Source organism: Microtus pennsylvanicus, chromosome 1, assembly GCF_037038515.1.
Source record: "Microtus pennsylvanicus isolate mMicPen1 chromosome 1, mMicPen1.hap1, whole genome shotgun sequence".
NCBI classification, from domain to species: Eukaryota; Metazoa; Chordata; class Mammalia; order Rodentia; family Cricetidae; genus Microtus; species Microtus pennsylvanicus.
In genome coordinates this window covers 121,468,754-121,540,842 of record NC_134579.1, presented here as the reverse complement: position 1 = coordinate 121,540,842, position 72,089 = coordinate 121,468,754, and the positions used below count along the sequence as shown (strand labels likewise).

The following is a 72,089-nucleotide window of genomic DNA, read 5'->3' as shown; positions in this document are numbered from 1 at the left end:
ATCTATCTCTATCTAATTACCTATCTTATTTATATCATCTACTATTTATCCATCCATCTATATCATCTGTCTATATTATCTATCATCTATCAATCATTGGCCTATCTCCTATTTATTTATCTATCAATGACCTATTTATCATTCATCTATCAATCAATCATCTATTACCTATCTGTCCCTATGTGCATCTATCTGTGTAACTATCTTTTGTCTATCTATCATCTATCTGTCTGCCTCTCATCTGTCTGTCTATCTATCTATCTATCTATCTATCTATCTATCTATCTATCTATCTATCATGTATCTATCTATCTATCTATCTATCTATCTATCTATCTATCATCTATCTACTATCCATCTACCTCTTCACCTATGTGCAAATACTCGGCAGGACCTTCTCCTTGTGCACACTGAGGACATACTACACAGTAGAGTTTGCAGAACTGGATTTTAGTTACGCCATCTTGTTCTACACTGAAAAGTCAACTAGAGAAGTGTGGAGGGTGCAGTGGGCAAGAATGAACAAAAGCACAGAGCCCAGCAGGATTCCATCAGCCTGAGTTTGCAAGTCAGTCCAACCTCCAGCCCACACAATTGAGCCTCAGATCTGCAACACCTGCTCATTGCTCCCACCGGAACAGATGGAGCTGGCTGGAAATTTCCAGGCAAAGTCTGGTGTTTCTAACCTGAGTTCTAGTTTAAGACCACAAACTCTAGAAACTTCCAGGAACAGAACTCAGGTTAGAGCCTGGAAATTTCCAAGCGTCATCTCCATAACTCAAAATAATTTTTTGGATGACGTATTTCTTGTCTCCCTAATTCCAATGCATCATGCTGCTCAGAACTGGGAAACCCGCTCATAGGGCCCTCAGCTGTGAGTGTGGCTAGCCCCATTTCTGCTTAGGGAAGGAAAAGAAAATCAGAACCACAAAGTTAGTCCTTCCTGTTTGAGCTCTGCAGATAGAAGAGGGTGACCCAACTTCTGTATCCAGCATCCAAGACGCCAGGTTAATGAATGGTAACAACTTAGAGTGCAGGCATAACCCATGGGATGTTTGCAACAGATTGATGTGCCCTGTCCTCTCTTGTCATTTATCTGAAAAGAGAAACTGAACTGGGGGCTCCACCTGTCTCTGGAAATACTCGAATTTGGTTGATGAGGGTTTACGGATAAGCCACAGACAATGCTAATTGTAGGAACCGAACAGATGTAACAATTCTATGCTGGGTCTCATCGCCTCTATAGCCACGAAAACAGCCGACGGGGATGAATAATCGCAGGGACAAAGTTCTGTGGTCCACACATTAAACGCAAATGCTCCATGGACACCATGAGATGGTCTCCATGGATAGCACAGCTTTTTCAGGAAGGGAAACTGGGGTCTGTTGTCTTTGTCATTCATAGATAGGTTATGAGAAGGAACCAATGGAGCCAGACTTCTCAATATTTCTTGCAAAGGCACAAGTTAGGAAGTGTCTTGTCTGAAGTATCACACTCCTCTACCCCCGGAACCAAAGTTCTGCCCCCTCCCCAAGCCTCTGTGATTCCTCCGAAGCTTCACCAGGGTCTCGAGGCCACCTTGAGTTGTACGGAACTGGCTTTCCAGAAACTGCATTCCTTATTCAGTTTCCCTATGTACATTGCTTGAAAGCCAGGAAAACTCCCAGAGAATTAGGCGGCCTCCAGGATCCCTCCTTGCTGCTACTCTTGGCTTTTTTTTTTCCTTGAATGGGCTATGCAAACTCTGCAAATTGCGACTCTCCAGATCTCAGTGTGAGGTCCGGGTAACAATGGAGACTATATTTAACACCCCTTCCCCGAGTCCCTTTCGGTGACCTTCGGCTAAGACGCCCAGTCTCTGGCCAGCTCCTCTTGGAGCCTTGCCCTCCACACCCGCAGCAGCATCTTAGGCCGACACAATAGTCAGCAGACGAATCCCATTACGGGCCACTCTCTACTTCGCCACTGCCGGCTATGTGACCTTAAATAGGCGTCTCAGCTAATCTCTCCCGGCCTGACCTCTCTTACTCTCAGCAGGAGACAAGAATATTTACCTGTAACAAAGCCCTCTGAGCCCTGAGATAAAAAGCTTTGTGTTAGCAAAGCTGAGAGCGGATTTTTTGAAATGGACCACCACAACAGCGTGAGGTCTCCTGTTCTACTGTGTCTCCTCCTCCCTCCCCCTCCTCTCCAGACACTCTGGAAGGTGTCAGCTCTGCCCTCCCAGCTCTCTCTGCATTAATTCACAGCTTTTGGGTTTACCTATGTCCACCTTTCACACTTGAGGACCTCACTTTCAAACTTCACAGTGACTTCAGTGTCTCGGTAATTGTTTCCAGGAAACGGCTAATAATTCCATTCACTAGGCTGTTAACACCAGAAAGGTACTTCAGTATTTATGATCTACCAAGTCAGCATCGTTTGGGGAAAAAAATAAATGCACATAGGTGGAGAGAGAAGAAATGCCTACGTTGTTATCCTCAAGTGGAACCCACGCCGGACAGGTAGATGGAACCGGGGCACCGCACAGCCCCTCACACTTAGACTCAGATCTGTCGCCGTCATGCTGAGAATTTTCTTGAGACATTGTTTTTAAATATTGGTATCTCCAGTGTGGGGTTATCTCAGTGAATGGAGTGGGGCGAGACCGTTTGCTTCACCGCACACTGGTACTCCTGCTAAACACAGGTAACCCCACCCTACGCTGACCGCACATCTGAAACCACACCTGCGACTCTGGGTGCTAGGCGTGTAGGGTGCCAGGAGAAGCCTCGGCCTCCTATAGATACTAATTTAGGCACTAGAATAGCAACTCAGAAACACCAAGGGATGTTGATCAGCAGACAGACTCCAAGGAAAAAAAGGAAATGGAAGGGAGGAGAATGGGAGACAAATTCTCCAGCTAAAGGCCAGGAGAGGTCAGATGTCAGTGGTTTCTATTATATTGCTTAAGTCTACGAGAACGCTGAGACTGCATCCCTTCCCTCGTGAACAGAGAAGGCTGATAAGGAGAGGGTGGGGCTACACTCATCAACAAATATGGAGGAATTCCTTCCTAGCCCTGGGGTGGACGTCTGGTGGTCTTCTCTACCCTAGGCTGCTGCTGGCAGACAATAATGACCCTTCCTACCCTCACCATGTCAACAGAGACCCTCTTAACTGTCCCTAAGTGATAACAAACATGGGGTGCATCCTCCACACCCCAACAGCAGATAAAGAGGGGCAAGGGATATAGAAGGAAGGAAACATCCACAGGGCTTCTTCAACCTCTGCCTGAAGTATGCAAAGAACTAAGCAATGTTGTATGAAGTCCTTGGCATGTCCTCAAACAGACCACGAACGAAAGTAAGCAGGGTCACAGAGGGGAATATATCTTTGAGAATTCAGCTATAGAAGAAAACACCACCCAGGCTTCCTACTGGCCTCAGGTAGCACACAGGCTACCAGGATAGTGTTGCAAAGGATTTGAGAATTCAATCGCTATTCAAACCAGAGCCCACAGAAGTTAGCCAGAACCTCAGGAGTTTGGCTACTTGCAAAAATAAAGGATTGAAATAAGAACCAGAGCTGTACAATCTCATGCTAAAAAACGTCTAGCATATAGCCCAGAATTGCTCACCATACCCAAAGCAGGGAAATCTCAAATCGAATAGGAAATGACAATCAGCAGATGGCAAGGCCGAGACGACAGGAACATTGGGTCAGCCTGTTACTCAAAGTGAAGGAAGAAGAGGAAGCTTCCGGAAGGAAGGAGAAGACACAAAAAATGATCCAGATGGGAATTGTGGTAGTGGAGAAAATCCACCAATGTGGGGAAAGCCCAGGGGATGGGCCTGTCAGAACAAAGAAGCAGGAGACTTGAAGGCAAGTCCATGGAAATGAAGTAATCTAAACAACAGAGAGAAAAACAGAATTTTCAGAAAGGAGCAGAGTGTCGAGAACCTTCTAGATAAGAACAAAAAGCTATCTAATGTCAGTTTCATCGAAGTTCCAGAGGAGACCATGGAATTAAAAATATGTTTTTTGAAGAAATTAACAGAAGAAAATGCTATCAGTTTGGAAAAAAGACACACATTTATGTTCTTTGAGTGTTGTAAACCCCGTCCCGGGAAAATAGTAGCTGACATTCTGTCAGCACAAATGCATCCCTTGTAAGCACGGAGAAGGTCACTGGATGCTCACCTAAGGTTCTAGCTGTCCCCTCGGCCAGTTGTATTGCAGTTCTGTCCTAACTGCCCATGGTCTCATGATCCCAAGAGGTGCTGCAGCATATAGACTTGGAGGGTTAACCCAAGGGGGCACGCCACGTACGCAGCTAGGGGAAGGCACCATCCGTGCTGGGCTGAAGCTTTCTGAGTGTGGGTGCCTTGAGGGCATCTACATTTCTGTAAGTAACCCCTCATCCATGCTCTGTAAGGAAACCCATGGACTCATTGGTTCCCCAAGTTGGACTATCGCAGAATGATATTTTGGTTTGTTTGGGGGCCTTATAAGAGTTAGGCATTTGTTTATATCACCCCAGGGAAAGAAGCTCACAACGTGGGAAAAAAGAGTGAACCTCAAACAGGAATAATATAAAAACGTGCATCCAGACACATCACTGTTAACCTTATAAAACTTAAATACACATACAAGCAAAGAGCTAAAGCAGTCAGATAGAAGCCACACCCCATGTACAGGGGAAGTAACCAACTGATACATATTTTTAAAAATCAAAGTTTGTGCAAGGCACAAAGAACTGTCGTATTTGTAAAGAAAAGACATATCAACTCTAACTCCCATATACAAAAAAATAATACATATTCATGACTGGAGGAAACAAAATATAAACAAAGATATCCTCAATAGCATAGATACATGAAGATAGGAAATTAAAAAGTGTTAAGTAGCCTACAAGAAAACAGGAAAGGAAAATGAGAAGTAAAAAATAGAGGGAATAGGAAGAACACAAGAAATAAAATGTCAGACTTAAATTTCACCGTATGAAAATTGCACTAAATATAAACAGCCTAAACGGCAGAGACTTTGACCATCACAAGGGAGGATAAAGATGAAGTGAGTTACACGACTTACCAAGAGAAAGTGGAAGTGAAGTGACTATGTACATACGAAAGAAAGTGAATCCAGGGCGAAATGAATGTGACCAATGCGACCTAACTCACTCTTGAAATAGGCACTTTGACAGATGTGCTCTGCATGGTGTCCCACAAAACTGAAGTATCTCCTGTGCTTCTTCACAAAATCTAAAGTGTCTGTTATGAATTCTGTTCATCCTGGAAGAGACCTTGACACAATTTTGGTACTGATATCTAGAGCCAAATAAACTTCATGGCTTGTTTGGTGAGCAGACTCAGTTGTCTTTTATTCCTTGAAGGAGCATGAAGAAGCTTTGAGATGAGGTTGTCACAGTCGGTGGGCAACTGAGGCTCGCTGAAGAACATGGCTGGTAGGCATTTCAACAGCTTTTCGCTACCCCATGTCCTTTTCTTCTCGGTCATGTGCTCACTGTTTTCAAATGCACCCGCCTTACCCATTCCAGAGGTTTTGTGATATAAGGAATTGAACCCAGGGTCTTGTGCATGGGAGACCATCTCTCTACATAGAGCTGCATCCCCAGCCTTCTTGATGTTTTGAGGTACGTGCCATTGCCTGGGTAGGCCTTGCTCTTGCAATCTACTGCTTTAACCTCATGAGTAGCAGAGATTATAGACCCACACCACTAGGCCTGGCATCAGGGGTCTTTGAATGTGCCGTTTCAGCTATCTAGATTGCTCCTCTTCCAAACATCTTCCTATCTATTTCTTTATCTTCCTTAGTATGTTGACCTAAAAGCACCAGTTAATTGATTGTTTGGCTCAATCAATTCATTTAAAATTGCCTGCCATAATTCACCCAACTTCATAATTTATATTTTTCCACAGCTCTTACCACTATGTGACAGTATATTTGGTTGTTCATATGATGTCTACACTAATGTAAGACTCACAAATGTGGGGGGGGGCTATAAAATGAACCCTGTTTAATATTGTTACCCTATACTATACTGTTAGCATAGCATTGACTGCATAATATGGGTTCAGGAAACAGAGAATGAATGTGGGAAGTGGGAAATGAGATTCCAAAGAAAGGTAATTGGTTATGTGATTCTATGGATGGGCTGAAGAGTATGACGCAATAGGAAGTGCTGAGATCCATGGGTGAAGGACCAGGAAATGAAACTGTCTCTGTCTGCTCCTGATCATGATGAAGAGCAATAACAAACTGTCACTACCTGTGACCACCTCCCTTGTTGCTTTTTTACTTATTACTCTGGTTTGGTATGTTAACTATAAAAACCTGGTTTCTCTGCAACATTTTCCTTCTTTTATGGTGATGTTTGTACACATGCATATATTGTATTCTGGCCATAACTGTCATCTTCCCCATTCCCCCATCACTTTTCTGTGGCACATCATTTGCCTCCAGGAATGCCCAGCATACCACCAGCACGCTCTACAAGTACGAACCGAATCAGTGAAACATTGAACAGCCACAGACTGAGGGCAATCAAGAAATTGTTGGCTTTTGAATGGAAGAAAAAAGGAAAGAGGAAGGAAATAGAAAGAGTGAAGGAAGGAGAGAGGAAGAAGCAGGCACTTTTCTGTCCTGTAACAGTCCCCCAGCTCCTGCATTTTCTTCACTCTCAAAGCGTTTCCCCAAATTGCCATCCACATGTGCACACCCTTTCAACAGCCGCATGCGCACACCACTCCAACAGCCGCATGCGCACACCACTCCAACAGGCGCATGCGCACACCACTCCAACAGGCTCATGCAGACACCACCTCAGCTTGGGTGTTTTTTGCTTTTCTTTTCTGCTGCTGTGGAAAACACCACATCTAAAAGACGCTTGTGGAAGAAAGGGTTTATTTCATCTTACAGTTCCAGAGGGAGCGCCCATCATGGTAGAGGAACCATGACAGTAGACAGCTGGGGCAGAGTGCTGAGGATCACATCTCAACCATGAACGGGGAGCAGAAAAGACTGAACTAAGCATGGTGTGAACTGTTAAAGCCCACCCCAAGTGATCTGCTTCTGCCAGCACGGCTCTGCCTCATAAGGGTTCCATAAAAGCAGCCAGCCACTGACTCTTAACCTCTACCTCAGTCCGAAAATGGCAATCATGCCTCCAGGAAACCTCAGAATAAGACTATGTCTGAGAGCTGTCTCCTCCTGTTTTATAATCCTCTCTAGGGCTGGTTTTAAAGGCGTGCACCACTTGGATTAAAGGCATGCATTGCCTGGTTTCTATGGCAACTAGTGTGGCTACTGGGATTAAAGGTGTGTTACCACTACTTGGCTGACCAGTGCGGCTGTTTTACTCTCTGATCTTCAGGCAATCTTTGTTTATTAAAATACAAATGAATGATTGCACTAATCACTATTGGCATAATCTATGGCTTAAAACAAAAATAATAGAGACTAAAGAGAAGGCGTGACTATGGAATCTTACCCAGATCCCAGATGGGAAGCGGCAGAATTTAAAACGTGTGTGTGTGTGTGTGTGTGTGTGTGTGTGTGTGTGTGTGTGTGTACATGCACATGTGCATTCTAGGAACCTTGACTAATACATTAGTTATGCAGTAATAAGCAATTGGTCTAAGACTATATTGCCAGTTCTGTAAGTCTTTTGAGTTCTCTGACCTGTGACCTCACCCCCTCCTCTGTCAAATGAAGAATAACCTCCATTGTGTAAAGATAAAACTGCAGCTCAGGAAGGTTAGGAACTTGCTCAAGACCACATGGCTAGTCAGCAGCACCTTCAGGGAAGCCCTCTTCTAGCCGACTCCACAAGGCCAGCATCCCTCCACCTATTCTCCACTCCTCCATTCCTGCTACCTTTGAGACTGAAGCTTTGGTTTCCACCTGAGAGGGCAAGTACCAGAATCTGGAATCCCTGGCTTCGTGCTTACATTAACTAATTAACTAATTTTGTGGGCATGCCCATGAGTGTTCATGCGGAGGTCAGAGAACAACTTGTGGGAGTCAGCTCTCTCTTTCTGTCACGCGGGTCCTGAGGGATTGAACTCGGGTCATCCTTCCTGGCTGCCTTTCCCTGCTGAGCCATCTCTCAAGCCCCTTTATTTTTAACTCACAGGCACAAAGCGCTGAGCAGGGCGCTCAGCTCACAGTAAGCACTCAGTCAACGTTCTTGATTGGCCAGGCTGACAGCGAGCATCCATCCGGTACTGGCCTCCTCTCATCTGGTCTCTAACTTGCGGGAAACCTCATCAGAGGGGGCATCTTTAACTGAAGAACTCTGAGCAGTACTTTTAAATATTTAATGAATTCCCGAGGCTCTTGAAAAGTGGAGTGAGAAATGTCCTGTAAAAATCTATTAGTCCTAATAAAATACCAGCCAACAGGCTGCCCATTACCAGCAATTAGGGTTTCTAAGAGGGTCAAATAACCCTTTACAATGATTTGTGCGCATCCCTTTCTTCGTTTTATATAAGCAGGTATTATTTTTCTGTTTAAGGTCCTGGCCCCTTGGTCTGTACTCTTACCCAATTCTGAGTGATGTTTTCAGATGCTGGGGGGATGTTTGTGGTCCCCACTCACGCCTCATGGTCCCATCAAGAACCCAGCATAGGCATGTGGATGTCAAGCTCTAAGCCATAGCTCAGACAGTAACCGATGCACTGCAGACAGCCAACATGTGGCGAGAGTCACATGTAAGCCTTCTGACATCAGACATGAAGCTACGGGATTCAGAGTTTGCCCTGCCGGGGGTCAGCCTTGCTTTGATCCAGCCTTTCCTCACTATATCTCCATCTCTCCATTTTTGAAATAGTAATGTATATTCTCTGCCATTGTGTGTTGAAAGTATGTAATTTGTTTTGTTTTTGTTTTGATTTTACAAGGAGTTACAATTAAGAGACTGCCTTGTGTCTCAGGAGACACTTCGGACCTTTAAACTGTGCAGAGACTGTGAAGGACTGTGGGGACTTTTGAAGTTGGAATAAGTGCATTTTGCATTATGATATGCCCATAATCTTGTGAGGGCCAGGACGTGGAATGTGGAATGAATGGGAATGGCCCTCATAGGCTCATCTATCTGAGTGCTTGGTCCCAAGTTGTTTGGAAAGGATTAGAAGGTGTGGCCTTGACAGAGGAGGTATGTCATTGGGGGTGGGGTCTGAGGTTTCAAAACCTCGCACCATTCTCAGTTAGCTCCCATTGCTTTGTGACTGTGTCTCAAGCTGCAAGCTCATAGCTAGAACTCAAGAGCCACGCCACCTGCTTGCTGCCAGCCCTGCAATTGTAAGCAGTCCATAATCTTTCTCCCCTTGGACACAGTGTCTTCCCACAGCCATAAAAAAGTAAGACACTCACAAAAAGACTATAGCAGCCAGTGGTATTAGAGGGCTGAAGAGAACTGGATTTCCTTTGTCCATGTGACTCACAGACAGCATCCACAAACTCTGCCCACGATCAAGGCCGCCCAAATCCCAGCAGGGCTGAGGGAAGCGAGCCAGAAAATCCCACCACAAGTTTGATGAACTGTTGGCAACTGGAAGGTACGAGGGGAGAGAGAGTGCCAGTTTCCTTCAGGGATAAGGACCCTATCTATAGGTTGCCCATGCACATCCAGGTCACACTATGAGGATTGGTGGGCTTAAAATAAAAGCACATGAAGATGGGAGGGAAAAGTGGAGGGGGAAATTGGGGGATTTGAGAGGAGAGGGTGTGGGTGGATCTGATCAAAGCAACATATGCAAGCATGAAATTTGCAAACCAAATTTTTGGAAAGTTTCTCAGGAAAAACGAAAAGACAGTCCCAAATGAGTGCTTTAGATTGGGGAATCTTTTGCCTTTCCTGGCTTCTTGTACTTGAAGAAAAGAATCTCCCTTCTCTTTGTTTATGGATGAATGCTGAGAAGAGAATCCACATTGGTCATTGCGACAGCAATCTTGGTTGTCAACTTGACCCATCTGGAAAAGGGGAACTCAGATGCGGAGCTGCATCCTTTGGATTGACATGCTAGAAGACAGTGGTTTGTGCAGCTGTTATGTAACACACTTTTCCTGGGGAGAACACACACACACACACACACACACACACACACACACACACACACACTGACCCTAGAAAAGGAGCCCACAGCCGACCAAAACTGTGATTGACACAATGTCCAACTTGATGAACCAATGAGTTTTATTGGGGTTACTTACAGGAATATGGGTAAAAGGTTATTTGCAGGAGCAGAAAAATTTGAAGGCAGGTGCCTCACCAAAGCCCACCCCAGCAAAATGACAGCTCACAGAAGCCAGCAACCTGGAACACCCTTCACTGCCCTCGGGTAGATCAACAGAGCATCTCGCCCAGGTGCTTCAGTGGCCTTAAGCCTCTTCCAGGCAGAACTGTTGGTCTCTGCTTCTTCTGGGCACTGAGGCTTTTCCGAGCAGCCTCTCTGCTATTTGGCTTGTCCAAGAGTGACTCTCACAAGTTTTACTGCTTACATACTCTTGGGAATGGAGGAGTCTAGTGAATCTGGTCAGTTTCAGGGACTTCCTGGAGCTATTTCGAGCTTCCTTTCTGTATTCAGGAACATTCCTGAAGGATGGGGTGTTTCACCTTCCCTAAAAGAACATCCTGTTGTTTCAACCTCCTTGTAAACATCCCATCCTAAGGCATCCTGTTGCTTCCCTTACTCTTTACAGCTTAGGTCTTATGAAGTTTCCCTCCAGAATGGGAGATTTTAACCTTGGAGGAAACCGCTAACACAGCAACAGCAAAGGAGACAGCAGAGTGTGTGGAAGAGGAAGTCACTACTGTTGGCTGGTAGTGACACACATTTTTATCAGTACTACGTTGGTCACAGCCTACTTTTCTCCTTTGCTTAAATGCAAAGAGTTGGGAAGTGTCTCTTAGCAAAGGCAAGAGAGCCAGACACTGGCGATAACAATGGTGTCTTTCAGCCGGGTGGTGGTAGTGCAGGCCTTTAATCCCAGCCCTCAGGAGGCAGAGGCAGGCAGATCTCTGTGAGTTTGAGACCAGCCTGTTCTACACAGTGAGTTCCAGGACAGCTGGGACAGTTATACAGAGAAACCCTGTCTTGAAAAACCATAACCAACAAACCAAACAAACAAAAAGCAATGGCGTCTGTTACCCTGCTCAGTCGATATTCTAATGAGAGTTTAGAGAGACTACTCAATGGTTAGGAGTGAATACTGCGCTTGCAGAGGACCTGAGTTCAATGCCCAGCACACCTTCTCAAGTGTCACTCCAGCTGAGGGAGACTCTCACAGCATCTCAGAACGTTCACAGGCAGCTGTCCTCACATGCGCATACCATACAGTGGCGCACAACAATCTTAATCAAGGAATAAAAAGCTTTCTTAAAAACGTGCTCAATAAAGCACGAGTAGAGATTGAAGTATCTGAATCCTTGCTGTGTGCTAGCTAGTGATTTAAAAAGCTGACTCACCAGCTTTCCCTTTTAGGGTTCAAAAAGAGCCTGTGCAGTGCACATAATTATGGGTCCCACTGTGCAGAACAGCAGCAAGAATGTCACGTGCACAAGAGACACTAGGGAAGGTTAAGCAGAATGCTAAAGGTTTCTCCAAGGGGGTATGACAAAATGACTTTGGGTGAACAGAGATAGTTGATACAGAGTTGAACTCCGGAGCAGAAAGAGCTTCTTAAACAGTCAAATGAGAAGAGAAGACAAAGCCCGAGACGATTTGCTCCATGAGGCAGGGGCATTGCCTTGTTCATTGCCATGTCCCCAGTGCTGGCACAGGGCAGCAACTCACTAAATTTGAACAAATGAGGAAATGAACCCTGTGGTACAGTAATGACCTCTCTCGTCTCTGGGACAAAGGTCTCATCAGAAGCAAGCTAAAGGAAAAGGGATTGGGCCTGGCCACAGTTTCAGGGTTCGGCATGTGGTTGTTCGGTTCCTTGGACGTGGGAAGGATGCCATGGTGACAGGAGTATGTAGCAGTGGAAGGAAACTGAGAGTGAGATGCAAGAAGTAGAGAGAGTGGAGATACCCTACGGACCTATCTTCAGGAACCTACTTTCTCCAGGTAGCTCCAACCTCCTAAATAAAGTTCCCCAAACCTCCCTCCAATGCTCCCCACCCCAGCAGGGGAGGGAGGATTTCACACAGAAGTCTGTGGGAAACACTTTGGAGTCAGACCATTGCACTATGATACTGGATTCAGCCTAAGTGACTCCAGCTGTCACGATCAACCATATCTGAGAATGTGGGAGGGAGCCATCTTGGATAAGCAATTTGTAGGAATGCCCATCTCAGGTTTAGTTGGCACACAGAGGAAGCTCAGTTCCTGAGCGGGCATCTTCCTGGGAACCTGTTAAGCTGGAAGAAGGCCAAGCCAACAGGCTCCCTCGTGCCTTCCTCCTCTTTAGGTGTAGGGTCTGAGAAGCACCCAGCTGTTTCTGATCACAAGTCTGCGTCAGCCCCATCCGCATCCTTCTGTTTGGGCGATGGCAACAGATGAATGGAATGTGGAGGACGGCCATGAGAAGATGTCCCACTTGCAGAGCAATTGCTGGAGGTCACTGAGACAGGAGAGTGGAATTTTATCTCTGTTAAATCCCCCAAGCTTAGAGAGAAGACTTCATTCTCTTTGCAGAATTTATTTTGCTAATCCTGCCTTCTCCAACCACACAATTCTATGACAATAGTAATAAAAATCAGATGGTGGGGGGTGACAACCTCCTCTCTTTATTTTAATAGGGGGATTTTACAATGTCCTTTTAAAATATAATCTACTTATTGGGTCACTGGTCTTTAAGAGTCCTTCTTAGGGAAGGAAGCTGTTTTCGTGTTGGCGTCTTGATGCACAGGCTTCTCTTGGCAGATCTTTTGTGGATGATGTAAAAGCCAAGAAATGTATTTAAAGCCCCCACACACCACCCTTCAACTTCAGTTTTCATGCGCACAAACCCTTCACACCTACAACCTCTGAGGATCTGGACTCAACTGGATCATGCCCAACAGCCCAACAACCAAACACTGTATTTTTGTTTGAGTTCTATCTTTGCCCCAAAGTCCACACATTCTGTCTGGTGAGGTCATTGCTGACCTACAAGGTGACACTGGAATAGCACAGGGCAGAGCTTGGCTATGTGTTTAGCTGGATGTGGAGAACTGAATCATGAATTTGAAGCCCTGCATAAAATCTGCCAGTCCAAATGACCAGTGCAAATAGCAAGCGGGGTGAAAGCGAAGTCTGGTGCTGGACATAGGTCATGATGTCAGGTAACATGCAGGTGAATCTACCATGTCAGCTAATATGTGGGATGCCATAAGTCTACCGTGTCAAGATAACATGTCATGATGTCATGAATCCAGCATGGCAAAAATAACACGTCATGATGTCACAGTTCCACCCTGTCAGCTAACATTCATGATGTTATGAATCCACTTTGTTGGCCCACATGTCATGAAGTCATGATTCCACTTGTCAGCTAACATGTAATGATGTCATGATTTTGCTATGTCAGCTAACATATCATGATGTCATTTCCAAATGCTAAAAACACAAGAGGCTACGCCCAGAGCAGACAGACTAATCGATCAGGAAGACATTACTAGCCACTCATGATCAGCAGAAGGTAGCTTCAGTAGAGTTCCTACATAGCTGCAGATTGGCCCATACAATAAACCCATTCTGTTTTCTAAGTTTTCATGTATTTAGATGCTTTATTTTTGAACACTAAGTCAGACCAGTTCTGAGACTTTCCAAATATAGTGGGGTTTGAGCTCCTCGGGGCAGGTGGGACCTGAGTCCAGATGTCTGCCTACTGGGTCTACTGTGCCTATGAAAACTGGCCGCATCTTCTGAAAGAAGGAAAACAAAGCTCCAGGAAATGACACTTTATCTCCCCCATTCCTTCTTCTTACAAAAAGAACAAAAAGGAACAACAACCCATGCCAGCCAAGAGCTCATTAATGCACTTGACCTTCAGAGAAAAATTAATTCCAACTTCACACCTACCAGCTGTGTTGCTCAGCTCTGTCAAAACATTGGCATCACTAGAGATGAGGATGATGTGGCTCGAGGGGACAAGAAGTCTGCCACCTCTCTGTGCTGGGCTGAGTTAGTAGGAGCTGGCAGGAGACACAGAGCTGCCTGCCCTGTCAGCTTTCGACATGGGTCAGGCTTCCCTCCGCTCCCTCTGGATATTGCTATCACTGTCATGACCCACATGTCTCGCCAGGCTCACAGTGTGGGGACAGCCTTCCAAGACCTGATGCTGGAGATCTGACAAGCTGTGTGTGTGTGTGTGTGTGTGTGTGTGTGTGTGTGCGCACTCGCGCATATGTGGAGGGTGGGGATGTATGTATGTGTGTCCATGCACGCATGTACATGTTTCTCCATTCTCATGAATATTAACCATTTATACATAGGAACAAATCCAGGTAGGCAAATATATCTTTTGAAAATATTTCTACTAGCATACAGTAAGTATACATTGTTTTCATGGGCATGCGATATATTTTGATCATGTTCATAATCCCTGCCACCCCCTCTTGTCCCTCTCCTGCCATTCATTTCTTCTTCCCAAGTAATCTTCCTTCTGCTTTTACATTTTTCCTGACCCACATGAGCTTCATTGGGGTTGCTTACAAGAACATGGCTAAGGGGTTATTTACAGATTCATGGGCACCTTGCTGGTGTCTATGGCTCTCCTGCCCTTAGCAATCCTTAGCTGCCTACAGATCCTTGGAGAAGGGGCAGGCTGTCATCCCCTTTCCCCTCCATGGTAGAAGGTTTATGAGCCCAATCATATACAGGTCTTCTGCAGAGGGTCACTGCTGCTAGGGTCAAAGTGTGTCCTGCAAAGTCGTGCCCCAAAGACAATGATCCACAACACCGCACCCCATCTTCCACTTCCTGCCGTCTTTCCACCCTCTCTTCCATGACGTCCCTAAGCTTTGGAGCCATTGACACACATGTAGCATACATGGCTGAGCATCCAACAGTCACTTGTTCTCGTCACTTGAGTCACACACATTTAAACAATGTAGGGAGAGCTTAATTGTCACCAGGTTACATTGTGTGCACTAGAGCGGGAGAGTATGGAGGAAGGAGAAAATTTATTTCACTTGCCAACTCTAAATATCTGCTATAAGGCACAGCAGACAGAATCTGAGACATGTTCAGGCTCAGCGAGAAGAGGTAGTTGATTAGTGATGTCTGTCACAGCACAGCATGTAGGGGTTTTGCCACTGGGGTCATTTTTTTTTGCCAGAGTCATCTTACCACACCCCAAATAACCCAGGGTTCAATGGACTCATTCTGTAGCTGGGAAAGGAAGTGGAAGAAAGAAGTGGAGGTAAGACCCAGATGAGGGAAGCGAATTTGCTAGAGTGAGAAGGACAAGACGGCTTTTGATCTCTGGTCTGTGGGACTGTCACAGCCCTGGAGCTGTGTGCTCAGGTGTCTCCTTAGTCTGGCTCGGGTTCAAAACTCACCCCTGAAGACCAGCTTCTGTATTAGGAAGAACCACCAGGACACCTAGGAAGTTCAGGGATTATCAGCTAAGACTCAGGGTTAAAGTCACAGGAAGCAATGGAAGCATAGGGGACACAGGAGGAAGGTGTCTTAGGTTTAAGGGCAGGGATGGAAGTGGATGAGGAGAGGTGTGGATTGGGCCCCCACAGGGAATTTCCTTTCTGCTTCTCACACTTGTAAAGATGGCCCAGTGGGTGAAGTGTAGCTATGCAAGTGTGGGGAGCTGAGTTTAGCTCCCCAGAACCTGTGTGAAAAGCCAGGTGTGACAGCTGCGTCTGTAATGCCAGTGCTAGGGAGGCAGAGGTGGATAGATGTCTAAAGCTTGCCATTCATCCAGCCAGAATCGATTCGGTGAGAGACCCTGTCTCAAAAATACAGTGCAGAGTGACTGAGGAAGACACCAGACACTCACTTCTGGCCTCCATGGGCACATGCACGCACACACACACAATGATGACAGAGGAGAAGAAAAAGAAAAAGGAGGAGGAGGAGGAGGAGAAGGAGGGGGAGGAGATAGCAATAAAGGTGGAGGTTAAGGAAGGTTACCTGGCGTTCAGGGGCTCGAAAGCATCTTTCCTTCTGTATACACTCACATACCAGTCACACCTACGCTTCACACCACTCCGCCTGACTCTTCATCATGACAAGAAGAGAAAGGTCCTTATACTCCCTAAACAAAAACTCCAGAGTTCAAGTTCCACAGAGGACGTGGACTTGGAGACTCTTTTAGCCACTGACTGTAGGGAGAAAATTGCTGACCCCCTATTACCACGCCTGGGAGGTATCATGGGCTTATCCTGGGGGCAAAGCCTAGAGATGCTCGGAGCACGTTTGTCAGATGGAACACATCTGAGCACTGAAGTTCAGCTCAGCCTCGCTCGTTTCCAGTTCTGACTGGCGCTTGGGGGAGGAGAGGAAGTCCTATTTTTATTTGCCGTGGTTTTAGTTTGATTTTCACTGTATAGCTTTCTGTGAATGGGAAAGGGGGCCCCTCAGGTGAGTGACGAGGAACCCCAGATCAGGCCTGGTTTATATTCGCAGAAGTTTCTCATGTTTCCAGCTTTGGTTCCCATACACAAGCTGTCTTATTGTATAAAAAGTCCCCCCAGAATTCTGGTGGACCCTCCAACCATCCTGCTTCCCCCTCCTGGTGTGAGCCCCACAACCATAACAGCTAAGAATTCCCTGAAGAAAGCGACCCCGGCACACAGAGACAGACAATAATAGCGCTCCTTCATTTCGCCCAGAGCCCACCGCCCCCTGATGCAGTGCCATAAACCATTTGATTTAGGATATTCGATGCCGCCGGTGAGGAGAGCGTCATGTAAGATTTGCTTTGCGACTTCATTCTTCTCACACTGTCATTAAAAATGATTTATAGTTGAGCCCAAGTCTCAGCAACGCTGTAGCTGGGATGGAGGGATTGGGAAGGAGCTTGGGGGCGCACGGGGCGGGAGGGGCGGTGGATCGGATTTCCAGGCAGCCTTCTGGGCTACCCAGAGTCTCAAAGATGGAGGGTGGGACCCCCCAGCACAGTGTTCGGAGGTGAGGAACACGTGTTCCTGGCTGAGGTGGAAACAATGGGGCTTTGTCGGGCATAGCAACTGCTGGCTTCAGGACGTGCCTTCTGGGATACTCGTAGGATGTCAGCTGACCCATTTCAAACTCGATTTGCAATGGGGTGCTGTCAGGTGTTTAATGACATCGAGGCCTGATCCATGTTTTACATTTTTTACGGGTCTGGGACACAAGAAAGCGATCGAGGGAGTCCAGCCTGTGGCTGATTCCCATCCTCTCTCTCTCTCTCTCTCTCTCTCTCTCTCTCTCTCTCTCTCTCTCTCTCTCTCTTTGTTTTTTGTTTTTCTTGAGACAGGATTTCTCTGTAGCTTTGGAGCCTGTCCTGAGCAGCTCTTGTAGACTAAGCTGGCCTTGAACTCACAGAGACCCTCCTGCCTCCGCCTCCGAGTGCTGGGATTAAAGGCGTGCACCACCACCCAGGCTGTCTGATTCCTATTCTGTGGAAGATGAAACTGAAGCTCAGAGGAGGTTGGCATCTTGCTCGTCATCACACAGCCCGGATCCAGGGTTATTTATTTGACTTTAAAGATAGTTTGTATTATATTTACCTATTTGTGTATGTATGTGGGTGCAGCATTTGTCGGGAGGCTGATGACAACTTGGGAGTCCTCTTCTCCCATTCTCTGTATTCTAGGCATTGAACTCAGGTCACCAGGCTTGGCAACAGTGCATATCAGGGCCTGAGCCTTCCTGCTGGCCAGGATTCTTTACATTTTGGTTTTCTGAGACAGTTTCTCTGTATAGCCTTGTCTGTCCTGTGTAGAGCAGGCTGGCCTCCAACTCAGAGAGTCCCCCTGCCTCTGCCTCTCAAGTGATGGGATTAAACAGGCACAAGGCACCTGCTCAGTTCTTTCTAGGATTAATGTTTATATTTAAATACTGCCCCCTCCTCTTTCTGGGAAGCAAGCCCAGCACTGTACATGTCCTAGGTAGGTTTTCTACCATGGATCTACATCTTGAGCTCCTTGGAGACAGGATCTGAGGTCAGACAACTGGGCTACAGAACTCATGTGTTTCATGGTTTGCCACACTGAGCCACAACCTGATTTAACTAGGGCTGAAGAGATGGGTTGGGGTAAAGTGTTTCCCAGTCAAGTTTGAGGCCCGAAGTTTGAGCCCCAGAACTCTTGTGGGAAAAACAAAGATGGGTGTGGCGTTGCGTGGAATCCCAGTGTTTAAGAGCTGAAGATGGATGAATGGATCTCTGGCCAGCTAGCTAAGCCTGCAGCGAGCTCCGGGCCGATGAGAAATCACAGCTCAAAAGCAAGATAGATGGTACCCAAGGAACAACACCTGAGGTGCTCTGGCTTCCATGTGCACACACATACACGGTATACCCCCCCCACACACATACGAGTGACTCTAGACATAACGGCACAACACCTATGATCCCAGCTGATGGGGAGCTTGAGCAGCAGGACACTGAGACTTGCAGGCTATAGAGAACTCAAGGCTAACCTGGAATCTGTGGTGAAGTCTTATCTCTAAAAAGGAAAATAATAAATGAACAGCAAAGAGATTCTGCTAGCTCTCTTGTCTCTAGTCCCCCTCTCCCATTTCACCCCTCCCATTTGCTTGATGAAGTGGCCACTGTGGGTCACCTACCATCCAGGAGGCTTAGTCTCTCACCTGACCCTCTTCCATGGGCTTTCACGGTTGGAGGTCTGCTTTATGTGATTTTTCGGAACTGTGATGCTCAGGGTCCCCTAAGTGGCAAATAGCCATGCAGAGAAGAGAACTGAGCTGGACCAATCCCCAAACCCACCAGCCTTCAATGCAAAATGATAGCGAAGGTGTTTTGTGTCTGAGGATGGAGATACGCCACTGGCTCAGGGCCTTCTAGACATATGAAGGGGCGTAGGTGTTACAGTGCGTGGCAGGGACATGAGGTATAAAAACCACAGAATGTGGATCTAGGACTACTTCTTCTACTGCAGTTGTTGCTATGGGATTGTTGCTATGGGATTGTTGCTATGAAGGGGTTAATGAAGCATTGCTTGGATGCGGCAGCAATTTTCCTTGATAGAATTCTCCTTGTGCCTAATCCATCCATTTCTGCTTTCAAACATCTCCTCTGTGTGTGTTACCATTTTTCAGGCGCTAAAACTGAGACCCACACTGAACCCCAGTGATAATGGCTCAGAAGTGTCTGTTCCCATAGTAGGGCGTGAGTCAGGGCAGACCACCCCATCCTGCCATTTGGGAAAGAATGTTCCCCTCCTCATCAAGGAGACGACATTCCCCGGGCTAGAGAGGCAGCTGGCTGAATGTCTGGCTGTGATTCATTTGAATTGGGGGGCCGCAAACAACCCAGAGAGGAGATGGAAGGCAGGGTGACCTTCATTTCCAGAGCAGGCTTAAGATCAAGCTCACAAGACTGCCTTAGCTGGGTTGGGAACCCGTCAGTATTGAATGCTGAATCTATAGTTGGCTTCAAAGCACTCACCCTGCTTCTCACAAGCTGGGCGATATGTGATTAGGGACATAGACAGCCTAAGTCTCAGTTTCCTCATCTGTCAAAGACACACACATGAGAGGGGGGTATGTATGTATGACGTCTGTAAGTATTTCCTTTGATGGGGATTCCATGCAGTCATGTCCTCTGGAACACAGACAAGATCCCCCTGGAAAGCTGATGGTGGTTGCTCCTAATTGCCACCATGCCCCCACCATTTTCCACAATTAAAATCCATGACTACATGTCTGTCATTCACCAAACACAACCTGGTATTGTGGATCGCTACTGGACACCAGTCTCCAAGATGGCCTTAGACGGCAGCACTTCCCTTGTGCCTAGATCTCATCCACGCAGGAGAAGCAGCTAAGTGGGCGAGAGTGAGTCAGCCCAAATTCATTTAAGGAAAGTTGGAGAAATGGGAAGAGGGAGAGGGAAGGGGGGAGAAGATGAGACAGGTAGAGAAGAAAGGATAGAGGGAAGAAGGAAGGAGATGGAAGGGAGGGGAAGAAGGCAGGCTTGGTGACTTCTCACAGGTTATGGCATCCTTGGTGACCTTCGCCAGCCATTGGCCCCTCTTAGGTTCGGGACATCTGGCAGGACTTGGCCACATTTGCTATGAATGAACTTTAGCAATGGAGTCTTAAAGGATTAGTCGTCACTGGGCACGGCAGTTAACCCACGCATCCTTGTTGGGCTGCGGTCACAGCTGTCATTCCCGAGATCATATCATAGGGCAGGGCCGGGCCTACCTTGCCCTGTGCTGTGTGTGTCTCCAGTCTGCCACACACAGAGGCTTGAGAATGTTTGCCCAATGAGGCAAGTCTCAGGGGAGACAACAGAAACTATGTTGCAAAAAAATGGAAAGAGAAACAGAGAAAGCGATTTGTGATTAGAAGCTGGAGACTCTGGTCATGGGCTTCTATGTTACAGTACTCAGTGTTTGTACCAGTCACAAATTGACTGGGCCGCAGTAACAAGCAGCCCCTGCATTTTTGGAATTGTACACAGTGAACTGTTTGGTGTTGTGTTTCATGCTCCATGTTTACTGTGGCTGACAGCTTTGTGAATTTATTCTTTTAACAGCACAAGGATCTCCCTGGAGGCCTGATCTCTGTCTAGGACTCCGTTGTGAAAGAGGCAGAGAGACTGGGGTAGGTGGCACAGGTTCCCCAGTTTCCCCGGAAACCAACGTCTGTTACATCTGATGACATTTGACAGGCTAAGGGCGACTAGTCACCTGCTGTCCTGGTCGTCCTTAACTGTCAACTGGACACAGCCTAGAGTCATTGGAGAAAGCTCAGCAGAAAAGTTACCTCCATCAAGTCTCCGTTGGACACATCTGTGAAGGCATCCTCTTAATTGTTACTTGACGGAGGAGGACCTAGCCCTCTGTGAGTGGCACCATCCCTAGGCAGCTGGTTCTGGCCTATAGAAGACACCTAGCTATGCGTGAGCCAGCAATCAGCATTTCAGCTTTAGCTCTTGCCTTAAGTCCTGCAGACTATATATAACCTGGACGCGTGAGCCAAATAAACCGTTTCCTCCTCAGGTTGCTCTGGGTCAGGCTGTGTCAACACAGCAGCAGAAGGCAGACTAGAACATGGTGCTAGTCCCAGTAAGAAGGGACTCAGAGCGGTGCAGTTCTACCTAGCTTCCTGGTAGGGAACAATTCTAGAAACACCTACCAAACAGTGCCAATGAAAACCACAGTTCTTAAATGTTCTTTTAATTAGTTGTGCATGCTTCATAATCAAATATTTTATGTAACTATAGGTATATGGATTCTCTGCACAGAACCAGGTGATATCACATCAGGGACCTCTTGGCACCAAGCTTAGGCTGCTCTTAGAAGGGACAGGATACCCTTTCATAAGTCTGCCGGCGGTTCTGCGTGGCCTGCTTCATTCATTCTGGTTTGGTGTCTGGATGCTGAGATCCCATAAAGGGCATAGGTCCCACACTCAGTTTAAAGACTTTATCGTTTTTCTTGTTGTTTTAAATAATAAGTAAGATGTGTTTGTGTGTGTGTATATGTGTTTGCAGTGCCCAAGGAAGCCAGAAGGGGGCATCAGATCCCGTGGAGCTGGAGTCACATGTTTGTGAACTGAGAGGGTGCTAGGAACAGAACTTCGTTCCTTTGCAAGAGCAGCAAGTACTCACCACCACTCAAGCATACCTCCCACTCCAAACATCCTGTTGCAGGATGATTGACACTCTGTGCTTACATGGGTTTGGCTGGTACTGCTCTCATAAGAACCTTTCAGAAAACCCTCTAACAGCCTGCTTTCCTGGACGTAAAAAGGGAGAACCTGGGTCAGTGTCCAGTTAGTTCAGTAAGAAGAGAGGGGACCACATCCGAGCCAGAGCCCGTGGAACGGCATGGAGACTCAAAACTGCCTGCACATTTTGGTTCAACAAACCAGATGGCAAGCATGTAAACTCCAACCTATTACCGAGAAGACAGAGGAAACCCATTTAAACAGCTGTTTTCATGTCCAGCCAGCGCAACACTGATGAAAATAAGAATTAGAGTCACTTAAAGGAGGATTCTTTCAGCAAGAGATGTCTTTGGTTACACGGCTCAGCATCTCAGTTCTGTCCAGCCGTGGAAGAAAAGTAAGAGTCCCCCAGCAGCCTTTGAAAAAAAAAATGCATGTCTGAAAGCGAGGCTGTGAAATGGCCTCCGTCTCCTCCCGGGCCTTTGAAAGCCTTGCATTAATTCCTATGTCACGTCATTTCTCTGCATTCCAACTGCCATGTGCCATTTGCCCTTGGAAGGAAAAAGAGAAGAATTCTCCAGAATGTCTGCTTGTGTGAGTGTTGCTGTCATTTACAGCTATGCTTTGTTTTGTGGGTGATCGGGTGTCTTCTCTCTCTCTCTCTCTCTCTCTCTCTCTCTCTCTCTCTCTCTCTCTCTCTCTGTGTGTGTGTGTGTGTGTGTGTGTGTGTGTCTGTGTGTGGCATGGATGTAGTGTTTTCTCATTTGTTCAAGCCCCCCAACATGAGCTGAGTTCAAATCACTCCGACATGCTTTCCATGTAAGGGACCCCCCTACACACACACACGCACACACACACACACACAAAAATTAATGTGATGGCGTTCCTCAGTTTCCCCAGGACGAAAACACCAGGCCATCCTTCATCTTCTCTCTCCTCTTCCAGTCCACAGTCTGGGACAAACTCTGCCAAAAAGTCTCCTTCTCCTCCAGATCTTTCAGTCATCAGTGGCAGCTGGACGTGAGTCTGAGGCGTGTGTTTTCCATTTGAGAGCTATCCGCATCTGGGACTCAGTTAAGTTGATTGGGAAGTCCTGTGTTTCCGATCCAAAAACACAAAACAAAAAATTGGGAAAAGAAACGGATTTTTTGGCCTCCTTCTTTCAGTGTGGACTCTTAAAAAAAAATCTGTTGAATTTAGCTCATGAGAAAGAGAAAAGAGTCGGGAATGAGACCAGTGAATGTGGCGTTGACTTGGCTAGGCGCTCGCTCAGTCCACCGCCGCAGTCTCGGTGGGTGCGGGCCTCCCAGCTGGGCCATGATTGGATTATTGCATGAAGAGGCCGAGGCTGGACTCTTCCTCTGGGTCTCTGTTACTCTGGGCCGCCTGCCCAGGAAAAGTCGGAGTCGGATGAATGAAGAGACTGCTGAAACCACACGGAAATTAAACCAGCGCAGAGCGCCGGCCGGAGACGAGTTTGGCCGGCTTAGGTTTTCAGGCTACAAAGCTGGAACTTTATCTTCTGCTGAAGAGGCTTTGAAGATATTTGGGCTAAGAAAGTGTGTGGTGAGGACCGTGGATGTGGTTTGGTTGGTCGAGAGATTGCCTGGCAGAAGTGCGGCTCTGGATACCGTCCCTGGGATGGCTTAAACCAGGGCAAGTGGCACAGCCCGAAGTCCCAGCACTTAGGAGGTAGAGACAGAAAGATCGGAAGTTCGTGGCCATCCTCAGCTACTTAATGATGTTAGGGACAGCCTGGGCTACATGAGGGGGAAAAAAGAGGGCAGTGAATCTTTCTTTACTTTCAAAAAGCACTGGAGACTGGTATCTTGTTAACATACTACAACATAGAAATGTCAGTTTAAAAAAAAATAAAACACCCTACACTTGTGATGGTTGGCATTATTTACAATTCACATTTCTATGCGGAGTTAAAATATTTTTTAAATTTAAAAATAATTGAGCTCACTTCTTAAACTCTTATCCCATTTATAATACATGAGCAGTTTCATTCTTTTGCTGGTTTTAATAGCCAATACCCACACTTAAAATGATATCTCATTTTGCTCAGGCCAGGCATTGTAGCGCCCACTTTTAATCTCAGTACTTAGGAGGCAGAGGCAGGTGTATCTCTGTGAGTTCCAGGCCAGCCGGGGCTACATAGTGAGACCTTCTTTCACATATATTTTTAAAAATGAAAAATAGACATTTTAATTGGATTTTGTAAGTAATAAGCACTCAAAAGTTTTGTTATTTTAAAAAAACCATCATGTATTTAAAATAGGTCTTTGGGGGACCATTTTTATTTGACTTTGTTTTTGAGATGGGGTCTAAGTATCTTAGGTTGGCTTTGACCTCTTGCTTTGTAGCCCAGCCTGGTTTTGAACTTGTGGGCTCGGCTCCCTTCCTCAGTCCCCTTTGTGCTGGATTGAGCAGGCATTGCTGCCATCCCAGTGATGCAGAATCATTTGTTGTTGTTGTTTCCAGAAAGATTGACCCCTAGAGTCGTGGTGCTATTTAAAATCCAACAGTTGAGGCGACCATTTAATTTCTGAGGCAAAACAAGCCATGTGTGAGAACATAGACACGTTTTACTATAAATCACGCAAGCTGTGTATGTTAAACACTCCTGTTCTCAAAATTATCACTCCACATTTTAGAGATGGTGTACCTGTACTGCTTTGAACACAATAGTTTTTCCTTAAAATCCAGGTTGCTAACCAGGGCAACACCACCAGCGAGATCTGAGTTCAAGACACACCACCTCCATCAGGCCTGCGCGACATCACCTAGCATTCCTGTATATATCTAACGGCAGCTTGTACTTGGCAGAGATCCCTCAAGGGTTAGAAAAGGTTATACAATATGTGGTGTTTGCTGCACTTTTACAAATTATTTTGGAACCCAGGTTAGGAAAAGGAAGAATGACATCAGAACGCTGAGGACCATGGAATTTCTGGAACTCAATACAATACCCAGTGGCTTTTTATTCAATGGCGAAAAAAAAAAAAATAACCCGCCTGGGTATTCTTGAGTCTGCTTCATGGCAAATGAGGTTTGATCCACCAAAGCAAGTCAGCTATTGGAAAGTTAATCCCAGCATTTGAAGCCCTTCCCCAGGAAAATGGAATTTGATTGTGGCAAAAATCAAAATTTCCAATTGAGCTTATCTCAGCTTTGGGGACACAATCAGCCATGCACTGTCCCATGACAGTCCCTTGGAGGCTTGGAACACTTTTTAGGCAGCACCTATCAAGGGTCTCATGTGTGTCCGGCTCAGTGTCAAGAGAGCATGGGCAGAGTCACTTGTTCTGGCGATGCATATGAGAACCTGGGACCCGGCAAACCCATACACTGTCTGGTTAGCAGTAGGCTGGAGGTTGGAGCCACCTGGGTATCCACCCACCCACAGCCTATCTCACTTGAACCCAGAGCTCGGCTGTTCGGTTAGCCTAGCCAGAAAGCTTGCTTGGAGTATCCCCTAGAATGACTAGGTTCCAGGTCGGTCACCACACCTACTTGACATTCGCGATGACACTGGGATCTAAACTCCAGTCCTCACATGTGCGTGGTAGAGGTGATGCCCCACGGAGCCATCCCCACAGTCCTCAAGGCATTAAAACTTTTGAATTACATGTTTTTACTTATACATTGTGAGTGTGTATGTGGGTACTTATGCATGCCACAACACGTATGTAGAGGTCGGAGAACAGCTTGTAGGAGTCAGCTCACTTCCTCTCAGGTGGGTCAAAGGGATCAAACACAGATCGTCAGGTTGGCAGCAAGCCTCTTTGCCCACTGAACTTTCTTGCCAGCCCTGGATACACTTTTGACTCAGGGTAGTTTTGGTTTATGGTGGCGCCAGCAGGCTGCAGCCTTACCAGGAGAGAAGCATCTGGTCACCTAGCAGCTAGGGCAGCCTACCAACCATTCCAACCTATTTGCTGCTGCATTCTGCCAGCTGGGATCCTTCTGATTTAGTCAACCCTTCGAGATAACACTAGAGTCACCTACGGTAGTGACACAGAGTCCTTCACACAGGCTCCCACCAATTCTCCAGTTAGCACTGCACACTGAGGACCTGTGTTTAGAACACAACTTTGGGGGCAGGAGAGATGGTGGTTCAGCAGGTACGTGTGCTTGCTGAGCGAGCATGAGGACCCAAGTTCGAGTTCCAGGCACTCAAGGTTAAAAAAAAAAGCCAGTCAAGGTCACATGTGCCTGCAACCCTGGGACTGGGAGGTTGCAGGGTGGAAGCGAAGGATCGCAGGGGCTTGTAGGGTGCAGTATGGCTTCAGGTTCAGTGAGAGACCCTGTCACATAGGAATAAGGTAGGGTGTGATAGAAGACGTACACACATACACACACACATACACAAATACAAATGAGTTTCGAATGACTTATGTATGCACAGGAATACAAGCTAAAATTTGCTGAAGGAAGACAGGGACTAATTGTGTCCCTTTCTGGCACCTCGTTGTCCTCCCCAGAGCTGATGCAACAGCTCTCCTGCCAGCATTTATCAGACATGTTATAGACTTTTTGAGTCTAACCCTCTATCTGTGTCCTTTCCCTACAGGCCCAACTGTGATGCTGTGACATCTTTGTTTTGCTTACTGTCCTCAAAGGGAGGTTTCTCTTAGAAGGCATTTCCATCTCGGTTTGAGTCCACAAAATAAACAGGGTGGTGGTAGAAGAACGTTTTCAGCCAGAGAAACAGAGTGGCTGTGAGCCTAGAAACAAGGACACAAATCCTTCCAGAAAGGGAAAGGACCCAACAGAGGTCCAGAGGAGGATGGCCAGGTGGAGCTCTGAGTCCAAAGCCATTCTCTAAAGAACCTTGATCCTGCTCAAATGCTCCCCGTGGCGCGTCTTGGATGCCCGGAGTCACCCTGTAGCCTGACAAGACCTCCTTCCGCCACGGTCTGTCTCTCAGGCCACAGACCTTCCTGGCTTGTGGCTTCCCTAGACTAGGGACACTGCTGGGCTTGATGTAGACACAGAGGAACCAGAGGAACCTTGGCGGGGAGCAGCCATTCTCAACCTCCCCCCAGTTTACAAGAGACAAAGACGGAAAGTGAGTCTCGCGTTTTGCCCCTCCCTGCTTCCTAAAGTTTCTCTGAACCTGCGGTGCTGCTCGTATTTCAAGCTCTCTCTTCTGTTCTTTTTTCCTCTACTTAAACCAATCTTCGAGAGCTGTAAACGGCCTCTGATGCTATAAACTGCCCTGTAAACCCTGGTTTTATAGGTTTAATTGCCCCTCTTTACAGCACTGTGTGCTTGAGTCCCCAAATGCTTCACTCTCGAAGGACAAGTTCACATTCACAAGGGTCTGGGCCAACCCACGGTGGGGGTTTTGAACTCCAGGAGCCCACGAGTCACCTGGCCCAAGCAACTTCTTTCTTCTCAGGAAATTCCAACTTGTACAGGCCCCAAAAGGTGGTTTGTTCCTCAAAGACAAAGGAACCACTTTGACCAATGACCTACAACCTCCAAGGAACCGGTCAGTTCTTATTTAAAAGAACTTTGACAAAACAGGCCACAACAAACAAACAAACAAAAACAAAACCCCCCACAGGATTTAAAGTGTTTATTTATGTATGTATTCTGTAAAAGAAACTTTTCACATTTATTGATGTGTGTGTATGCACGCATGCACATGCATGCAAGCATGCCTCAATATTCATATTGAGGTCAGAGGTCAACTTGCAACAGTGGTTCTCTCCTCACACTGTGTCGGTCCTGGGGATCACACTTGGGTCTTCAGGCTTGGTGACAGCTCCCATTGAGTCACCCCATCAGTCATTATTTATTTATTCATTATTTTAAGGACAAAATCTCATTCTACAGTCCAGGCTTGCTTGAGGCACACTGTGTAACCCAGACTGGTTGCAAATTAACAGCAGTCCTGTTACCCCGGCCCCTCGAGTCCTGAAATGATAGTCCTATACTATTATACTGTATTTCTACTTGATTTTACAAATAAAGTTTTATTGGGACCAGGGCCGTGATGAGTGGTATGACACGAGGCTGAGATCCACAAGGGCAAGCTCAATTTTGTCTTTATTGTGACTGCTGAGATTTTCCTTACCAGGGGTTCTGTGCATTTTTGCAATTTTAAAGACACTGCAATAAGATATCATTTATGTTGTTCATGGTAGGTTCTACACCAGCATAAATTTGAAGCTAGGGAACTGCATCTCCTGCCTCACCCTGACCCCATCACAACGCAAGGCTCTCTACAGCAATCCATCCATCCCAGCCGAGTTCTGAGATGTTTAGGAATCATGCCCAAGAGGCCATGGTTCCTTCCAGCTGTACTCATGACCACTTCGTGTGGTAGTAAGTTGGCGCAAGCATTTCTGAGATGCCTCAGCGGCTCAGGAGAGAGAGTGTACAGTTTCCCTGTGCTAAAAGCCTTAGAGATCCTCTGTGGGCCCCAACGTCATCAACCTACACTCCTCTACTCCACTGCTTCCTTATATCGTCATAGTTCCCAACCCTGCAAGGGCTCCTTCTCAGACATCCAACACCTATGCCTCCATTTACTCCCCTCCCATCCATCCATCCATCCATCCATCCATCCATCCATCCACCCACCCACCCACCCATTAATCCATTTATCCATCCATCCATCCTCCCATCCTCCCATCCATCCATCCATCCATCCATCCTCCCACCTATCCATCCATCCATCCATCCTTCCATCCATCCATCCATCCATTCATCCACCCACCCACCCATCCATCCATCCATCCATCCACCCACCCATCCACCCATTAATCCATTTATCCATCCATCCATCCATCCATCCATCCATCCATCCATCCATCCATGCACCCATGCACCCACCCACCCATGCATCCATCCATCCATCCATTCATCCATCCACCCACCCACCCATCAACCCATTTATCCACCCACCCATCAATCCATGTATGCATCCATCCATCCATCCATCCATCCATCCATCCATACATATATACAACAAGATTTATGGAGCTCCTACTATTTGTTAAGTGCTTCTCTCAATATCAAATATAACAACAAGGAAAACAGTGATGACAATTGCTGTCCTTGCAGGATGTGATGGTATACACCGTTAGTCCCAACACCTAGGAAGCCAAGATAGGTGAATCTCTGTGGGGTTTAGGCCAGTCTTAGCTACATCATGAATTCTAGTCCAGCAAGCACTGCATCTCAAAAGAAGGGGTGAGGGGATGTCCTTGGGGTTGGGCAGATGGTCCAGTGGACTCGCTGCATGAGGACTGGAGGTCTGATTCCTAGAATTTTCTCATGCTCCCGTGAGACATCTGGGTGAGTGTCACCACCCACCTGTGATTGCGGCACTCGGGGGCAGAGATGGAATTCTGGAGCAAATGGTCCAGTTAGACTAGAGGAATCAATGAATTCCGGTCTCAGCAAGACACCTCACCTCACTCAATAAAATTCAGGGTGATTGAGGAAGGCATAGTCTTTCCTGAGAAGGTCACCACTGACTCAAAGATCCTTCTTGAGGTAGGGAGAGCTCTCTGGCTGATCTCAAGCGCATTCTAGTGAGAAGATGCAGCTGATGCAAAGGTCCCGGGGCTTGATCATGCTGGACACATTCCTGACATCAGCGATGTGGAATCCAGGGAGTGAGAGAATAAGACCTTGTGTGAGGATTGGGACACTGACCAAATGGAGGAGGTGACAGACAGGAGGGATCTTGCCTTTGAGGAACTCCCCTTGGGTACTACATAGAGATCAGACTCCAGGAACTGAAAGTGGGAGAAGGCCATGGCGGAGGTGTCACCATCTTCCACTGAAACAAGATGGCCCAACCAGAACTGAAGGCAGGCTCTGACCTTTCTATACGAGTATGGATATATTAGTAGTCTGTGTGCACAGGAAATGGATACTAGGTCCCCCGGGAAGCCAGCTGCCTTGAGGCTCCAGCATCCCCACATTGAACTCTTGCTGAGTGACAATGTCTCCTGAGAAGAGACACCTCAGAAGTTAACTCTCGGTTCACTCTTCTGGGAATGAATGGCAATGATGCTCCTATAAGCAGCAGGGCATATCTCCTTTTAAAGTCTGCCTGTTCTGACCATGTCTGTGTACGTAGGTTCTCAGAGGGAATGGAGAAGCCAAAATGGGAAACTCTTGAAGGAAATTCCTCAGCACATACAATGATAGGGCTGTTCTTGTTCTACCTCCTGGTAGGGGCCAGAAGCTCTGGATCTTGGTACCCAAGTAGCTGCTGCTTTGTTCTCTGTCCCGATTGACACTCTCTCATTCGGTGGTTCAGTCTTGCAGGGCAGTCTAGGGTGGGCTGCCCCTGCACTCCTCACCCCTGTCCTTTACAGGCCTGGAGCCCCATGGGAGCTGATTGATATTTGCCAAGTGAGAAAGTAACTTCCAACGGTTCCTCTCCTCTCCTGCCTGAGCTGAGCTGCACAGCTTCCAAATGCGGAAGGGAAACCACGCAATTTCAAACGGCCTCTGGCATTCTGCTGCGGTCCTGAGATACCATCTGGGGCCTGGTTAGGGAGGACACAGTACACTGGAGGAAGGCCAAGGCCTAGGGGCTCCACGGCTCCTGCGTGCGAGATGAGACGCATTCTTAGTGACCACTGAGCCAAGGAAATGGAGACCAGTCTTTTCATCTCGGCCGGGAGATCCGAATCTCTGACAATACCAGAGATTATCTGCTCTCCCTCGTCATTGGTTGACCTCGGCCTTGGGGCCCTGGAGAACAGCTTGCACATGACCCACATCCAGCGGGTTCCCGGGGAGTCACTTTCCAACTTAAAGCCTGATTCCGCTTTGAGAGCGAGGTGATGTCATTGCTGGAGTTAAAGAAGGCAAAGAGAGAGTTATACACTAATAGCTGGTGGGAAACTAAGCTTGGGGTTAGGACCCCATCCCAACATGGAGTCCCTCAGGACAGCTGCAGAGAACACTCAACAGTTAACAGTGTCCTGCTCTTCCAGAGGAGCAGAATTCGGTTCTCTACACCCACATCCGGCAGCTGGCAATGCTTGTATCTCCAGTTCCAGGGGATCTGGTACCCTCGTCTGGATTCTGTGGCCACCTGAACACCCATGGGATGCATTCACCCACCCCCACACCCACCCACCTACCCCCCCCCCCACACACAGATACACACACATCATTTTTCAAAGCCTTACCTATAAGCCTGGCTTCTGAGGAATGGGGTGCTTGTTGTGTAGGCAAGCAATTCTCATATTGTCATCTTGCTCTCGGTGAATTTTGGTGGGCAGCGCAAACACCACCCATCCAGTTCTTGGAGTGGGATGAGACAGACAGGGACTCACGTGACGCTCAGGTGTGGGCTACTGCTCAGCACGGCTGGGTCCAACGCTTGGGAGGGCTAAGTGGGAAATCCTATGATCTGTTTTGTGAGACAAGTTTTCTCTGAGTTGCCCAGGGTGAGGTCAGACTCTCCATCAGTCTCCCTGGTGCTGGACTGCCAAGCAGCTCTCACCTGCCCTGCCCTATAGATAGCCTTTTTAGTTTGATGTTTGCTATTTTTAGGCAGGCTAGCTCAGGTTGGCCTCAACATCTCTATGCATCTGGGCGATGACTTTGAACTTCTGATCTTCCAGCCTTCGTGTCCCCAATGCTGGCATGACCGGGGCACAACACCATGACCTGTGTATGTGACGCTGGGGATATGACCAAAGGCTTGTTAGCCAAGTGCTCCACCTACTGAGCTACATCCTGAGTGCCCTCTTTCCTGGATTTTTCTCTAAGATGCTTCGAATTCTAGTGTCTTCAAGATTTCGCCATCTGCTGCAGGCCCAAGAGCGAGGATGAGGGTATACTTACTCCCAGCTTCACGTGACACCTGTTACTGTTAGCGCTGACTTAATGAAACTGACTATTCAACCGTAGGCTGGTGGTTTCCTTGACAGACTCCGTTGTGTCTTATTTAGTATTGTCCCAGTCCCTGAGCAATCAGCTCTCCTTGTTTTTGCAGTCCAAGCCTGGAATTCACCAGCCTGGAGGTCAACCTTGCATCTCGTGTAAAGAGCTTCATGTTTTTGTCTTTTGCAGTTATTTTACAGTTATTGTCATGCATGTGTACTCTCTCTCTCGCCCTCTCATTCCATGAATTTGCTGTTTGCAGAGTGTTTGCAGAGTCTTTTGCTGTCAAGTCCTACGGTGGTGGGGAATGGGAAAGAAGGCTGCTTATGCAACAGAATGGGGGGCAAACCTGCTTTTTAACTGTCCAGATTAACTGTCTGGATCCCTGAATATCTATGTGGCCAGGGTAAGGGTTGGGGGGTGGGGTCGGAGTTCGAAATTTCTTTCCTCATTCATTGCTGCATTTGACAGACACTTATGGAGCAGTCTCAATGGAGAGGGTGGTTAAGGGTTCTAGGGCTGTAGTGAGTAGCCAAAGTCTGGTCTCTCAGAGTTTACAGTCCACAGAAACACAAGTAGTGACAGTCCCCATGAGTGTCATGGGACTTCAGGCTCCCTCTGATACCTCAGGTGACTTCTGGGTCATAGGAATTGCACATGCGTCTGATTGTGTTCAGCGGGGCCCTGCCGTAGTCAGGTCATGTGTTGGCAGAGGCCTAGGAATGGCATCTACTATAAAAACACTCTGAACAATGCTTGACCACTCAATGTATGGCGTATTGATGTTTTATATATGAGGAAACTGAGGCCCAGAGGGCTGAAGGCATTGGCCTTGAGTCCCCAAAGTGCCTAGAGCCTTGGCTTTCAGTGTACAATCCAGAGAGATCTTCAGCCCCACTGTGTGCGCACTTGGACCTGACATCCTCACACTGTACTGGTTGTGACCCAGCACCACCCAGCTTCTCAATGACAGTCAGGAAAGCCAGCCTGGGTCAAAGGGGAAATAACTACACAAGCACATTCATGATCAACTCTGCCCTGCTTCGCTATTATTCTAGAATTTTCTCAATTCCAAGATGCCAAGAGACCCATTTTCTAATGATGCGGCTTCTGCGACGGTTTCTGGGTTCCAGGTGGGTAGGAAATGAGAGGGAGATGAATGATTTAGACCCTCAGGCCCCATCCCCCGCCTTGTGGTTTGGGGTGGATTTAACAGCCTCTGTACAACCTCAGCCCAAGCCAACCCGAGCAAGGGCTGTGTACACTTTGGCAAGATCCCAATAGCAATCGATTCCAAAACCCAGGAGATAGTATCATCCTATTGCGGGGGGAGTGGGGGACTGATCTGCCCTGTCTAGTGTGACAACCAACCCAACTGAAGGAGTCTCATGCCTTCCTCTGTCCTTCATCATCTCCTGCTCACAGGTAAACAAAGCAGCTGAACAAAACCCAAAGTGAACCCCACTCTCTTGAGATGTCCAAACCGTACTTCTAAATACCCTTCTTAGGATGGATCATTCTTTGGCAAAAAATTTTTCAGGGATGTAGCAGAATATAATGCTACTTGATGTGGAGGCCTAAAATGCCTCCCAGTAGGATGCTAAGGTAAAGTCAAGACACAGTAATAGGTGAGCTCAACAAGATGAGGATAATATCTTAGAGAGAGGAGAAATGACTGGAGGGAAATACCTGCAACAGTCAGGGGATATCACTGTTGTGCCTTTGGGCATGAGGACTCTGACTGAGAACTTTCCAGTGACCACAGTGATGAATTCTCCCGCCCAGCCCTCTTCCCATCAAGCCTCCCTAAGATGGGGCTGGAGAGATAACTCAGTGGTTAAGAGTGCTTGTTGTTTTTGCAGGGACCTATGTCAGGTGGTTATTCAAGCTCCCGGGGGAATTTAACGTCCCGTTTGGACTCTGTGGGCACTGCATGCTAGCTTTCTTTCACCTACATGTAAAAGCAAAAATAAATCTAACAACTTTGAAAATACATTCAAAGTAAGAGCCAGGCACAAGGGTGCATGCAGTAATCTCAGCACTTCAAAGGTAGAGACAGGAGGACCAGGTGTTCAAAGCTATCTTAGCTACACTGTGAGTTTGAGGATAGCCTGGGTTACGTGAGGTCCTGTTCCTCTCTGTCTATCTCTACATCTGTCTCTGTCTCTCTCCTTCTCTCTCTCTCTCTCTCTCTCTCTCTCTCTCTCTCTCTCTCTCTCTCTCTTACACACACACACACACACACACACACACACACACACCTACGCATGCACACAAGCAAAACAAAATAAAAACAAAGCCAAGATTCTCAGGAAGAAGTCACGTAGCCACAGACTCCCCAACCCTCAGCTGTCAATTGGTATCTTCTCATGGTTTGAATGGCAATGGCCCCATAGACTCCTATGTTTTGATGTGGGAGTGATTTCTTTCTGATCTGTTGCTTTCATTGGTTAATTAATAAAGAAACTGCCTAGGCCCATTTGATAGGCCAACCCTTAGGTGGGTGGAGTAAACAGAACAGAATGCTGGGAGAAAGAAAGCTGAGTCAGTGAGTTGCCATGATTCTCCCGCTCCAGACAGACACAGGTTAAGATCCTCCCTGGTAAGCCACCTCGTGGGCTACACAGATTATTAGAAATGGGTTAGATCAATATGTAAGAGCTAGCCAATAAGAGGCTGGAACTAATGGGCCAGGCAGCATTTAAAAGAACACAGTTTCCGTGTAATTATTTCGGGTAAAGCTAGCTGGGTGGCGGGACGCAGCTCCGCAGATTATTACTACAATGTTTGAATGCTGGATCCCAGAGTGTGAAACTGTTTGGGAAGGATTAAGCCTTGTTGGAGGCAGTGTCACTGGGAGCGGACTTTGAGGTTTCAAAATCCACACTTTTCCCAGTTAGTTCTCTGCCTCACGCTTGTTGTCTCGGCAGCTACTGCTCCAGCTCCACGCCTGCCTGGAGCTACTGTGTTCCCCACCACGATGCTCATGCATTCCACCACCTTCTAGACACATGAGCCTCAAATTAAATTCTTTCTTTTATAAGTTGCCTGGGTCATGGTGTCTCTTGACAACGATTAAAAAGTAGCTAAGACAACGGGGCTGGATCTGGGGCTAAGGAATAAACTATACATCAGGGTACATCAGTGGCCGTATCCCCTCTCCCTTCCCATTGCCTGTGGTTTTCAATGTGAGTCACTACTGCCCCCACCCCCACTGAATGCAGGCAGGCTTTGCAGTTTGTTTTGGTCACCAGGCTAGAACACAGGGGATGAGTGGCAGATCTGAGCCTTGGCTTCATGCCTTCCTCAGTTGCATCTACTCTTAGAACTCAACCAGGGCAAGGAGAAGATCATGTGCAGTGCCGGACATGCCCATGAAGAATTGGTGAGAGAGGCTCAGCTGAGGTGCCCTAGTTAGCCGGCTCCAGCCACCACCACAGCTGTCTGTTAACAACTGAGTCCAGCTGAGACTGGAGGAAAGCCTGGCTGAACTCATCCGGGTTTGGTGACTCAAAGAATCTGTAAGTGAATAGTGATGGGGTTCTTCAGCCAATCAATGCAGGAGGTATTTGTTACACAGCAAAAGCTAGCTTTCACATATTCTGCAGTGAGGATTACTCCAGCGATGCCCTTTAGAAGTTTACACTCTGCAACTTTACTGCTTCATGGCCCATAAACAAAACCTGCCACAAGCATCATTGGTCACTCTGATGGGGCTGTGTGTCAGTCAGGCTGAGATGAAGAAATTCCTCCTAACTACACAAACACAGGGCTAGCTGCGCACACATGAGGACCTGAATTCAGATTCTCAGCACCCACACAAAGAGCCAGGTCCTGCAGGTGTCTGTAATCTCAGAGCTAGAAAGACAGAGAGAAGGGGAGCCTGGGGTTCCCTGGCCAGCCAGTCTAGCAACAGTGACCTGCAGGAAATGACGAGAGACTGGGAAATATACCTAATGCTGACCTCTGACCTATAAAATACACCGCACACAACATACACAGCACACAATGCATACATACACACCACATACATACATATACCACAGCACACACAAACAACATACACACATATACCACACACACAACATACACATATACATACGCACATGTACCATACACACACATCACACCACACCACATACACCACATATAACACACATACAACATATGCACACACCACACCACACACACACACACACACCACATACACATACCACATCACACCACACACATATACACACACACATACCACCACCACAACACACACACATACCACCATAACACACATATCACATACACCACAACACATACACATACCACATCACATCACACACACATACACACACACCACCACCACCACAACACACACACATACCACCATAACACACATATCACATACACCACAACACATACACATACCACATCACATCACACACACATACACACACACACCACCACCACAACACACACACATACCACCATAACACACATATCACATACACCACAACACATACACATACCACATCACATCACACACACATACACACACACACCACCACCACAACACACACACATACCACCATAACACACATATCACATACACCACAACACATACACATACCACATCACATCACACACACATACACACACACCACCACCACCACAACACACACACACACATACACATCACATAAAACATGTCCTTCCAGCTCCCCATGGGGCCACCTTTCCTGTGTTCATCTCACTCAACAGGTGTCTTTTCCATTAGGCGCCCACCACATTGGTCCCTTCCCTTCCCGGATGGTGGATTCACCTGAATCCCACAGTAGCCTCATGGGATAGGAACGCAGCAAGATAAGATGAGCGGCAGGGGCTGGGTTTGGGGCTGGGGAAGGAAGGGAAACTTGGCAAAGATGAAAGAGGCAGAGGGGAGAGAGAAGCAGCCGGCCAGTTACAGAAAGCCAGATCTGGAAGGAAGTGTGTTTACTGCCCCTCATGAAGTCAGAACCTGCACACAGCCCTGCCATCTTGTAAAAAGGCTTTTATTTGTCATTTGTTCCTTTTTTTTTTCATTGTGAGAGTCCTGGAACCATTAATGGAGCAGAGCCAGGGCAGCTCTGGACACGGTGTGTGTCTGTGTGCCTGCTCGCCTGGCCTCCTTCTGGCCTCCCACCCCCACTTTTTACAAGAGCCAACTGGGTTGCAAGGTTAAAGTCGTAGGGGACCCACTGGTGTTGTGGGACTATTTTACAAAGTAAAAGGATCAAAGAAGTTAGCAAAGGGCAAGAGACCAGGCCTGACAGAAGAAGAAGCCAGCAACCTAGAGTGTCAGCCCCAGGCCGGCTGCTAATACCTCCTGGGTTCACCAGCAGACAGAACCTTGTAGGGAACAGATGTCTTGACGAGATCTTTTCCCATTGGCCAGGAAATGAAACTGGAAAGAGAAACAGAGGTTTGAACATGTCTAGGCGGAAAAAAAGAAAAGTGGGGCCAGCATGATGGCTCAGTGGGTAAAGGTGCTCGCCACCAGGCGTGACCGCCTGAGTTCAACACCCGGGAAGCACACGGTAGAGGAAGACGGCATCTCCTGAAAGCTCTCCTCTGGCCTCCCTGGGTGTGCTGTGTGCATATGCACCAACAATAAGAGAATGACTACATCACTAACAGAGGGGGCAGGTATGAACCGTAAACATCTTTTAATCGTATGTGATGGTTTCCAGCAGAGATCTGGAAGCCAAGGTGAAGCAATAGGGGACCGAGACTGGGTACTTCCAAAGCCAATCATCTATGTCTAAGGCGGGACAGGACTTCTGAGCAAACTGGGCATCGGTCAAGAAATGTTTTATTAGAGGTTCTCAATCTGTGGGTCACGAGTCCCAACAGGGTTGGTTTGCATACCAGATATCCTGCATGCATACCAGATATCCTGCATATCAGATATTTACATCATAATTCATAAAAGTAAGAAAATTACAGTTATGAAGTAGCAATTAAATAATTTTGTGGTTTTGGGGTGGGTCACCATAGCATGAGGAAGGAACCATATTAAAGGATCACAGAGATAGGAAGGTTGAGAACCACTGCTTTTGATGATCCGTAAACCATTCCCTGACCCAAGGACCTGCCTTTCCCCTCTTCTTCCTTCCCTCCCTTCCTTCTTCTCTTCTTCCTTCCTTCCCTCCCTTCCTCCCTTCTTTCCTCTTTCCCTCTCTTCCTTTCTCCTACTCTCTCTCTCTCTTACTTTACCAAACTGGGTTAGTACTGGCAAACTGGGAAGGCAGAATAATGACCCCAAAGGGGTACACCCTGTGACTACATTTCCTTCCTATTGCATTTTAAGGTCCCTAAGCCAGAGGAGAGCTCATGTTGCTATCCAGGCAGAATCTGTCTGATCCTGCACAACCTGAGGCCAGCAGAACCCACCCAAGAGCCTCAGTGTGCACTCAGCCACCCTATATGCTTTTCCTACAATTACCTGTAGACATCATTCCTATTAGTGCTAAGTCACCATGGTTTCCCATACAATAGTGGTCCTATTTTTTTCTTTTTTTTAGGTGTTTATTTGGGTAAAATAATAAATGATAAAAACTATTAGTAAGTCATAAAGTGAACTTTATGAGCTGGTAATTGGTCTTTAAATACCTGGGGTTTAGGAAACCCTGGTCTGGAGTTTTCTGGAGAACTTTATTTGGGCTTCAGAAAAACCAATGCTTTACATACATTTGCATATATTATATCAAGCTTACCAAAGAGGGGCAGTGCAAAATGGCCTCTGTGCTGTTTGACTGGCTGCTGATTTCTCTGCTGGCCAATGGCATGGAGCAGGAAAAAGAAAATGTTCCAAGTAGCCTTGTACTGTGATGGTTCTGTCGCTTTAAACAGCATGTCGTGGGGAAAATACCTCGACATCTCTGGGCTTTGGTTTCCATAACTGTAAAGGAGCTGAGAGGGACCCTGCCTGGGACAGAGAGAGGGGAAGCAGGAGGCTTTCTGAGAAGAAGGTGGCAATAGAGGATGTCACCCAACTGCCCACCAATGGCCAGCCCCTGTTGCTGCCTGTGTTACCAGAGCTCTGCCCAAGAGGGTGTCCTGGGCAGACAGTGTCCAGGCATGCCAAGCCCTGCCTGGTCTCTGTCACCCTGACATTCTGCGAGAAAGGAACCCACAGAGCCACGTGAGGCTGCGCAGCCTGGCCGTGCATACCCTGCTCCTCTGCAAAAGTTTGGCCCTGCTCAAAACTAGGGCTAAAGACAGAGTGTTCCCTGGCTGGGAACAGAGCGACAGAAGGCTTCCCAGCCCTGAGGAGGGAGGCAACTTCCTGAGCACAAAGCCAGAGGGAAAGAGAAGGCACCCCCCCCCCCCATCCCAAGCAAAGGCAACTCTATGTCCTCAGCTAGGCTTTGAAAAAAAAAAGAAAGAAAGGAAAGAGGGAAGGAAGGAAGAAGGAGGAGAAGGAAGAGGAGAAGGAGAAGGAAGAGGAAGGAGGAGAAGGAAGAGGAGAAGGAAGAGGAGGAGGAGGAGGAGGAGGAGGAGGAGGAGGAGGAGGAAAAGAAGAAGAAGAAGAAAAAGAAGGAGGAGGAGGAGGAGGAGGAGGAGGAGGAGGAGGAGGAGGAGGAGGAAAAGAAGAAGAAGAAGAAAAAGAAGGAGGAGGAGGAGGAGGAGGAGGAGGAGGAGGAGGAGGAGGAGGAGAAGAAGAAGAAGAAGAAGAAGAAGAAGAAGAAGAAGAAGAAGAAGAAGAAGAAGAAGAAGAAGAAGAAGAAGAAGGAGAAGGACAGACTTGGGTGTCTCTGCCAGTCACTGGCTGTGCAGCTGCAGGTGAGGCACTCTCCTTCTCTGGTCATAGCCAAACCCAGCATTTATTAAGCCCTCTTTCCTTAGAAGGCTATGAACATTGATGAGGTTCTGGTCCAGTTTTCCTATATCTGAGGCAGAGAGGCTGGCATCCACCAGCGCTCGTCACACATTTCCCCATCCTCCTCCATTCAGCACCCCACTGAGGGCCTTTACCATCTGAGCCTCCAGCTGGTTGGTCCCCCTCCTAGACTTTCCTCTTGTGGAAGACAATCAGTACCTGGGAACACTATGGAGCGAGAGGTGAATGAGTTATGTTCAACCTCACTAGCTACCTGAGGTGTCCTCTTGGCCGTGCTTTCTCACCTGGAAAAATGGGGCTGCTTGTGGCAGCTGGGAGTGGAGTGTGGGATGCTGGGGTGGAGTGTGGGATGCTGGGGGTGGAGTGTGGAGTGCTGGGGATGGAGTGTGGGATGCTGGGGGTGGAGTGTGGGATGCTGGGGATGGAGTGTGGGATGCTGGGAGTGGAGTGTGGGATGCTGGTAGAGTGTGGGATGCTGGGGATAGAGTGTGGGATGCTGGGAGTGGAGTGTGGGATGCTGGGACTGGAGTCTGGGATGCTGGGGTGGAGTGTGGGATGCTGGGACTGGAGTCTGGGATGCTAGGGGTGGAGTGTGGGATGCTGGGACTGGAGTCTGGGATGCTGGGGGTGGAGTCTGGAAGTGGAGTGTGAGATGCTGGGGTGGAGTGTGGGATGCTGGGGGTGGAGTGTGGGATGCTGGGGATGGAGTGTGGGATGCTGGGAGTGGAGTGTGGGATGCTGGGGGTGGAGTGTGGGATGCTAGGGATGGAGTGTGGGATGCTGGGAGTGGAGTGTGGGATGCTGGGACTGGAGTCTGGGATGCTGGGGTGGAGTATGGGATGCTGGGGCTGGAGTCTGGGATGCTGGGGGTGGAGCTGGGATGCTGGGGGTGGAGCTGGGATGCTGGGGGAGTGTGGGATGCTGGGAGTGGAGCTGGGATGCTGTCTGTGAAGAAGGCCCTATGCTCTGGGCTTTGACCTCTGTACACTGTTTTGGTTCAATTCCCTCTGGTCTGTTTTCTTGCTTTGCTTTGTTTTGTTTTTCTGGGCCATCTAGTGATCGTGACACCCACAATCAGGCTGACTCCAGCTCTAGTTTACTTCTTTCTTGTGTGTGTGTGTGTGTGTGTGTGTGTGTTTATACGTCTCCTGTATTCACAGACATTGGAGGCAGAGGATAGCCTATGATGTCACTTCTTAGAGCCCTCCACCTTGAGTCTTGAGGGTGGGGTTCAGGATCTCTCACTGGCCTGGAGCTTACCAGAGATCTGCCCAGCTCCTCCTCCCTGGTGTTGGGATGGCAAGAGTCCCACTGCCTGATTTCGTTTGTTTGTTTTCCCCATGAGCTCTGGGGGCTTGAACTCAGTCCCTGTGCCTATAAGACAGGCTCTTTCCTGACTCCTCCTTTTCTGTCACTTGCTTTTTCCTTGAGACCTAATGGATCTGCTCATTGTGAGTGAGATTCTGAGCCAGTACTCTTAAACTATATTCATTTATTTATTAAGTGGTGTGTGTGTGTGTGTGTGTGTGTGTGTGTGTGTGTGTGTGTGTGTGTGTGAAGGTCCTTGCGGCAGTCAGTTCTCACTTTCTGTTAAGCAGGTCCTGGGGATTGAATTCAGGTTGTCTGTCTTGGTCCCAAGCCTATTTATCTGCTGAGCTCTCTTGCCAGTCCCTAGCCGCGTGGTAACTCGCCTGTCTAGGACCTGGCACTTGGCGCTTTCTGAGCTGCCGTCTGTCACATGGGTGAAACAAGGAGTGTCTGGTTGGTTCCTGTGCTCATCACAGCCCCCTCAACAGGGAGGCTGTTTGGAAAATGAACCTTGAGAAGCTGTTCAGAACAGATCAGCTGGAGACAGTGTGAACTTGTGTCCTCAGGCTCCCAGAGGCTGAGTGGCCTTGGAGGGAAAACACTGCTTCATGGAGACTTCAAGCTAGACTCAGAAGAACTTTCAGAGACTGGGAAGGAAGAGCCTTGTCCCATGGGAAGAAACACCCTGCGTCTCTGGAATGTTCTGAGCAGTGTGACCATTCTCAAATGTGGATACATCAGGGTGTGCTTGCAGAGACAAGGGGATAGGGACCTGAGAACACTCCTCTATGCCTACGGGCCCCAGAAATCCCACTGAAGCTCCAGCCAGACCCTCTGGGCCTCCTCCTCTCCCCTGCCCCCCACTAAATTTCTTCACAGCTGTCTCTGTGTTTCAGAGTCCACATCTCTGCCAGGGACTCTATTTTGGGATTTGTGGGAACGGGTAGCTTTTAACAAATAAGAAGTCCAGAGAGCTGACCCCCCTTCCTGCCCCAGGGCTTCCCAGTCCTCTCGTAAGGCAGGAAACCAAACAGGCTGCCCTGGGCCCAGGCCCCGGGCATGTGTAAGCTGGAGTGTGCCCGGGCTGTTCACAGAGAGCCCTCACGACTGGCAGAAGGTATCCCTGACTACATTGCCATTGATGTCATTGGGGTGGTGCCCACCAAGAGCTGGGCTTTCTTTGCCAACTTATTGCAAATTCCCACCACGTCTAGTGTCTGCACAGAGAGGTGGCATGCTAGATCCTGACGTCGCAGGAACAGGGGCAGGGGCCATAGCAGTAAGAGGTAGGAGCTTCACGATCTGGACACGTGGGGAGGCGGCCTTGTGATTAGGACATGGTGTGTGGGGGGGGATCACAGGACACGATGGGAGAACGCTAACACAGGACAGGGGGCCTCGGGATCAGGACACAGGGGCCTTGGGATCAAAACGTAGGGGCTTTAAGTGGGGTAGCATAGAGGTCTTAGGAGTGTACATGTAGATAGGTCACACTGCTCAAGGGTGCAGTTGTATGTCAATGTGTCCTTGTAACACGTGATTTTCTTGATCTGCTGTGGGCAACTGTCTCTGCGGGTGCACTGGTGACCTCACCATGTCTACCTTTCCATGGTGACCCCCATATTTATGTGTCTTTTCGCTGTGATCTAGAAAAAAATCTTTAAATTTGGCCTTCCAGGTTTGTCAGTGATAATAGGTCATTGCATAAAGCCAGGAACAAGATAGTCACAGTAGCACAGGCCTGTGAGCCCAGCACATAAGAGGCTGAGGCAGGACGACCAGGCATTGAAATACAGCCTGGGCTATACAGTGAGACATTGTGTCCCAAAGGACAAATCAAACAGCAAGGAACATATATATGTTACATGTGGAAACCACAGCTAGAGAGCGGGAGATCCAACAAACATATGTTTGACATATTATACACAGTAACATAACTATGAAGGCATAAGAGAGATAGACCATAGGTAATATCTGTGCAATATCGTATACTGTAAAAAACACAGAGGAGTGAACCTACCACGGGTAACCATTGTTAACACAGTGCCCGTGCTTCCCAGCCGTGTCCAATTCAAATATACAAAATGAAGGATGGTGTCAGCATTAGTCACTCACCTCTGAAAACTTTTTACAGGTAAACCAAGGCACGGCTGGCCATGGTAACTCACACTTTTAATCTGAAGCTCGGGAGCCAGAGGCAGGCGGAGCTCTGTGAGTTTGAGGCCAGCCTGGTCTACATGGTGAGCTCCAGGATAATCAGGGCTACATAGAGAGACCTTGTTGCAAAACAAATTCAAGGACTAAAATTATGCCTGTATATAATATAGATTAGTCTACGTACACAAATGAGGAAATAATGGATCTATTACATAAACTACAAATGAGCGAATGTTTGAATATGTTCCTAAGCTTTCTAAGAGGGGTCGTAAGCCTAGCCAAGTGCCACATTCCCTGCAGTAGGACCATCCGGTGGATACTGTTTCGTAAGTCTTTTTATTGTATTTAATGAGCCGCCCTGTCTGCAGATAGCTGACCGCAGCCACTTGGTGTTTCATTTCCTAGGCAACACATAGATAATCTGACCCATAGCCCTCTCTGGACTATTTAGATCATTTACGTGCATTGCAAACAAAACTATAACCTACATGCCTCTTAGTGCGAGCCGAGAGGAAGAATTCAGGGGTCAAAGGGTGTGTTTATGTAAATGGCTTTCAACACCCAGGTGGTGTCAGGTACTAACACGAGTGACTTTTCTATTTCCTGTGACAGAAAATTTGACAGAAGAAGCCTAAAGGAGGGGAGGGTTTGTCTGGGCTCCCGGTCTGCGAAGGTTTTATTCTTCACACACGGCAAATTTGAAAGTCGCCAGAGTGTGTGGCCAGGACTCCTCAGTCTCCGCAGAATAGAAACGTACCTCAGGCTAGGACATGCTGGTGCTATGACCCATGAAATGGCCCTACATCTGGCAGCTAGACGCCTCACCATGCCCAAAAGATTCAGCAACCCCTCAGAAAAGTGTCCCCAGCTGGGGAGCGTACGACCGTTAGAGAGGAAGCAGAACTCTGATGCTCGAGGTTTGCCTGCATCCCCTGAAGACATCCAAGGACTCAGGTGAGAACAGAGCTGGCTGTCCCTGGAAGGTTCTGCTTCTAGTGCTCTCTTCAGCAGGGCTCCTAGAAGCCTCAGTCCTCCTCAGGCAGCTGCCCTTCAGACCCATCCTCCCAGGAAGGACAGACAGCAGGACTCAGGTATGGCGCCTTGACTCCAAGCGCCTTCCATCCGAACCTCCTCAGTAGCACACAGCCCTAATGTGTGAACATTGATTTCTGGGGTGACAGGGAGGCCAGGATGATTTACATCCAATTTCCCATCCATGATACATCATTGATCTCCAAGAGTGCTGAAATATTTACTAGGGACAGCAATTCTGGGAGGTCCTTGGCCAGGGCCAGTGAACACAAGGATGAGAGGTGCAGGGAAGGATTATGGGAGGGGATAAGATCCCAGGGAATACGGTCCAAGCCATCTTGGACTATAATGGAGCTGGGAAACCTGGAGTCCTAGGCTTGGTTCTGGGAGGGGAACGGGAACCAGAGAATTTCTTCTTGCTCTCAATAAATGGTACCCAGGGCACCTCCTCAGAGTGGATGCCCAGGACCCACCCCCTCGTAGGACCCCTCATCATGCTCAGCCCATCACAATACTGATTCCCTCCTTTTAAGTTACTGTTCACACACAGTTTTAAGTACATCTCTGAATGTTCCAGAACCACAATGGGGACATAAACCATTTTACGTCCACAGTGTTTGTCCACAGGCCTGTCTAGAGCACTGGGGATGTGGAGACCCTGGAGCTTCACACCCAGCTAACCTAGGCGAGCCGGTAAGCTATGGATCCAGAGAGACCCCGTCTTGGAAACTAAGTTGGAGAATGTTAGAGAAAGACATCCCTTGACAACATCCGGCCTCCACGTGTCCGTGAACACACATGGGTCTGTAAACCTGCACACACAGGACTAAGAAAAAGAAAGTCACATATATTCAGACCTCACATATAGAGCTGAATGACAAGCACCAGTATCCATGCATGCCCACAGGCGCACACGCATGCACACACACGAACACACACACCATCTGAACACACCAGAAGCTTCTATCCCTGGCAAGCATGCACTATAGCTCTGCTATGCCCTCTGAACACTTCTCCCATTTGGGTGTGGGCTCAGGAATTCCCCACTTTGCTTGGCTCAGCTTATAAGTTTCTGGAATTTACCTATCCTAACCAAAGTTACTGCTGGACTTTCTGCTTAGAGTTTTCCAGGGCACACAGGTCTATCATGACACAGCCCTTGATCCTCCCTGGGTATCCCAGAGACCCTTGATGAGGGCTGAGGCTCGCCAGCATCTGGTCAACCTCACCAGTGTCACAGGGAAATGTTTTAGTGGCAGCCAAGATCTCACCTGCCCTGTTAGGTTTCCTCTCCTGCACAGAAAGTTCTCTCCTTTGTCCTCACACTAATCCCTGTTCACACCTCTGCCCACAGTTCAGTCTCTTTCCCTTGTTTTTATGCTGATCTCCCAGAGAACAGAGACCAGCTGGGCTGCTGACAGGCAGTACTGTAACTGCTCAATAAAATGGAATTGCAGCAATTACTGTTTCTGTGCAGAGACGCTGGCAGTCAACACACAAACAAGCAGGACCAGGAGCTCCTTCAGGCCACCGTAAACTACCTGAGTTTGCTGATGCTAAGAGACCACTGGCAAGGGCTCTCACAGTGACTTTCTATCCCACTGAGGGGCAAGAGGCGGCCTGTCAATCAACCTTGGCTCCCACTTCCCTCATTCTGACATCATGTAGTACTTAGAATGAACTCCCTTAGGTTCATTCGGGCACCGATCTTCAGCACATATCATTCTGACATATTACACAAAAGCAAACTACAGCTGGTGTGCTGGTTCATGTCTGTACAGTGCCCAGGAGTCTGAAGCAGGAGGATTGCTATGAGTTCGTGCCAAGCACGGTCCAGAGTGAGATTTTGTCTTAAAGGCTATTTGCCAGTGGATGGAGAGCCTGTGTGTTCCTGGATAGGTCAGTCATGCCCTCTCCAATCATGCTGGATAGGCAGCACATACAAGAATATTCAGGCAGCACAAATTGGATGCCATTGGCGGTATTTCTTTTTATTAAGAGGACACAACATGGAATGGTTTCAGAGGTGGAATGGATCTATGAGGAGTTGAGGGAAGGAAGAATATGATCAAAATACACTGTATAAAATTCTCAAAGAATTAATAAAATGTTATTTAAAATTTATAAATGAAATAAAAAGGGGGCAGGAAGATGAGCTGGCTCTGTAAGGTGCTCACCTGAGTTCCGTCTACTGAACTCTTTCAAAAAGTCAAAGGTAGGTGTGATGCTGTGCACCTGTCATCCCAGCACAGAGGAGAGGGATGGACGGAGACAGAAGGCTCTCTCCAGCCTCACTGGACAGTCGGTCTAGCCCAGTCTTGAGCTCCACATTCAGTGGGAGACGCTACGTCAAAAAGTGAGGAGGAAAGAGATGGGGGAGGACATACAGTTTCTACTTCGAGCTTCTGTAACACATACATATACACATGTGAACACAGATGCACATAAACCACACATATATGTACACATATTCACACATTTATCACTTACACAGAGGAAAAAATGAAAAAAGAAACAAAAAAGAAAGAAGGAAAGTAAGAAAGGAAGGGAGGGAGGAAGAGAGGGAGGGAGGGAGGGAGAGAAGGAAGGAAGGAAGGAAGGAAGGAAGGAAGGGAGAAAGGAAGGAAGGGAGAGAGGGAGGGAGGGAAAAAGGGAGGGAGGGAGGGAAGGAAGGAAGGAAGGGAGGAAGAAAGGAAGGGAGGAAGGAAGGAAGGAAGGAAGGAAGGAAGGGGAGAGGGAGGAAGGAAGGGAGGGAGGGAGAAATGAAGGAAGGAAGGAAGGAGGGAGGGAGGGAGGGAGGGAGGAAACACTCTTTAAATACACAGGATAAGAATTTCCCAAAGTGACCTAGGCTCTCAGTCTCAGCTGCAGTGAACCACATTGACATTTTTCAGTCTCCATTAAGGTGGTCGAAGATAGAAGAAGGAAGGGTTTCATTGTCTTCTCTGGGATTTTCTCCTAGGCCTCTTATTCCCATTCTCAATGCACCCATGCAGGCATTTATTTTCTTTCTTTAGTTCTCTCTCTTTTCTCTCTCTCTCCCTCCCTTTCTTTCTTTCTATTTATTTTTATTTTTTTGGTTTTTTTTTTGAGACAAGGTTTCTCTGTGTAGCTTTGGAGCCTATCCTGGAGCTCTTGTAGGCCAGGGTGGCCTCAAACTCACAGAGATCTGCCTGCCTCTGCCTCCAGAGTGCAGGGATTGAAAATGTGCGCCACCACTCACCAGATGCTGGCATTTTCTTGATCCTGCTGGAAGATACCAGAGCAATCATTTCAGAGGACACAGGGTAAACACTGAGTTCAGTTACCCAGTGTGTCTCCCTGCGTAGTCAGGATGCAGACCCATCCCGTTTTTCTGTCTTGGGCTCACTGCATGCACGCATACATGCGTGCACACACACACACACACACACACACACACACACTGTGGGCAGATAGTAGTTCTCGCTGTCTGGTGGCCACACACACACACACACACACGAGTAGAAAATGGCCTCATACAAACAGAGAGGTTGTGGACTCACTAACCATCCCTCACGTTAAACTGTGCTGAATGGTCTTTTCTTTCTCACGAGAGTATGAGGCCCCAAGAATGAAGCACATTGAATGTGAATTCCCTTGACTAGAACTTGGCACAGGCTAGCCCGACAAGAGCAGAATCACAGCTTTCCTACATGGTGGTTGTATGTGCCTTCTCCTTCGCCACATTCCCAGGCCCCTCTCAAAGCATGCATTTGACTGCTCTTGGCTCCTGGGCTGCACTTCCTGTCAATTGGGAAGCATAGAGAGGTTTACTTCCTGGGGCCACCCTGATGGCTGCTTGTGTCTGTATTCTCATTCTCCAGGGGGACAAATGTCTACTCTGTCACCTACTGTGACCCACATACTCTGGACACAGACATGAGTGCAAAGACGCATTGTCTTCCTAGGTAGGCAAGGCGACAGAGACAGTGGCTATCGCCCATCTCCACTGACCATCAGAGTGATGTGATGCTGATGTCCGGGCCTCTCAGAGGCTCCGAGGCAAGTGGACATTGGAGTAATGGCAATAAGACAGGGTAGGGGGCTGATAATTGGAACTTAAACATGCAGTGTCATTGTCCCTCTGTCTGATTCACGAGTATTCATCAGCCCCACCCTCAACCTTCTTCCCTTTCCTGGATGTGTGACAATTGTGTATGTGTGTGATATGTTGGTACACATATGTGTGTGATGGGGTGCCCATCTGCGTGTGTGTGTGTGTGTGTGTGTGTGTGTGTGTGTGTAGGGCCAAAGCTGGTGTCAATAGTTATCACCAATCACTCTTCCACATTATTCTTTGAGGCAGAGTCTCTCAGTCAAATCCCGAGCTCACTGATATGGCTAGTCTCATTGCCTAGCCTGCTCTGGGGGTCGCCTGTCTTTGCCTTCAGGAACTTGAATTACAGGTGGGTAACCACACCTATCTTGCATTTGCTTGGGGTTTGAGGATCTGAACTCCAGTCCTCGTAGCTGGACTTCAAGCACTTTGCCCACTGAGCCATCTCCCCAGGTCACTCCCCACAGCTATTGAGTTCTTGTAAAAGAACATACTGGACCTGTAACAGTCTAGTAAAAAATAATAGAGACTCAGAAAAAGGTCACAATCATGAATAGAGCAAGGACTGGAAGCCAGGCTGTCTGGCTCCCTCCCTCCTTCCTTTATCCAATGAAATACTGCAAACCAATAAAATTATCGAGGAGCATATAAGGGTGGCACATGCCCAAAGCTGGACCTCGGAGTCTGTCATCCCTTCACTCAACAGACATCCTGGGCACAGAGGGTCCAGCAGTGACTCCACAGGGCTGGCTTCGGTCCTTTGCCCTTCCCCTCGATGCCTCTTGTTCTTCTCTCAGAACCACATCACCACTAACATGTAAGCTCCGGGTCAACCCTTCCTCCCCACAGGTTTCCTTCCTCCGTGTGGGACCTGGGACATAGGATAGAAGCGCTCACAGTTATTGTCCCTTTTGACGTGTTTAAATTTCATCTCCTCCTTTCTGTGTTGTGGCATTTCCCAGTGTCACCCCAGAGCAATGACTGTCATGAGCCAGCCTCCACTTTCTAGTATTATTCTAAGCCACCTCATTGGCACATATATTCAATTCTTCCTCTGGAATCATTAATCTGCCACTTCTGGTTAAATTACGGCCAACATGGATGGTCATGTTCTTTTCAAGTTACCTGTTATCTAAACAACACTTGGGTGAATCCACTGATTCACACAGTTGGGACATGTGTACAAGACCGATGTGTCTGTGCACAGTAGCAGGTGTGCTTGTTAGACTTTCCTGGTTGTCTTAGACAGTGTTCTATCGCTGTGAAGAGACACCATGACCAAGGCCATTCTTAGAAAAGGGAGCATTTAATTAGGGGCTGGCTTACAGTTTCAGAGGCTTCGTCCTTATCATCATGGTGGAGCCTGGCAGCAGGCAAGTGTAGTGTTGGAGCAGCAGCTGAGAACTCATCCTGATCTGAAGGGAGGGGGGGGGGCAGAGCCTGGCAGGGGCTTCTGAAACCTCAGGGCCCACCCCCCAATGACACACTTCCTCAACAAGGCCACACCTCCTGATCCTTCTCAAACAGTGCCACTCCCCCATAACCAAGCATTCAAATCTATGACCCTCTGGGGGCCCTTCTTATTGAAACCACCACACTGACAGTCTAAGCCACTCTCAAACCTGGTTGAAATGCCTTGGCTCATCTGCTACAAGAGCCCGATGCAGACCCTGTAGCTCATCCCTACTTTTACAGGGCATTTTCCATTTCTGCCAAGTAGATGACTATGGAAGGAAACCATTCCCCCTTAGTGGCTATAGCTGATATTTCCCATTTTATTTTATTTTATTTTTGGTTTATTTTAAAGACAGTGTTTCATGTGTCCCAGGTAAGCTAGAATGTACTATGTAAGCCAAGAATGACTTTGAACATCTCATCCTTCTGCCTCTATGTTCTAAGTATCAAGACCACAGGTGTGCACCGCCATACCCAGGTTAGTGGTCCTGGGAATAGAACCCAGGGCTTTGTGCATACCAGGTGAGTGCTCTACCCACTGAGCCACACGCCTGAACATCCTTAACTATCCCTGAAGGAATGTCTTCACTTCTCTTCTCTGATCCTGTGGACTTTCTTTTGCTGTGAAGCACGGAGACAGTTGATTTTCCCTCAGTGAGTTTTTCCCCTCCTGGTGGGTATGTGGTACCCCGAGGAGATGGTGATATCTCCAGGTGTTTGGGATGGATGCTCGGTGAATGCCCAGGAGGCAGAGTAGGCCTAGCTCTGCTCATGTCCATATGGACCCATATTTAAACACATGCTTATTTTGAATCATGGCTCAATCCGTGACCACTTCCTCAGCTGTGAAAAATAAAGGGAGCTTCTGGGCCAGCCTTCCTGCCTGCCTCCCAGGGATGAAAGAGCAGCTGCATTGAAGTCTTTCTCTCGCTCCTCGGAGTAAAGGCAGCGCTTTCTCCCAATGCTCAGAGCAGGGGCCGAAGCCATTCATAAACTCTTATTGAACCATCAGCTTTGCAAAGTTTGCCTTAATGTTTTTGCATGCTATTGATCTGTGGGGAAGAACTATAAAAATTGACACCAGAATAAACTTTGAAAGACAGCCCTTGCTCAGCTGAGCCGGGATCAATGCGTATCGACCAAAGGCACGGAGGGAGGGGAAGAGACCACCCTGTCTCCATTAGCGGGTCCTCACTGGACTGGTGCCACTTTCTGGGTGTTTCCTAGCAGTGTCAGGCCCTCAGAGGCAGAAGCAGGGTTGTTTAGCGTGTGAACGTCCAAGACAACCTAGTCCCTCATGCTAGAGAACAGGTCTCAGAGAGGTTAAGTGAGTTGCCTAGGATCCCACAGCTCACATGTAGTAGGGTTTGAACTCAGGATTTCTCCAAGCACTCTGTGGTTCTCCACTGTAGGCACCAAGAACTGCATTGTCTTAGTAATTCTTTCTCCCTTGTAGAGGAGTTGTGGGCGAGGAAGCCTTGCAGAAGGAAGGGAAAACACATGTTGAGTGGTATTACCATGTCCCAGGCAAATAGTAGGCAGGCAGGGGAAGACTGACTATTCCCATAACCGACCAAAGCCCTCAGACAAGTGACTGAAACTTTCTCAACTTAAATTTGTCCAAGCGACAGGCAGAGAGGCAGAGAATGACAGCCTCTCCTCACAGTACAGAATGTGGTTTTCGAGGGTTACTGTCAACCCTTGTGCTAGAATTCTCTTGTGACGTTGGACCTGATAGGGTGGCTTCAGGGACAGGGGCTTATTTGGGCTCTGTGTTTCAGACAACCCCGTTCATCATGGTGGGGAGGGCTGGTGGGGCTGAATGGCTCACATCAAGATGTCCAGGAAGAGGAAGGGGTGAGAGATAGAGGGAGAGAGAGAGGTGGAGGAGGGGTGAGGAACAGGGACATGGGGGGGGGAGGAAGGATGGGGAGAGGGAGGGAGAGGTAGGGGAGCATTCATGAACTGAAGCTCACAAGGCTGGAGAAAGCATCCTGTCTGCTGCCTGTGTTTGGTGGGAGCTCCAGGGATGTAGTTTTCAAGAGTCATGGCCCAGGCTGGGTGAACTTTCTCATGATGAAACTGCCTTGCGGTCTTCCGTGCTCCTCTAGGTAGCTCCTCATCCATACATAGGAGCCCCGATAAGCTCATTAGCCCCCCGCAAGTCCCTGCAGTTTACCCAAGTACGCACAGATCATAAATAATAGAACTTGAACTCAGGGCACCATAACTTCTAAACTTGAAGTTTCTTGAAGTTGACAGTATTTTATCCCAGCAACTGGGCAAAAAAGCTAAGCCACATCTCAAAGGATGCTGCAGAGAAGGGAGAGGTCTCCAGACAACACTAACAGCTAGGGCGGGCATCCTATATGCTAATGAGCGCTGTGGTGGTTGATGTCGTGCACAGGTCCATGAAGATGTTTTCAGAAAGGATTACCTAGGATAGACGACTCTGCCTCAGAACGCATGGCTCTTTCCAGACACACTGAGGTGTGTGTGGAGGAGGGGGGTGGAAAGCAGGGGGTTTTGCCTGTCTGCTTTCAATGTTGTTGATGAGTGCATCCATTCTGTTTCTTCTGCTACAGCCATCCTTTACTAACATCACAACCTAGCTTCTTTTGACTTCTGATTGTGAACTGAAGGTTAACTACTCTCCAGGGATCTTCTGGACCTTCAACACCAGATGTGAGCTGATGAGTCCTCTGGCTTCATGCTTGGAGAAGCCACTGCATTCTCAGCTTCTCCAGCACCCCAACAGCCATTTTTAGACTCCTCAACCTGTATGCTGTAAGCTAATCTTGTGAATCTCTTTTCTGGTGTATATGTACTCCGTCTACTGTGTTTCCCCCAGAGAATCCCATCTAGCACCATCTCTCAGGGCAGTGGCTTCATGAGGGGGAAGTCCCTGGAACACTTGGCAGGGTGGCAGTGGCGAGGCCCCTCCTTTCAGAATATGGACTGGAACCAATGGATACAGCCTGAACTTTGGCCCCTGTCTGAGTTCCCCAGGAAGGGTTGGCAGCCCTTGCATTAGGGGGCTGTGTTTAGACAAGTAAGAGTCCCAGTATAAAGTGGGGTGCCCTGTGGGTAAGGGTTCAACTGTATACACTGTTGTTTTCGTGCATACAAGCCCCCTTCTTTCTTACTCACCCTTTATTTGACTTAAACCTTACAATATTTGGACCAATATGCAATGCCAGAGATTCAGAGACATTGAGAATTATGGCTCCAAGATGAACAGCTGGCTGGCACCCAGGGTTGATCCCAAGCCTAGACATGCATTGTCCTCAGTGAGAAGTGGGCACTGATGCCCACTGAGGCTGTTCTGGGCAGTTGTGGTGGTGCACACCTGTAATCCCAGCATGTGGGAGGCTGAGGTAGGAAGATCACAATTTTAAGACCAGCCTGGATTGCATAGTGAAACCCTATTTCAAAAGACTGAGGGCTATGTCCTGGGAGGTCCTGCTGTCTATGTGTTGCTTTTATTGGTTAATGAATAAAGGAACTGCTTTCAGCCTATAGCAGAGCTATAGGGGAACAGAGCTAGGTGGGGAAAACTAAGCTGAATGCTGGGAGAAAGGAGGCGGGGTCACAGAGAAGCCACATAGCCTTGCTGGAGACAAACAGAATTTTAGCCAATAAGCCACAGCCATGTGATGATACACGGATTAATAGAAATGGGTTAAATTAATATGTAAGAGTTAGCCAATAAAAAGCTAGAGCTAATGGGCCAAGCACCGATTTAGTTAATATAGTTTCTGTGTGTGATTATTTCAGTTCTGAGCGGCCAGGATGAACAAGCAGCTCCCTACAACAAGACTAGAAATGTTGCTTGGTGGTAGAGCATTTACATAGTCTTGCGTTCAACTTCCAGCCCTCCTTACAACCCAGTGGCTCTGCCTACATCTAATATATATAAATATATAGTATATGAATATATTAAATATATGATATACACGTGTACATTTCTTTTCTCCTGGGACACTTGCCAAGCACAGCAATACTTTGTTCAAGAGATACAGGGCGGCTTAAGGGAGGCTGAAGGAAGCCAGGGGCCCAGGAGGAACTTCCCGGGTGATAATGGATGCCACATGAGGCAGTCCCACCCCCACCCCCAGTCAAGAGTGGTATTTTATAATCTTCATCTCTCACAGCAGAAAATTTATGACCGCTTCCAGCTCTGAGACTTCAAAGCCAGAATAGCACTGCTCCCCCAGTCCTCACCCGCTCCCCGCTCCACCTACCTGATTCCTTCTCTTCTCTTGCATTCCTGCAAGTCCCTTCTTTGGCATGGCGACTCCACGGCTGGGAGAGAAGGCCCCCTCAGCCTGGGGGAGACTTACCTGGGAGGTGGAGGATGATAATGCCCCCCCATAAATAACTGCTCTCCCTCCCCAGACCACAAGTCACTGCGGATTTAGGGAGGAGGGAATAATGGCTGTGCTTCCCCCATAGGCAGAGCTGGGGGCGTGGGGACGTGCGTGCGCGTGTTTAATTTAATTTCTTCTTTCTTCTTACCCATGTCAAAAGCACCTTGGGCTCCTCCTGCTGCTCCTAAGAGCTTCTTTGAAGGGATTACAGCTTGACTCCGGGCGTCAGCTGGGAAAGATGGTGTGGGCTGGACATTTGCTGATCCTGCTCACCAACCCCATCCTTCAGACGAACGAGAGAAGTGTGGGCTCCCAGGGCTTTGTGGAACAACACATTACTGACCCCAGCTATCTTCATCCACTACGAGGCTGTACCCCACATCACCTTCTCCAGGCTCTCCCTGGAGATCATTCCTTGTTCACCATGTCTCAGTTCCTTCCCGGAGCCTCTCTGGGTCTTTTGATCTTGGTTTGGGGTCCTCCACCATGCAGATATGGAAGCCCACAGTGGTTTTGCACAGCTTGTGGGAGGTTTGTCAAAGGACTCTAAAGGGAAGATGAGGGAGGGAGAAGAAATGGGACCCAGCTAGCATGGAGTAGAGAGAAGCACAGAGCTGTGGACACAGCACTTGAGGGACACAGTACTGCAGCATAATCCCTCCCAGAACTGCCTTATGGGTTGCTCGAAAAGAATACGCTGTCCCTGGAGTTATTCTGCCAAAGACTCAAGACTTCAGGATTCAGTATCTATTGTATTTTCGTTTGGTATGTATATATACATATATGTGTGTGTGCATATATATATAATTTCTGTGTATGCCAGACTGACCTCAGACCTACTATGAGGATGACCTTGAACTTCTGAACCTCCTGCCCCCACCTCCTGTGTGCTGGGATTGCAGGTGTACACCACCACAACTGGTGTATGCCATGTGGGAATCGAACCCACGGCTTTGTGCGCAGGAGACAAGCACTCCCCTGACTGAGCCACAGTTCCAGTCCTTGAAGCCACGGTCTGATTTACTCAGTTTGGATCACGCAAGGCCTCTTAGCTTTAGGCAGGTAGGAACCAGGAGCCTGTCCCTTGAAGTGTGTGTCATAGCAGGAGATGAGGAGCGGACACCACAGTGCAGAGGCCAGGGAAGGACAGTTTCTAGTTGGCCATGCCCACTGCAGAGCTGGGCTTGGCTGGTTCACAATGGGTCTCACACACTGGGACTTGGACGCATCAGGCAGAGCTGCACAGGTTGCATCCTGCCCAAGACCACTTCTCTTAGGAGGAAGAGAGCCGCTAAATCCCAGCACAGCCTTTCCTTGCCAAAGAACTGCACCCACGCAGGGGAAGGGATGGCTCCCCTAATGTGCAAAACTGCGCCAGGCACTTGGTGTGAATTATCATTTTTAATCCTCTCAACAACCTTGAAAGGTAGGTGTGGTCCATTAAAGGTGCTCACAGAGACTCCTGTGTCTTCTCCCTGGAGGAGTCATGTCCCTGGGGAAGGAAGGGTATTGCTCAGGGTGCAGGATTGAGGGGCGGAAGGTAAGTCCCTCCCATCCCCCTCCCCAATTCCTAATCTAAATTCTCTTGGCCAATTAAACATAATGTATTTGCATCCTACAACTTCTAGAGACAGGACTTGAGAAAACTTTTGACTTTCTCTTGGCTTCCTGGAGCTATGAACCCCTCAGATGAAGCTCCCCTACTGTGATCTCGGGGTTGTCCCTACAGCTGAGACAGGACAGTGGTGTCCCTCCCTTCTAACCGTCTTTGAACCACAAGGTTTTAGGTAGCTTCCTCCACTATGTTCTTACTTGTTGAACACTTGTTCCATGCCCCATAATAGCCTTGGCCCATTGTGACAGACACAGCCTGAGAGCATACTGACATCATGGAGCCCAACTTCTCCAGAGAGGCAGTCATCTGGCTAACGCATAAGGTGCTGGAGGGACCAGTTGATAAATGTCCCGTTTGATGTGTAAGTCTGGGGATGGCATCTCACTTGGGCACCCAGCTGGGTGGACCTTCCCTGGCTCCCTCCCCACTCCCTTAACACCCAATCTGCGTCCAGGATGACAGCTGAGGAGTTTTGGAACAGCAAGCATAGGGAGTCTCTTCTTGCCTTCCTCAGGATGGCCGAGTCAGGATCTCCGTGGACTTTGGTTGAAAAAGGCAAAAGAAGAACAACAGTTGCTTTGTCGGGACCCACGGCCTGTGTATGTATCTCCACTGGTGTTGCACTTGTGGCTGGCCTTGGATGGTGACGCTGCTCGGACCCCCTGACAAGCAGGGGACTGAGTCTGGGTGGCAGGGAAGAATTTCACACAGACCCAGCCAACCTGAGCTTCACGCTGGAACAAAACACGCTACTTGCAGCAGGGAACCATGAGTCACTGTCTAATCTGGGTGCTCTGAGCCTGCTGCCGGGAGATCAACAGACCGGCCTCAGCCGGGCGGAGAGTGGAGATGGCAGAGCCCACAGTTTCCACTGGAGCCAAGCCTGAATCCCCCGAGGCCTTCCTTGGCCTCATCAGAAGGATTAAGGATGCTATTTTAAGGATCTCCTGAGTGCTCCTTAGGAAAACTTCCAGCAGGGTTGAGACGGGTCCCACCAGCTCCCACACCTCTCAGCCTAGCACGCTCTTCCTCAATCAATAGTGGCTGCCCACGAGCTTCAAGCCCCAGCCCCTGCCTGTCACCAAGAGTGTGCCCCGCAGAATCTGTGTTTTCTAGCATGTTTGGTGCCCAGTAGGGCTGGGAGGAGTGGTGCAGAGAAATGAATTTCCCACCACACATGAATTACACTTGGGAAATAGTTGGTGGCATTTTTTTCTGGGGTCAGCATTTGCCTGTGTCCCCCAAGCCTGAGTGATACAGGCAAAAGGGTTGGGAAGATCTCAAGGCCAGCCTGGGCTCGAGAAGACCCTCTATCAATGAATGCCGTTGAATGTTAGGCTATTAATCTTTCTCAACACATTTTGGCCTTGGACCTGCCATTGGTAAAGAAAAGAAGTGTGTGTGTGTGTGTGTGTGTGTGTGTGTGTGTGTGTGTATCCCTCTGTATGTGTGTGTGTTTATGTATGTGTGTCTGTGTGTTTCTGTCTCTGTGTGTGTGTGTCTGTATGTTCCTCTGTGTGTGTGTCTCTATGTGTGTCTGTATGTCCCTCTGTGTGTGTGTCTCTATGTGTGTCTGTGTGTCCCTCTGTGTGTGTCTGTATTTCTTCTGTGTGTGTGTCTATATGTCCCTCTGTGTGTATGTGTGTCTGTCTGTGTGTGTCCCTCTCTCTGTGCGTGTTTGTGTGTGTCTGTATGTCCCTCTATGTGCGTATATGTGTCTATGTGTGTGTGTGTCAGTGTGTCCCTCTGTGTGTGCAGTATATGATGTGTCTGGTGTGTTTGTGTATATAGTGAGCACCTTGGATGGATTTTGATGTCATTTGATCCATGGCCGTCATTTTGAGAAAGCCCTGCTTCAGAACTAGCTATCGGGGGAAGACACACATTTTGCTCTGGGTTTTACAGAGAGGGAAACTGAGGTACCAGAAAGTGATTGCCATACAGAATGTGTGTCCCAAGGTAAGTTCACACAGCTTGTTGATATGAAGATACACTATATTTAGAACTGTAGCCATCACCGTTGCAAATCAGATTTTAAAAAATTCAGATTCTGACCCCGATTCTGGATTGCCAGTCTAGGGACAATCTTCAGCTCGAGAATGGGGACCGGATCTGTTCCTTGGCTCTGATTCTCACTCTGTGGAGTTGATCTAGTCACATCATCTCTGAATCTCATTGGATAGATGAAGATAACAACCTGTCTTGAGGCTTTGGGGAAAGAATTAGATGAGATTATTATGTATGTGTAGTCAAGAAAGTATCCCACCCATGGCAGAAACTAACACCTCTAACAAGCACAATGACCAGGCGTCAGATGGAAAAGGGAAGATGGTCTCCTCCTGTGGAAGGTAACCGTCCCCAGCATCTAAGGACTGTCTCTACTCGTGTGTCATGTTGAACCTGTGTTGAACAGAACCCTGGAGTGCACAGACTCTGGACCTCTCTATCCACTGCCCAGACCGCAGGCATGCCCCATTCATTCCCAAAGCACACCTCTCTAGACAGCTCCTCAGTGTGGCCCCAGTGCCACCACCCTAGAAGATATTCTTCAAGAGAAGAATTTGGAGTTCAAATAATCGCCAACAATGTCTCCTGTTCTAGAGCTGCCCCCTCCCACAGAGATGTTCTAAGTGTCTACTGCCATAAAGACCCTGGGAAGTCTGATAGCAAAACAACAAACAAAATGTGATAGTTCCTGTTGCCTGGACTCGAAGCTCCACAGACTCATTTGACAAAAACACCCCAGTGGCAAGTCTTTTGTTGTATCACTTTGGTGACTTTTGCATTAAAGGATTTTGTGCATTAAGTTACTTAGTTCCTAAGGGAATTCTCTTTACAACTATGATGATAAGACATTATTATTATTATTATCCTGCACTTATGCTGTTCCTTGTGAGTGCTGGTTTGTATAAGAACAGTCTCCATATGTTCATAGATTTGAATGCTTAGTGATCAGGGAGTGGCGCTATTTAAGAGGATCAGGAGGTGAGGCCTTGTTGGAGGAAGTGTGCCACTGAAGGTGGGCTTTGGGGTTTCAGAAACCGTAGCCAAGCCCAGTGGCTCTCTCTCTCTCTCTCTTCCTGCTGCCTGAATGTAGATGTGGAACTCTCGGTTTCCTCCCCAATGACTTTTGTGCTTCCCTGCTCTCTGCTATGACAATCATGGTCTAAACCTCTGAAGCTGCAAGCCAGTCCCATTTATCTGCTTTCTTTTGTGAGTTGTCGTGGTCATGATGTCTCTTCACAGCAATGGAACAGTGAGTAAACCACCATGCTTCTGTTTCCCCTTGGGAAATGCTGGTCCCTGACGCTCAGTCACATCATGTCCTGATCCGGTACTCACTGATTTGGTCATAAAGATTGCTGACCGTTGACACCTGCTCCTTGGCTTGTATCTATCCTACGCCGAGCCACTAAATCCCAACTCTTGTCAATGACTCCATCTTCCCTCATACTGTCCTGCCAGGAACCCAGCCCCACCTCTCTCTATAACTTGTTCCCTGCACCCAGAGCATCATCATAGGATGCTCAGCCCAACCCCCATGCAGACCAGCCTCATCCTCCGTCCTCTCTGAGAATGACTGTCTATTCCCAGCCCTCCAGGAAACCACAGGATACTAGCAGATAAGCAAAGCCAGGACCCCATTGAGCCAGACTCAGAGATGCTCCAGGCTTTCCCCTGCCTTCCACGTGAGCAAGCGAGCGGCTTCCTCTGCTGACACCCATCACCTCCACCCCTTCTGAGAAAGGAGGCCGGCGCGGTGCCCACCAGGCTCGGCCTGGCTGAGAGACAGCTTCTCTTTAGAGCTGGGTTTATAGGCTGAGAATAATCAATAGGATACATTCTCAGTTTCTCTTTTCTTACCAGCAGTGTGGTTCTGTGGCTCAGACACAAGGAGAAAGCGCCGTGGTCCTGACAAGTTTTCAGCCGCAATTCTACGCATGTCCCAGACAGCGGAAATGCATCCATGCTTGTTGTCTCTAGTGCAGAACCTTCTATGGCCCCTTGCTTCCAGGGGTAAAACCTTCCATAGCTCCCTAGGCCCAGGGGTAGTTTATCGTCTCTGCTATGGGGACGGGACTCCAGTCCAATTACTTCCGCTTCATCCACACCTTTGATCTCACCCTTTTTATCTTCACCCCAAGGCCAGGTCCACCAAGCCTTGCTTTTATATCCGTGTATTTTTAAAATGTATTTTTTAATTTTTTTCCTCGTCTAAGACGTATTGCTCCATAGGCTACATATTTACTTGATGTTTCCAGCATCTTCTAGGAGTCTCCAGCTGATGGTTTGTTGTCAGTTTGGGATATTCCAACAGCGAAGAGTAGAAAAGGAGATTGGAGAGATGCTTCATCAGCAAAGTGCTTAAAGTTCTGTTCCCAAGATTCACCTTTTAAAAAGCTGGGTGTGGTCTCGTGTGCTTGTAGCTTATAATCTCAGTAGTGGGAGGTAGAGACAGGCTGGTGCCTGAAGTACTTTGGACAGGCAGCCTAGCCTACTAAGCAAGTGCAGGGAGAGAGAGGGGGAGGGAGGGGGGAGGAACGGAGGGACAGAGGGACGAAGGGAGAGAGAGAGAGAGAGAGAGAGAGAGAGAGAGAGAGAGAGAGAGAGAGAGAGAGAGAGAAAGTCCCTGCTCTAGTGTGGTTTGATTACTGTGATAAAACATTAACCAAAACATCTGGAGAAAAGGAATTATTTGGCTTGCAGCTCACAATCCATCACTGAGGGAAGCCAAGATAAGAACTCGAGGCAGAAGCTGAAGCAGAGATCATGGAACAAATGCTATTTCCTCTTTCCAGCCTCATGCCCAGCTAGATTTCTTATACAACCCGGGCCTACCTGCCTAGGGAATGGTGCTACCCACAGTGGGCTGGGCTCTCTTACACCAATCAGCAATTAGGAAAATGCCTCCTGCCCCAGTCATGACCTCAGGTTAATCTGATGGAAGCAATTCCTCAAGTGAGGTTTCCTCTTCCCGAATCTCAACTGGGCAAGCAAAATTAGCCACCACGGTCTCCAAACTCACACCCCCAAGAACATCATCACAGAAGATCATCGCATCTTTGTTTAAAATCCCACGGTATCTATACAGAGCCATGGATGTGCTCTGTGCACAGGGCTGAGTTTAGGGGTGGTTGGGGAATCACATGGAGACAGACAAGAGGCATGAGCAGATCGTTCAGGTGCTTGGGTAGATGGAGGCCTCAGAGGAGTGTACCAACTTCTGGGCATGTTGGCATGATAACAGGCTTTCTGAATGATGACTTTGAAGTGCCAGGGATCGTTGAAGGGTTTTTCAGATGGATTCTGTGTGTCATAGTTATCTTTCTCTGTCACTGTGACACCTGAGAGAAACAATTCACGGGGGAAGGATCTATTCCTGTGATGTTAGTCCTGACACCGAGGAAGGCTTGACGGCTGCAGCAGTGCCCTCTCAGCTGTGACAGTGGGAGCTACAGCAGAGCAGCAGACAGGAAGTGGAGCAGGCCTGTGACCTCCGAGGCCTGCTCCCATGGCTGGGTGTCTTCCGCCCAAGGCCCATGTCACAGAGCTTCCCACTATGTCCTCAGAGAATAGCACAAGATGGAGAATGTCTAAACACAGGAGTCTACTTGGGATACTTGGCATTCAAGCCCTCAGAATGTTTCTTCTGGGACCTGGGTCCCGGAGTCAGCCAAAGGGTCTTGCTTCTGGGTAAAGCTGAGTCATAAGTTAGCAGTAATGCACACACTTCCTGAACTCACTGAAGAGAGTCGAACTCTGGAGGCGGCCATTCAGAAGCCCCAGATGGGGCGGGGGGATCAGATGAGGGTAATTTGTCCACACTTGGGACGGGAACTCGGATGCATAAGTGTTTGGCCATGTAAACCAAGCTTACCGGAGATCTCCATTTGCCTCTTTTGTACATAATTGGAGAACCCAAGATACATGTTTCCTTTTACGTTGTGGGTGGTTACTCAAGACTCGCGGGGCTTTCTTTGGAAGTGATGGGAGTGTATTTGGCATTTCCATCCAAGTTCTGTCAGCCGCGAAGCTGGCCAGTTAGAGGATCAGCTCCCATCAATACATGATTAAGTGCAGACTTGCCAGAATTCCGGTCGATGAATTAAGATCTGCTAATTGGAAAACAGAAGCAATTGGTTAATACTTCAATTAGGGCCCAGTCAACTAATGACTTTCGATGCGTGTGTAGCGGGGTACATTTTCAGACCTGAGCTAGAGTTTTCTTGTTAAATGTTAAATAAAGCCACAGTTGGATCCCCACAATATTTCAGGGCTTGTGGGTACATAACTAGACACAGACGCAGGTGAACGTTAATAAGCCACAAGCCTTTAGAGTGGACCCGTGAATTGTCACGTAAACACGAGCGATCAGAGAGAGGGATGTCAAGGCAAACCTTCATTAGTGTCTTCCCGAGCTGGCCTTAACAGCCTGGTGTAATTTGGCTAATGGAGTCTGTGCTGCTCATTAAATTATAAGGGCATTAAAAAGATCTCTAAAACAATGCTAATATTCTAGAGGGTTAATTAGTCCTGGAATTAAAAAGCAAAACCCACAGATTTCATCTGACTTGATGAGCGAGGGAAGAGAGACGGTCTTCAAAGCAGCAGCTTTGCAGTCCGTGCTTTGGGACACTCCCTGGTCTTCAGGCATGGAAGGTTCCTAGGGAAACCTCTTGACTTCTGTTTGAAGCTGGTTCTGAACCCGGTCCAGTTGATTTTATTTTCATCTAGAAGGAGGTAGAAAACCCAGGAATAGGTCTGTGCCCAAGGCCTGATAGCACTGACATCTCTGTTTTATAGTTGAATGGTGTTGAGCTTAAGAGAACTGTGGCCCCTTCTAGAGACCTGTCGTCCCTTGTCCCTAAAGTCACAAGGTCATTGAGTGGAGCACCTGGGTCTCCAGCATCAAATGCCGGGAGTCCACATTCTCAATTAAACTTTGCAAATCAAGCCGAATGGTAGGTAGTGCACACAGGTAGACCCAGAGGCATTATAAAGGTCTTTTCAATAGTATAAGTCCTTCCACAATGGGATATGCCAAAGGGGAGAGTCACCCTGGTTTAGTGGTGTTCTAGTGTTGGGGGCATAAGGCAGGGATACCCCTGTCCCAGAAGGAAGGATCCTGCTTCGTATTTGTTCTAAGATCCTACAATGATCTTAGGCCATGGGTCCATGAGGTGGTTTGCCACTAGGGTTAACACAATGGGGTTCACAGACAATCTTTGGAGATCACAAACCATCTTTGTTTACTGATGCTTTCTGCACATTACTCACGTGGCTGACTTTATGGGGGACACCACTCATTGTCCCATGGAATTCCCAAACCGGTAATGGGGTCATATTGTTTTTGACAGCTGAGCAAGTAAACCAATAGATAAAGCATTGAGAAATGATAGAAAAAAGCTTGCAGAGCCCAGTGACACAGAACAACAGGACACATGGGTCAGTCTACTTGGGACCCTTGCCTAAGAGCCCTGCTTTGCAGGTGGGCTGAGCAGGACCATAAGGCAGCGCTGAGGGACTTCCTGGCCAGCCAGGGAGCAGGGTCCCAGGGAACAGACACACAATGTAGGGGACTAACCAGCCAGGAGGGGCTTTCCCCAAGAAGAGCTGGGGGTGGAGGCTTCCTGAGGGGTAAGGATTCTGATGCCAGAGGAATTTGTTGAAGCCACTGACTCAAAGGTGAGAGAGACTGATGCAAAGAGAGGAACAATGAGGGGAGACCCAAACCCAGAGAGAGTGATGGATGGGACTGCAAAGGATGCCAGCTGAGTGTTTAAGAGAATGGAGGTAGAGTTGCCTGCTGTGTGTGTTCACATGTGTGTGCGGAAGAACACGCACATGTGCGAAGGTCCAAGGTGGACATCAGGAGTCATCCTTAATGGATTTGCACTTGTACATAGAGGCAACCTCTCTCAGTTAAACCCAGAGCCCACTGATATGTTCCCAGGGACCCCTATATCCACATCCTGAGAGCCTGACTTAGTGGACATACACTGCCTGGCACCGTGCGAATTCTGGAATTCAAACTCTCATCTTCTTGCTTCTGTGGCTATGGCACTGCCTACTGAGCCTTCTTCCCACCCCCACCCCCAGCTGAAATGTTCCCTCTGTGCCTCACCTGCTGTTGGGGAACAGCTTAAATGAGAGTTGAAAGTCATTAGGAGCCCGTCACAGTCACCAAAGGTGGTGTTTCCAGCTTAGAGGACAGCAGTGGTGGCAGGCAGGTGGCCATGCGTGCAGGTTCCTCGTCACTGTCGACTTAACTGGGTCTGGGATCACTTAGGAGACTTTCCTGGGAATGGATGTGGCTCCATAGAGGTTTAGCAGAAGTAAAACTCACATGGGCAGCATCATCCATACAAGGAGAAGATGGGCTGAGCGCTGGGGTTCATCTCTCTCTGCTTCCCCACTGTGGACACAGTGGTAACCAGGCTCCTTACAACCCTTCCACCATGGTGGTCTGTTCCCTGGAAATAAAGCCAGCTATCCTTAAGATGTTCTTGTCAGGTTGCTTTATCATAGTAACCACCACAGTGGGAACATATGAAGTACAGCCATTGCTGTTCTGTAGAACCAGAGGATTGACAGACAAGCTACAGAGCCACGGAAGGCTGGGACGGGACTGATGGGGGAAAAATAAAGCAAGAGACCGAGGGTGAGCCTTAGATTTCTGCATGGATGGTATGGTTTGTATGCTAATGAGAGCATTGACTTTGTTTTGTTGTTGTTTTTTTGTTTTTTTTTTTAAATCTGAAAACCAAAATATTGGCCCAGAGAGAGACACAAGGAACTTTCAGAATGTTTGGAGGAGCCTAATGCGATAAGTTGGTCATAAGACCACAGCTGTACACCCTTCCAACAATCTCACAAAGTCTATTGTGGGGGACCACAGTCACTCCCATTACCCCCAGCAACTTACACACATACACACACACACACACACACACACACACACACACACACACACATACACACTCCCAAAGACTCATGGTAAACCACACACTGGATCCTGACCAATCCCAGGCTCCCACAAAAGCCAACAATTAAAAGGTGTATTCTCCGTGGGTGACCAGCCACTCTGGAGACCTCGTTTCTCCCTAGGGGTTGTCTAACAGCTTTCAAGAGTGTGCCCCGGCTCTGGCTCCTCGATACCTGGCCCCAACCCTAGGAAGTGCTTCAATAATGGATGATGACCAATAAACAGCCAGAGATTTGCTGGAAATTATGAGCGATGAATAATTGAGAGGTAGGGAGGCTGAACAGAGTTTCCCCAGCCTCTGACTGATTCTTCTTAATGCATTTCCTTGATGCAACTCCCGGTAGTGTAGGGTGAAGGCAGCTCTCAGCCCTTTGGAAGATGCTGACCAGTTACAAATGTCCGAGCATCTCACTACCTGGGGACCACAGGGGCGTGGCTTGACTGACTTGTGAACTCGGGTGGATTCCAGTTGTCTCAGGATGTGGCACAGAGCTTTCTAGAAAGTGTCCCATCTACAAGGCCCAGAGCAAGTTGAAAACCTAGATAGGTGTAGGGAGGGACCAGAAGGGAGTCAACTGTGGAGAACAATTGAGCTCAAAGAACTTAAAGTCACCCTTTTCCATCAAGTCTCAGCCACTGGGGCCCGATGTGTCTAACACAGCAAGTCCCCACAGCTCTGAATGATCCTACAACTCCGAGGGAAGGCCTTTCTTATCTCTCGACCGTAACTCTTTTATGTGTTCTCAGGTGCAAGTGTGCATGTGTGTGATGAGGCCAGAGGTCAGCAGTCTTTCTCCATCTTGTATTTTTGAGACAGGGTCTCTCACCAAACCTGGAACTCCCAAGTCTGGTAATCTGACTGGTCTACAAATCTTGGGGGTCCATCTTCTCAGCTCCATCTTCACTGCCCTGCTGGGCTTTTGGGCAGGAACAGAGTGGATCTATAATTCTAAGGCTTGTCTCCTAATAGCTCCCTTCCTCCAGCCAGGTCCTGTCTCCGCAGACAACACAACCAGACTTTCCCCCACCCCATCTGGAAGTCAGGGGAGCCCGTGGGGGTTAGTTCATACTTACACCGTAACAACAGGTCTCGCCTAGAGTGTGGCTAAAGTTGTGTCCCTTCTGCAGCCTCCAAGCCCCGGGAGAAGCTGTCCCCACCTTCTGCGGCTTCCCGGTAAGATTGTATTCTGTGGCTCCATCTTCCCCTTAAAGCCCTTGCTTGTTTGTAAGAGAACATCATGAACACATCATCCCTACTACAGAATCCAAAATAGTCTCCCCATTTGAAGGCCAAAGGTCAGTAAATGTCTCCCCATCTTTAACCTCACTGTGTCTCTGCCCTATTGTTGAACTCCGAGGACCCCAGTGTGGACATCATTTGGGGCTACAGTTCTGCATACTGAACCACACACCTGTGAACTCTCGAGTGCTCTCCCTGGCAATTCAAACAAAAGCTGCAGAGGATGCGGTGTTTGCCTAATTGATGTATCTCACAGAAACCAAACTTGATGCCTACACCACAGGCATCGTTTTGAACACAGCAACTGTTCAGAATATTTGGCTTGCAGGCTCAGTCAGTAGAGAGGGCTTGCCATGCAGGCGTGAGGACCTGACTGAGTTTGATCCCTGGAACCCAGGTAAAGAAGACTGTGAGGAGACATACTCAAAACGCCAGTGCTGGGGAAGTGAGCCCTGAAGCTCACTGGGCAGCCAGGCTGGCTTTATTGGGGACCCCCGGGTCCCTAAAGTTTTAAACATTTAGTCAACTCTTTTTTTACCCCCTGATGAGATCTTGATATGTAGTTCACTATCCTCCTGCCTCAAGCTTCAAAGTGCCATCATTCTAGGCATAGGAAAGGTATGGAATGTTTTAATATTGAGACGGAACGCCTTCACGTCTCTTTTCTGAAGCTTCTCTGATTACCTCCACCACCAGGAATAAAAATTAAAATTACAACCTCTCTTTAGTTGATGTTCATAGCAATTTTTGCTGTCTGGCCTATAGTTACCTTCTCTTGGAAAGTCTGAGAAGATCGCAGCGGTATTGACTGCTGTCTGGTCTTTGCTCTTCCTGTATCAAGCATGGAGGAGGTCCTCAGTGTTTTTTTGAACTGCCCTCATTTGTTGATCTTAGTGGAAAGGTCTGGTGCCTGCTAATTTTGGGATTCCTCAGTGAGTGGAGCTTGACTGTTGCTGACCTAGAGACAGAATTGTCTATTGTACATTGCAAAGTAACGATAAAAATTGCTCGGAGTAACTGTGTTGAGTGTTTTCTTGTGCAGAATTGTATTTGAAGCATAGAACAAAACTACTCCAGTGCCAGAGCTCATGTCCCTCACCATGAGTGGAGGCCTCTGGGAGTGTCTGCAAGTCCATCTCACTGTAGCTAGAGAACAAGGATAGGGCCGCCCAATGAGTTTGTCTGCATAATCAACGCTAGAGACACATGCAGAGAGAGGGGAGAGGAGGGGAGGAAAGGACAGGGGAAAGAAAAGGGAAGGGTAGGAAAAGAAATTAGTGGCCATCTTGAAAGAAGAGAAAGAAGAAACAGAAAGGCAGAAGAGAGAGGTACAGAAGGCAGATGAAATGGTTGTCCCCAGATGGCTGACATTTCAGATAGCTACCTGGTGATTATTCTGTCACATTCTGACCTGGTCATTGTTTGAGGGTCTAAACTTTACCGGGCACTGTGAACTCGATTTTAAATGTGGACGGTGAGTTGGGAATGCTGGTTGGTAAGTTCCATGGGGAAGATCTTAGAAGAGGGACTCCCTCATGAGTCCTGATAGGACTTGGCGCCCAGGTGAGACTCAGGGTCTCCTAGCATCTCAGCCCTCAGGGGTCAGGAAATAACTAAGGAAGCAAGAGTGAGGGTTTGGTCCTGCCACCAATGTTTGAAGCTGACCTGCTGGCTCTCGGACCCTGTGTTGATCTTGTCTATGTCATGGTTTAGGAATAAAAGGTTTGATTGTAAAAGGAAAGCCTTCAGAATAATATCTTTATTTATGAGAGGTGGGCACTGGGAACCTGAGAGATGTTTCCCTGTATAAGATGACCAAGACGCCTTCTGCCCAAAGGTTTCTAGCACAGCCATCTGATTCCCACTACCACTCTCCACCGGAACTGCATCAGGCTGGGCATGGTCTCGTCCCTTCATTGCCCTGGTGTGGTTCTCCTTGCTCTGTGTTTTCCCCAGTTCTTACCCCAACTCTACAAAGAGGCTCAAAAATTCTCCTCAAACCCTCCCGCCTTGAAAACATTCCTGCTTCTAGCCAGAACCCTGACAGGCAGGATGTGACTGTCCGTGGTCCCACAGGAAAGACAGGCCTGCCCTCTGGCCCAGCATAAAAAGTGAATTTTGGTTACACAGGAGACAATGTTGGGGAAGCAGTTTGGGGCTTCTGCTGTCACCTAACCAGAGACATGCAGAGGGTCACACAGGTCATAATGGAAAGACAGGTGTACGATGGAAGGGAGTGAGATGTTAGAGCGCCCAGGTCTCTGGCCAGCCCAGGACTGGGGAGAGGCCTCTGTTTCTGAACTAACAGCACAGCATTATGTATCTGATAGGGAACACCCTGTGTTTCACAGACACCGATTCTCCCCTTCCTTGGAGCCTTAGCAGAGCCCCACCTCGTCCCCTCTCATGGAAAGGCGCCCTGGCTCCCAACACACTGGAACAAAAACCAGTCGCTTTAACAAAGATCCATTCCCACTTCCGAGGCACCAGCACTGTGCACCAGGTCCAGACCCCAGGAGAAACCACGTCACGGGCCTCACAGGAGGGGTCATGTTGAAGACAGAAGATTGTCTTCTTGAACTGAGTGCCATGCAGGTGGTGGCTGAGCCTAGATTGCTGTCATTGGGCAGTCTGGTTGATGAGTCTTCTGGGATTCGGGAGATCCCCAGCAACAAGGCATGGTGGAAAGAAAGAAGAGGAGGGAAGGGAAAGAAAAGAGAGGGAGGGAGGGGGAGAGGGAAGGAGAGAGAGAGAGAGCGCGCTCGCAGGCAGGAGGGAGGAAGGGAAAGAAAGAAGCAGAGTGCAGAAAAGGATGGAAAGGTGGATACCATCAGCCCACAGCCCTTGCAGCCCCGAGGCTAGCTCTGTGGGTTCAGGTCCTCCTGAGGGAGACTGCAGGAGCCAGTCTCAGTAGGGGTGTGACATATTTCACAGTGCTCCATGACACCAGATGGGTTCCGTAAACACTGCTCTCCTCCACAGCTGGTTTCGAATGTGCAGGGGCTGGCTGCCTAGGAGGCCCCACCTGGGTCACCAACACTAGACAAGCCCCCCACCCCCACCCCCGAACTCACCTCTCCTGGCTGAGTGGGGAAGTGGGGTATGAATGAAGTCTGAGATTCATGACCTTGACTGTCCTCTATGGCCTGATTTATGGGGCGACACTGTCTCCCGGATGAGATGGAGACGCTGTGAGAGAAAGGGCTGGAGAAAACCATAATCCCCAAATGGCAGAAAGAGATACTCTCTGGCCTGGTGTGTGTTTGATTAGATACATCAGGTGGGGCTGTGTTCGCTCCCCCAACCCCCCCACCCTATTATGTCCCAAATCCAATCAGCAGTCGGGTCACAGGCTGGGGGTTCCTGGACTTAGAATAAAATACTTTCTTCTCTCAGCAGAGAATATCCATGGTGCTTTTGTTTTTTCTCAAAGGAAAAAAAAAAGTAATCTGGTCTCAGAATATTACAGCCATGTCATTGGACTGCTGCCAGGAGTTCCAGCGTAGGGACACGGGAAGGGAGGGAGGGCTTGCTTAGTAAAGGTATACCCATTCCCTTCGGTCTGGTGGAGGAATGTGGGGCTCTGTGGATGAGAGCTATGTTTTAGGGATCTAAGATGATGTTAGGTTTCAGGTTAGAGAAGGTCAGGGATGCCTGTCAGCCCTCTGAGATAGGATGACGTAGGGTGGGGGGGGGGTCTGGGAGCCCAGGGAATTCCCTCTTTTAACAAAACAGACCATTTTACATGTTCGCTGGGTCTCTCTCTCCTCCTGGTTTCACAAGCCACCCGATTATGGCTCCATATCCAGAGAGACTAGGAGCCCTTAGGAACAGAATGTGGCTGTGCTGGAAGGCTCTGTCACAGGGACTGTGATGAGGGAGAGATCTGTACTTGTGGCAGGGGATGTTACCCAGTTGGTAGAGGGCTTCTGATCACACATGAGGCCCTGCGTTCCAACCCTGGCATAGAATAAACAGAATGTGTTTGCTCAGGCCTGTAACCCCAGTGTTAGGGAGGGAAAGACAGGGGCATCTGGTGTTCAGGGTCATCTGTGGACACACAAGGGGTTCAAGGCCAGCGTAAGCTACATGAGACCCTGCCTTCGGAAGAAAATCAAATATTGACTGTCACTAAATTCTCCATAGCCTCTGATCAGCTCCTGGGGATTGTTCTAAACACATTCTCTTTCTAGAACAGCCCCTGGCTTCCTGTGTGGAGACGAGGGGACACGGAGGGGTTCTGTACAAAAACAAGATGGCATTTCCTCAAAACCTGGGGCCACAGTTCTTGGGCATGCCAGCATCCTGAAATCCAGTATTCAGAAGATCTGGAGGCCCCAGTTCAAACTTCAGGTGTTCAGTTATATTTTCTGCTTGGAAAACAGTTCACCCAGGGCAGGGACACTGTATCTACACCAACATAGAAGCACGGGGCACTTTTGGTCCTCTTTGCTTCTGCCTCCCCGTAGGCACTGCTTTCAGCCAGTCCATTTCCACACAGCCAGAGTTGTCACTGCAGGCGGCTCTCCCTCAAGAGTCCCTCGTGGGAGACCTAACCTCCTGTGCCTCGGAATGTAACTGCATTTAGAAACAGGGTCTTAAAGAGGAATTAAGTTAAAACAACGTTATTAGGACAGGCCCTAATCCAATGTGACTGATGTCTTTGTAAAACAAAGAAACAGGAACACAGACACACTGGGGGAGGTGATGGGAGGGTGGGGGGAAGGGTGGAGTTCATTATGTCATTTGCAGGAAAATGGATGGAACTGGGGATCAATGAAATAAGTAAGACCCAGAAAGAAAAAAATGTCACCTGCTTCCTTTTAGATGTGGAATCTAGATTTACAGACAGGATGTGACAGCCATGGGGACTATTTGGGACTAAGAAGGGGGTAGTAGAAGGTACCCAATGTGATATAAGTATACGATGCCCATGAATAAAAATGCCAAGAAATTCACTGTTTCATGAAATGAGTATGTAGCGACAGAATGGGGAAGAAGATGACTCCTACAAGCCAAAGATGGTCTAAGAAGGGACCAACGCTTCTCCAACCCTTGCATTCCTATCTCCAGCCTCCCCAATAGCGAACACATTTTTGCTGGTTAGACACACAGCCTTTGGGCTTTTAAGGGCGGTTCTTACAATTCACTTAAGGGGCCACACCCCCAGTATTCTCCTTCCAGAGTTTGGATCCCCAGAACTCACATTAAAACTAGGTGAGGGTGACGACCTGGCTGCCATCACTGTGCTCCAGAGATAGAAAATTTCTGCAGCTAGCTGGCTAGCCAGAGTAGCAGAGGCTAGCTCTAGGTTCAGAATATATTTCACTATATAAAATGAAGAGTGGTCAAGGAAGATACCCAGCATCAATCAATCCTGGCCTATACACACATACACAAATACACACACACACACAAATACACATATGCTAAAAGAAAAATAATATCAGCAATAACAAAGACAATAATACTAACAACAATAAATGTAATATTTAACTTCCTAAGGGCTACTTAACCCCTGAGAACCTCATTATATTCATCTGTGTGAACACCTGGGCAGATAATATTTTTTTTTAAATTTACAGAACAGAGAGATTAAGTAATTTTCCAAGCATCACACAGATACTAAATGACCTGGCAAGGATTCAAACCTGGCGCTGATGTCTGGTGTATTCAGACATGCTTCCTCCTCGTAAAGCAGCCCTGATTGTGCACGTGGAAACCGTCTTATCTCCGAGGTTATCCTGCCAGCCCAGAACTCTGCCAACGTCTACAAAGAACTACATCTGCTCTTTCGTCATGTGACTTCACAGGCAGTGGGACAAAGGGCCCCCCCAGCACATCGAGAGTGCCCACAATGTTTCACCCACGAGCGGCAGGCAGTACTTACCGGATGCTGGTAAGTCTGCCGTGTGGGTTCACTTGAACAGAATAAAACCATCTTTAGGAGGGTTCACTGAAGTCTTGAGGGGGCATAAAGTAAGTGTCTCCGTGAGGGCAGAAAGATGACCTCGCTATAAAATCTTCCCTTCCTTCTCTGAAACACTGATGGTTCTCAGAGAAGCTCCCCCCCCCCCCAACACACCTCCATCCCAGACAGGGTCTCATTTGTTTCAGGCTGGCCTTGAAATCATTGTGCACCCAGGATGGCCCGGAACTCCTGATCTTCCTGCCTCCACCTCCCACGTGCTGGCACCACAGGTTGTGCCACCATTGCCAGGTTTATCTGGCGCTGGGGATGGACCCAGGGCTTTGTGAATGCTGGACACACAGTCTACCAACTGGGCCACACCCGCAGTCCCCTCTCCTG

General features: G+C 48.1%; 1 long non-coding RNA gene across 2 annotated transcripts; it reads left to right on the top strand.

Moving 5' to 3' along the window:
• The first annotated feature begins 39,434 nt into the window (after window positions 1–39,434).
• Window positions 39,435–58,290, top strand: LOC142840934 (uncharacterized). Of its 2 annotated transcripts, none has more exons than XR_012908984.1 (3): window positions 39,435–39,480; window positions 56,068–56,152; window positions 57,628–58,290. It is a non-coding gene; the product is annotated as an uncharacterized LOC142840934 (long non-coding RNA). The 2 variants fall into 2 exon arrangements; XR_012908986.1 differs by lacking the exon at window positions 39,435–39,480 and adding an exon at window positions 55,829–55,914.
• Window positions 58,291–72,089: the final 13,799 nt, after the last annotated feature.